Source organism: Meriones unguiculatus, chromosome 1 (assembly GCF_030254825.1).
Source record: "Meriones unguiculatus strain TT.TT164.6M chromosome 1, Bangor_MerUng_6.1, whole genome shotgun sequence".
Taxonomy (NCBI): Eukaryota; Metazoa; Chordata; class Mammalia; order Rodentia; family Muridae; genus Meriones; species Meriones unguiculatus.
In genome coordinates, this window is record NC_083349.1 from 174,702,582 (window position 1) to 174,772,629 (window position 70,048).

The 70,048-nt window shown below is 42.3% G+C and overlaps 4 protein-coding genes across 6 annotated transcripts; 1 reads left to right on the forward strand and 3 right to left on the reverse strand.

The window, feature by feature from the left end:
- Positions 1–287: 287 nt before the first annotated feature.
- Spa17 (sperm autoantigenic protein 17) lies at positions 288–12,074 on the reverse strand. 2 transcript variants are annotated; one of them, XM_021638636.2, is made up of 5 exons: positions 11,924–12,074; positions 10,202–10,382; positions 5,415–5,485; positions 3,098–3,172; positions 288–463 (listed from the first exon to the last, which is right to left on the reverse strand). In XM_021638636.2, the coding sequence occupies exons 2-5, from the start codon at positions 10,353–10,355 to the stop codon at positions 332–334; spliced, it is 432 nt and encodes a 143-aa protein (XP_021494311.1). In that variant the 5' UTR covers positions 10,356–10,382; positions 11,924–12,074; the 3' UTR covers positions 288–331. The 2 variants fall into 2 exon arrangements, with proteins under 2 accessions (XP_021494311.1, XP_060227830.1); XM_060371847.1 differs by lacking the exon at positions 3,098–3,172 and having other exon boundaries at positions 11,924–12,072.
- Positions 12,075–12,095: 21 nt separating this feature from the next.
- Siae (sialic acid acetylesterase) lies at positions 12,096–47,382 on the forward strand. Its single transcript, XM_021638633.2, has 10 exons — positions 12,096–12,235; positions 15,908–16,069; positions 22,478–22,653; positions 27,249–27,387; positions 31,128–31,386; positions 32,708–32,817; positions 33,372–33,505; positions 41,074–41,231; positions 42,628–42,823; positions 44,219–47,382. The coding sequence occupies exons 1-10, from the start codon at positions 12,172–12,174 to the stop codon at positions 44,513–44,515; spliced, it is 1,695 nt and encodes a 564-aa protein (XP_021494308.1). The 5' UTR covers positions 12,096–12,171; the 3' UTR covers positions 44,516–47,382.
- An 867-nt stretch (positions 47,383–48,249) lies between these two features.
- Tbrg1 (transforming growth factor beta regulator 1) lies at positions 48,250–56,287 on the reverse strand. Of its 2 annotated transcripts, none has more exons than XM_021638653.2 (9): positions 56,006–56,287; positions 54,407–54,477; positions 53,070–53,290; positions 52,086–52,222; positions 51,673–51,819; positions 50,381–50,478; positions 50,038–50,148; positions 49,141–49,283; positions 48,250–48,597 (listed from the first exon to the last, which is right to left on the reverse strand). In XM_021638653.2, exons 1-9 carry the CDS (start codon positions 56,150–56,152, stop codon positions 48,452–48,454), a joined length of 1,221 nt encoding a protein of 406 aa, XP_021494328.1. In that variant the 5' UTR covers positions 56,153–56,287; the 3' UTR covers positions 48,250–48,451. The 2 variants fall into 2 exon arrangements, with proteins under 2 accessions (XP_021494328.1, XP_021494329.1); XM_021638654.2 differs by having other exon boundaries at positions 49,141–49,247; positions 56,006–56,261.
- A 4,769-nt stretch (positions 56,288–61,056) lies between these two features.
- On the reverse strand, positions 61,057–68,258 carry Panx3 (pannexin 3). The gene is made up of 4 exons (XM_060377169.1): positions 67,979–68,258; positions 66,182–66,324; positions 63,370–63,584; positions 61,057–62,105 (listed from the first exon to the last, which is right to left on the reverse strand). The coding sequence occupies exons 1-4, from the start codon at positions 68,157–68,159 to the stop codon at positions 61,466–61,468; spliced, it is 1,179 nt and encodes a 392-aa protein (XP_060233152.1). The 5' UTR covers positions 68,160–68,258; the 3' UTR covers positions 61,057–61,465.
- Between the last annotated feature and the right edge of the window lie 1,790 nt (positions 68,259–70,048).

Sequence of the window (70,048 nt, forward strand, 5' to 3'; positions counted from 1 at the left end):
GGGTTAGAAAAGCGTTACTCAGTGGGTATTAGGCCACATGACCCAAGGTCTCTGACATCTTAAACACTACTATTCAGATGCTGAATTCAAATGTGTTTATACATAGGCTCAGGACAAGTATAGCCAAGTCTGTTCCCAGGGAAATCTTCAACGGGCGAGTTTCAATGGCATGTTTATTAAACAAATGTTCATGTCAGCTTTTCACAACAGCAACAAATGTTATTCCACATCAAGTCTTTCTTACTGAGGAAAAAAAGACAATCACAACATTGATGGATTTGGATTACTTTTTCATGTTTTCTGGGGGGGGGGGAGGGTAAAACTTGTGGCCTCACTTCTTTTCCTCTTCTTTCTCTGACTTCATTTTCTTTACCTCTTCTCTGGCCACATGTCCCCGAAAGGCTGCTTGGATTTTGAGAGCAGCATGCTCCTCCTTTTCTCTTTGTTCCTCAGTAGACTCCTCCTTCATTGAAAAGAGAGAAAGTGAGAGACTTTCCCAGAATGCTGTATTTTTGATGCCACGGAAATGAATTTATAGATTTAACCAATTTACAGATGCAACTCTTTGAAGTCTGTTGTTTCCTGGAAGATTTTATACATTGTCATATTTGTATGTGCACCAATGGCTAAATGCCAAAAGAGCAGGAATTCAGCTTACTGCTTTTTAATATGTTTTAATAAAGATCATCACCAACTTCTCTTTTCTTGTTCTCAGATAGTACCTGTTTTAAGTTTCCTGAGAAATCCCATTGGTTTAGGGTAGGGAAGCGAGAAAGAACCCTTGAAGTACAGCATGCATGTTATCAGCAGTAGACGTGCTGTTTTGAAATAATCATGATTATAGAAGATATATTAAAATGTTAAATTATAGTCTCTAGATGTTTAGCCAACGGAAGCCATACATTTAGAGGTGGAACATCAAAGAGGAAGTCACTTGCTCTACTACTATTGGGCTTATTATCAAGGTTGGTTGAATAGTGACATATGGTTTCAATTTTTTTCTTTTAAAATTTTTTTAAATTGACAGATGGCAAAATTCATGGATCCTAAATGTATAACTGAAAAAATATATATGGCCTTATAATGTATCTCTTTTAAGCTACAAAGATGTTAAACACAAGTTAAAAAATCCTCAAGTTATTACTTCTAGTGAAAAATTGAAACATTTCACCTCTCCAAATTTTGCTTCTGAAGAAGTAACCATTGTTGTAGGTTGTGTGTGTCTCTGTGTCTTTGTGAATGTTTACACACCCAAATTTTCTTTATGAGTATATTTACATGGAAACAGATTTGTTTTTCGTTTTAAAACAAGACCATGCTAATCGCATTGTTTTATAGCTACTTTCCCCACGAACAACACATCTGGGCACTCTTTTCTAAGCTATTATTTCATATGTAATTTTGTTCAGTTTGAATGGCAGGGACATGACCATTGTCTTCCATTGTGCTGATGTCATTCACCAGTGATTTAGTCACTCAGTCACCTACTGACAGACCTTTGAGCTGTTCAGTCCCCTCCATTACAAACAGTGAAGTGAATTTAGCTCTTAATCTTTTAAATACAAATAGACCAGCATAAAATTCTTTGAGATGATTCTCAAGTACAGGCAAGTGAATCTGAAATTAAAAATCAATGAGACCCTAATACGAACTCATAATGGCTTATAAAAGAGGAACAGTACCAAAATATCTGGGTACAGGGGTCTTTTCTGAGATTGATACTCCAACCAAGGATAATTCATGGATAGAACCTAGAACCCCTGCTCAGATGTAGCCCATGGCAGCTCAGTATCCAAGTGAGTTCCCTAGTAAGGGGAACAAGGGGCTGTCTCTGACATGAACTCAGAGCTCTTTGACCACCTTCCCCTGAGGGGGGAGCAGCTTTGCCAGGCCACAGAGGACAATGCAGCCAGTCCTGATGAGTCCTGATAAACAAGGGTTAGATGGAAGGGGAGGAGGTCCTCCCCTATCAGTGCACTTGGGGAGGGGTTTGGGAGGAGATGAGGGAGGGAGGGTGGGATTTGGAAGGAATGAGGAAGGGGGCTACAGCTGGGATACAAAGTGAATAAATTGTAACAAAAAAAAGAGCATCTATAAAAGAAATGACTCTATATTTCCTGAATTCCTATTACATCTGATGTCAGTGTTAGGCTAATTGTGTTGTACTAATATTATTCTAGAATAATTAAATAGTGTAAGAAAAAGTTGTGTCTCAGTGGGTGGGAAGTGAAGTACTGCCTGAGGGGCATGTTCATTTTAGATAGCAAACATTGCTAACTGAGAGATGAAGACATGAAAAGGAACTCAAAGGTTTGAACTCTGACAGTGTACAGATTTAATTCTTTTACACAAAGCCCAGTCTTTCTTAGTTTGGACTACAAAGATTACAGAAAATGATGTGCGGTATTTGTTTTAGGTGCTGTGTTTGTAAATGTTTAACTGGTTCTACAGAGAAATAATAGAATAAAACAACATTGCCCTCCTAAAACACCACCAAAACTCTGGGTTGCAGTTTCCCTTAGTCTCAATACTGATCAATGGCTGATTTTGTCATGTTCCATTGGGCACAATTATCTACAAGTGATAGCTTTAGTACAGCTAAATAGATATAGGTAGTATCTTTGAGGGTGAACTTCCCTATTTCTGGGTGTCTTGGATATAGCCTGTTAAGGCAGGCAAGCATTTCTATAGAAGGCATTGCTTGGAACATGAGTAAGCCATACCATGTAAGGCCATTGTATTTGGTGTAATATAATTGTTTTCCTTTTTGTTATCTCTAACCTTTGCCTTTGTGTGGTGGTAACACAGAAAGTAGTGGAGAAAGTCCCAAAGCAGAATAGCAATCTGAGAGATGAGAGGAGGCTCCAAGTTCATATGCCTCTTTCCCATGGAAAGATTTTCTGGTCTAGATTTTTAAAGGGAAGAGCGAGTTTTAAAAAATTATCTGTCAGTTTGTCACAGATATTAATTATATAGAAAGCAAAATTCTATTTTCAAGAACATAGCTAATATGTTGATATATATTTTGAGCACAGCTTTAAACTTAGTGATGACATTGTGTGTAGTAATACCATAGAAAGTGAAAACTACTACATACAAAGACAGTAACTGGTGTTTCTTCTCGCCCAGACTTTCCCGTTTCTTTTCCACATATCTCAGATTGTTCTTGCTCCTAGGAAAATAGGAGAGGGTCACAGAGGCACATTGTTTTGAAGTTAGCAAACTCTTGGACCATGCTGCTTACAAGAAACTGGAAGGTAAAGTATTGAGAAGCAGAAGGAATTAAATATATTTGTCTTTTCAAAAATTATTTATTTATTCACTTTACATCCTGATTGCAGGCCCTTTTCCTCTCCTCCAAGGTCCCCAATATATTTGTCTTTTAACAAGAATTTGTCTTGGAAATAAAAGGAAGTGAACAAAAAACTCAGGGGATAAACCACTGTCTCACTATAGGCTGATGAGGCTTGGTAATAAATCTTGAAGACAGTATGAAAAAAAGTGTTTTTACGATAACAATAAAATAAAAGTTATTGTATTCCACAGTATAAAGCCAGGTTGTCTTTTTAATGATAAGTATAGATTAAAAATTAAGTAAATATTTCAGAAGAGAAGGGGATTTGAGGAGGGAGGGTTAGTAGAGGAAGTATAGGAGCAAAGCACCTTAGGTATATGCATGAAAATGTCAACCATTATTTCAATTACTGTATAATAATACATTAAATCAAGGAAGTGAGTTTCTCTTTGGATAAAGCTATATGTATAAAGAAGTAGTCAGCTCAGTCGATTCTGCTGTGGCTAGTGTGGTCTTCTACCAGACAGAGGCACTGCTACCTCGATGCCTTTAGGGAGTGCCTTTAATATATAAAATAGAAATTTGAGTTATATAAGTGGAGAACATGAGACCTTGGAAACCAAAAGGAAAAGAAAGTCCTTGAATTTTCTATGTGACACAAGGATATACATTTTCTTTCCTTATTGGTTTTTCAAGACAGGGTTTCTCTGTGTGGCCCAGGCTGGCCTGTAATTCACTCTGCAGACCAGGCTGGCCTAGAACTCAGAGATCTGCCTTTCGAGTGTTGGAATTAAAGAGATTAAAGGGATGTGCCACCACCAATTGGCAAAGTAATATTTTTAGCATTATCTCTTTAATTTCAATAAAAACCAAAGCCAAACTCCATCATCTGGTAAGACTAGAAATGAATGAACAGCCTCAGAGACGCAGGTGCAAATGGACGCATATTCACTTTTGAAAGCAGAGTGACAGCTTCTACAAAAACATTCTCCAAAGCTGTTGGAGAACATTAAATTCTGAACTTTGTTAATGTCTCTTGTATAATGTGAGAAAATGACATTTTCACTGTTCTCTACAGTAGTGCTCTAAAAAAATTAATTTATTGTCTTTCTTGTTTTGAGACAGTGTTTCTCTGGGTAGCCCTGGCTTTCCTGGAACTCACTCTGTAGACCAGGCTGGCCTAGAACTCAGAGATCTGCCTGCCTCTGCCTTCCGAGTGCTGGGATTAAAGGTGTGTGCCACCATGGCCAAGTAATTTTGTGGTCTTTAGGGTGATGATTATACATTATTTTTAGATAGGTTTTACTGCTACTCATACTGACATTGAGCCTTTGGGCTCAGGTGATCCTCCTGCCTCAGCCGCTTCAGTAGCTTGGAATTACAGAGTCATGCCATTGAACCCAGATAGTTGTTGTTGCTGGTTTTTGTTTTTGTTTTTGTTTTTTTCCTTTCAAATTTTAAAGTTATCTGCAAATGACTTTGGAGGAATTCTGCTAAAATTTAATCTTTAATTTGGATATATGGGGTCTAGTTTGAGACTTAATTTTATCATGTTTCCAGTTGATGCCAATGATGTTAACCCCACATAAGCTTTCTCAACCAATGATTCCTTATGCCAAGCACAAAGCAGAGAATGTACTGACTTCCAAGGATGGCACAAAACCAGAATCCTATTAGATGTGAAAGCAAGACACCGATTTCTTACATGTAATGTGTGCCTTCAACTTAGGACAGTTTTGGTTAAGGAAGGCTATCTTTGAGAATACTATTTATGAGAAAGAAATGTTCAGTCACTAAAGAGATTAACTTTGCAGAAAAACTCTATTATTAGTTTTAATTCAAAATAGGTTTTTTTTTGTAATATGTAAGTGAAAAAGTTAGAATAACAGTGTTTTATTTTATAAGATATAATTCATGACTTGTGATGCTCAATAAAGTTTAAATTCATGCTAAGTATTGGTAGTCCATTCAGATATTTTAGATGATTATTTCTCAGCATAAAAAGGTTAAAGAAGTTACTTATATAGTACTTGATACACTTCTCAAAAATTGGGGGAGACCAAAATGATTTTTATACACAGAAAACCCAGCCCAATCCCGTCGCCTCGCGAGACTGTACCTTGAACGGGTGCTTGTTATAGTAGCGGTCGTCCAGCTTAGCGCCCCATTCTGCTGGGTCAAAGCTGGTTTCTAAATCACAAAAACAATTTTGTACTTACTTTGTGCTCATTAAAGTGAACCTACAGCAGGAACAAAGCTTCTTGTTTCAAATCATAGGTTCTTTACGGACAGTTGAAAATCTTACTGAAACGTCATAGCCTAGTTCTGTAGACATAAATAATTATGAACTATAAGGACCAGCTTAACTCGGAACAAGCCCTGAGACTCAATTATACAAACACTAAGCACCTCCATAACTTCTGCCTTCATAACACTCGTAATGGGAAAGAGAACAAAGGTCAGTATTTTAAATAAACAGACACTTAAAACATGTATTAGCAAATGCAAAAAATCTATAAAATACATACTAAAGAATCAGGATGTTTGGAAAAGTGAAAAATAAGGGAGAATTTTCAAAAAAGACACATTATTATGTAGACAGTCAATATAGACAACTATTTCCATCCTAAGATAATTTTAACTGTTCATCATGAAAAATTATAAACACCCAAAGTAGAATGTTCTAACAAACCCCATGTCCACATAACCTAGAAATTATAATTATCAACTCTCATTTCATCATTTATCTATACATTTTTTTCTGGCTATTTACAAGCCAGCACCAAGCATCATATTAATTTATCTACAGATACATAAATATGAACCTTTAAAATATCAGCATATGCCATTATATCTAAAATATTAACAATTCCTGCAATCCTATATCTAGCTAGCTATCCAAAATTTCCCCATTGTCTAATTATTTATCTTGATCATATCAGAGCCTCAAAATGGACATACAATGCCTTTTGTTATGTCTTTTTAATAATATTTAGTGGAAAATCCATCACCACTTTATTTTTCTGTGCAATTTATTTGTTGATGAAATTGGGCCAGTTTTCTTTTGGAATTTTCCAGGGCAGATATTTCTGACTGTCTCCACAGGGGATTGTCACAGGGTCATTTGCCCTTGAATTCCCTGTAGACTGGTAGTTAGAGCTGCAGGTTTCATTTGATTTAGGTTTAATTTTTTTTGGCAAGAATACTTGAGTGGTAGTGCTACTTAATCATCTCAAAAGACAAATCATATCCTGTTCTATTTTAAAATATTTTTATGGGCTCCTGATGATTTTTCCTTAACTTATGTAGGGTTACAAAATAGTAATGTTCAAATTAATTGGTACTTCTTTTAGGGTAGAATTGATAAACAGTCAATGATTTGGTTATGCTGAAACAAGGCTCTTACAAGAAAGGAAGGTCAAAGATTTGATTCCTTTACCAGCTTCAAAATAACCAGGTAGTTCCCAGTACCTTCTTATGGTGACCTGACAATGATGAGTTCTGTGTGCCTAGTTCAGTATTATGAGCTCACAAATATTTGGCAACTTGGGTGAATTCAGGTCCACTGATTTTTATTATTTTTCATGATCCTCTATTTGTTCAAAATGTGGTCAGTGGTAGCTTATTCAGGTGTTCAAATGCTCCTTAGGCCTTTGCAAGCAATCCTAGAAATCATTCTGCAAGTCTGGTTCATGGGACATAGTATTCAGAGATGATAACTTAGGGCTAGATGATTTTGAAGTCTCAAAAATGTATGGAGCCAGAAACTACTTTCATTTAAAAATAGTGCGTGGGTACGTGTGTGTGTGTGCATCTCTCTCTCTCTCTCTCTCTCTCTCTCTCTCTCTCTCTCTCTCTGTGTGTGTGTGTGTGTGTGTGCGCACACACACACACAAGGATGCTTTGGCACGTGGTTGGAAGTTAGAGGACAACTTTCAGAAGTCTGTCCCGTCCTTCCACCATGTGGGTCTTGGAAGTTGAACTCCAGGCTTCTGGCTTTTCAGCATTTGCCTTCACTCTCTGAGATACTTTCATTTTAAAAGAGAAAGGATCACTCTGGTATCTTAAAATTCAAGTTCAAGATTACAGAATTTTATTAAACTACATAAAAAGTTTTTACACTCTAAATTTTATTCTCAGTACTAGCATACTTACTTGATTCATTCTTTAATATACAGTTACAAAGTTTCCAGAATAATTCTACATATTAGTCAACTTTCATCACTATCACAAATACCTGAGATAAATCAACTTAAAAGAGGAAATGTATATTGTGGTTCACAGTGTTAGAGGTATTAAAGGCTGATTTGCCTTGTTGTTTGAGCTAGTGCAAGAATAAAAAAAAAAGCAAAAAACAACAAAACAAAACAAAACAAAAAACAAAACAAAACAAAACAAAACACCAACTATGTATATTTTGGTTGTTTTCCCAAATGATATAATGAAAGTCTAGAGGTGGAAATTCTGGACTAAAGGTTAAATAAATATGTAATTTTGTCAGATACCGCAGAAATCTGTCCTTTTCGATTGTATTTTACATCTCTAGTGGATGGGTATGAGGGCTTATTTCTCTCAGCCTTATCTACTAACCATACTGTCAAATTTTTGGCTTTCTGGCAATATGATAGAGCAGTGGTTGTTGGTAGGTCATTGTAATTTCTTCTGTTTTTTTTTTTGTTGTTGTTGTTTTGTTTTGTTTTGTTTTTAACATGTATTTGTGTGTGTGCCTATGGAAATAAAGAAGTCAGAGCCCCTGGAACTCTAGCTACAGGCAGTTGTGAGCTTCCAGGGGTGGGTGCTGCTATCTGAACTTGGGTCCTCTGGAAGAGCAAAAGTGCTCTTAACCCCTAAGCCATCTCCATATCCCCAGCTGGGTATAATTTTGATTAGATTTGTTGTTATTATGGGCCAGCTTGAGTAATTTTCATCTTAAGGGCTACTTGTGTTTACTTCTGTGAATTGTTTGTTGCTATCTCTTGGTATAAATGTGTTAAACATGCCATTTTTACAAGCTCTTTATTAGCTTTATTAACTAAATGGGATGTAAATTATGAGCATTTTTTTTTCTGTTATCTGTTTGTTTTCTTCATGGTGCTTTGTCACATACAAGTTTACTTTTTATGCTGTCGATTTTGTCAGTCTGTTCTATATCAAGCTTGTTGCATTTGAGTTTGAAAAATTGAAGGCACCTTAGCAAGATGTCTTCTTAGGTGATGGATTTTACTTTCTCCTAGCATCTAAAGGATTTCTTTCTTCTTTAGTATTTAAATTTGGAATCAATATATAATTTATTTGGGTGTGTGACATGAAGAACTGATACAATTTTGTTTTCTCATTTTTATCTCAATATCATTTAAGAAGTCCATTTTCTTCTAATGATTTGAGATTGCATTTACATTGTATATTAACAGGTTTTCTGTCACAAAAAAATAAGACTAATATCCAACTGTGAAAAATGGTGGCAAAGGAATTCTTGCAGTGTGGGAGCCTGGACATTGTGGACTTAGAAGTCCATAGCGATTTATTTTGCCTTAATTGGGAAGGCTAAGGCTTTATACTGTATTAGTTTGTAATTCACCTTTAGTTGACATGGGTGGATGTGGGTGTGGTGGTTAAATTGTTTTTCAAATGGCTTTAGCCATTTGTTTATCAGAGAACTAGTATTCTGAAGCTGTTAGTCATCAATTGTTTTTATTACTGTGACCTGGTAACAATGACTCAAATTTTTTAATGATATGTTCCTAAGTTCTAAAATTAAGCAAATAATGACAGATTTTTACTTCATGAATTTGTAAAATTTATGTTCTCAAAAACCACTACTTTTAGTCCAATGATTTACTAGCTTTCCACCCCTAATGCTGAGACTGTGCAGTAAATATTCATCCTGACTGGATATGGGACAGACCAACAGTAGTCAGGAAACTGGTGGAAATTTTGAGTTCTTCAAAGGCAGGATCATAGGGGCAGGGGGTGGAGCGGTTCAGTGTGCATGGGAATTGTTTTGATTCTGGCCTTGTTCTGGGTTTCCTCTCTCTGTAAAATGATTTATGATGGAACGTTTGTTTGCTTGGGGATATTTCTAGTCTTCTTTGCGCAAAGTAATGATGATGAACCTTATATGATTGTTCCATGGAAGAGCAGATTTTTAGCACAAACACGATTATAATCATTCCCTTTTGACTACTGGGCCAGATCCTCATAGTCATGAATCGTTAAGGCTGGGAGTTGGAAAGGAAGTGTAGGAACTTCACACTGGCTTGAAATCAAAGGGTTACTGTTAGCATGAACCTTAGACTCTGCAGGATGGGAGCGGGAGAGTATATAGGATGGACACTACCTTCCCCAGCTGGCAATTCACTTGTCAAAGAAGAGGGTTTCTATGCCTTTGTTGAAGAAGTTTCATATACCCCAGCGAAAACCAATTTATTTAATCTAAGGAGTGCTGAATTATTTTTATAACACTTATAATACTTTCAAATGAGAAGAATCAAAATTTAAAGAAAACTACAAATTATCTTCTCAGGAAGCACAGGCAGTCAGCTAGCGGGGATGCATGAGAACAGGTCCACATCCTTGCACACCATGTACATGAGAAACACAGTGAGAGTGGCCCCGGAAGTGAACTGGCATGTACTGTTTCAAGCACTAAGAACTATATAGGAAGCCACTCGCGTCATAAAGGCTTTCTTCACAATGACCATGACCTTAAGTTATCCTTTTTCTGTGTATGTGTGTATGTTCTCTTGCTCCCATGTGTGTGTGTGTCCCTTGAGGGTGTGCGGACAATGTGTTTGCATGTGTACAGAGGTCACAGGCTGAAGACATGTATATTCCTCAGTCTTAACTTCTACCACAATGAAATGCTTAGTTTCCTTAAAAATTCCTATGTTTTTTAAAAGTGCTTACTCTCTCTTTTCTCTAGAAGGTTCTCAAAATATGCTGCGGCAAAAGCTGGTATATTGTCCGGTTGCTCCCTCAGAATCTCCCGTGTCAGCCCTTCAAGAAGATTTCCAAATCCTTGTGGAATTCGGTAGTGGGTGTTGGAGAAAGGAATCGACATTTCCTTGGAAAGAATTGCCTACGGTACCTAAAGATTCAGTAAAAAGTGTCTAATTTAAATTATATAATCACAACTACCTCACAACTCAAATTAATTCTCAAACACACATATTTTCGACTTTAAAAAGAAAAAAAAATTCACACAGCCCATGCCTGGTGATCTTAGTACATCTTAATGAAATCCCTGCAAACCACATTGTGGAAGGAGGGAACTGATTCCCCAAACTGTTCTGACTTCCGTGGGCAGGCTGTATCACTGAGACTGTACCCATACACACACACACACACACACACACACACGTCAAATAAATGAAAACCGAATTCACCCCACCAAGTCTACTCATTTCTTTTAGAATTTTGAATTCTATCACAAACCATAGGGTTTTGTTCCCCCCCCTTTCTTTTTCTCTTTTCATAAGGGTCTCTTTACATAGCTCTGGCTCTCCTGGAACTATGAAGACCAGGCTGGCCTCTAACTCAGAGATCCACCTGCCTCTGCCTCCAAGTGCTGGGGTTAAGGACAAGAAACGCCACTCCCGGTGAATTATGGTATTATATATGCAGATCCATTATGTATATGGTATTATATTTGGACAAATTAATATTTTAAAGTTAGAGAACCAGGGTTTTCACTAGATAATAAGTACTTTGCCTTTTTGTCCTTAAACTGTGAGGGTGTTTTTGCTAGCCCACAATATTTAAGAGACAGTGATTGCTGAGAAGCTAGTGTAATCCCCTTTACATTGCTGAGAAGAAACTGTTTAAAGTCTACTATAAAAAAAAAAAATACTGGTCAGAGGGTTGAGGTGGTGTACGCCTTTAATTCCAGCACTTGGGAGGCAGAGGCAGATGGATCTCTGTGAGTGCAAAGTCAGCCTGGTCTATAGGGCGAGCTCCAGGACAGCCAAGGGTGACAGTGAAACCTTGTCTTGAAAAAAACCTAAAAGCAAATAAAAGGCAAGCAAACAAACACAGTACTAGTTCTAGAAATTATTATCATTTGTTGAATAAAGTTTCACTTTTTTTTTTCCATTCCCCACTTTCGAAGCACGGCCTATAATGTCTTCAAGCGCCTCTGTATTCTTGGATGGGATTGAGCAGGGGAGGTCGTGGTTTTGGAAGCCGGCTTTTGAATTTTGGGGAGTCTTATTCATGGGTTTGTCGGGCCTTCTATTTTGTAATCCAAAGGCTGACCTAAAGGTGGCTGACAAAGCGCGGATTGGGTCACCTCGTAAAGGCTACTTCGGGTTTGGGCTTGTCACCCCGAGATACAAAGGCGGCTCTGGGAGGGGTCTAGCCTGGAGGACTCGAGGTTAACGAGGCCTAGCCTAGGGAGAGTCTTCCCTTCCTCTCTTTTAGGCGGAAACAGGACATTAGATATCGAATCCTGAGGGCTGTAAAAGGCCCTGAGCTGGGCGAGGGAGCGGGCGGTCGAGGGGCAAGGCAGGTCAAACCAGGGGCCGGGACGTCCACGACCTAACGTTCCAGATTCTCCGAGAAAGGGTTCCCAGGCTCCCCAGAAAAGGCGAAGCCTCCGCGCTGAGAGGGACTTGGGAGAAACTGCCTCACCTCTTCTTTCTCTTCAAGCTGATGGATCCAGTTGTTATATCTCGTTGCTGGGTAACCGTTTTTTTTTTAAACTACGGCAGCCGGGAAGGACAAGGGGAAGGCCTTGAGCGGAAAGTTTCGCGAACCAAAGGCTCGAGGGTGGGGCCGGCTCTGTAGACCCTCCCACTCCCCGCCCACCACGCACAGACCACGCCCCGCGCCTATTGGCTCTTCCTGACTGCACCGAGTTGACCAGGACATCTGCAAGCATGGTTGCCTTGGGGCTGTGTGGGCTTGTGCTGCTCATAATCGTGCGAGCCAGCCGAAGTGCAGGTGAGGTGTCACGGCCCTGCCGGATCCTTGCCTTTAAGATCCTTTTCAGGATCTTGGCCTGCGTCCGCCCTAAAGGTTTGAGTCAGAACCGATCTTTTCCTACCTAGGCCTGGTGTGAAGGTATTGCTGCACCCTCATCCCCGCTGCTGCCTTTATCGACCGAGGTTCTTCGCTTGCAGCAAAGGAGCCAGAGGGAGACTTCAGTTGGGGGAGGATCCAATGTGCCCAGACTGAAGCCTTTGGGGGAACTCAGAGAGAAGGGGGCGAAGCTAGTTAGATAATATTTGGAAACAGGTGACTGAGTCATCCAAAATACTTCAGCACCTGCCCCCTCAGTGGTGCCCTTGGGGAGGGCTTCTATGAGGATAGGGTGCCCTGAGGGAATTGAATTTTACTAGTTTAAGTGGTTATTAGGGCTAAGAAATGCAGCCCCCTCACTAGCTCAGAATAATTTAAGGTTCAGTTCTGATTTCTGATGCAGCTTAGAGATGTTAGTGGAGGGTAGAAACTCATCACACTGGGGAGGGGCCTGACTCACACTGACCACTGTGCAGAGCTTGTCATCTGACTACCCTGGGCTGGACATTGTCCCTCAGCATGGAGGTACCGAAAGATAGGAATCTATCCATTCAAAGTCAAGTGTTAATCCTGCAACCACCCACACCTTTCCTTCTTTGGATCACTGAAAGAGTGGACCCTAAAGACTGTCAAGAAATGCAGTTTGAGTAGTTGGGAATGTAACTCAGTGGTAGAGCTCTTGGCTAGAGTGCTAGGAAGTGGGCTTCCTTCGCCACAGCAAATAAAAGAAATGAAAGTCGAAGTGAGAGGAAGTGGATATGATTGTATTCTTTTCAAGCAGCAGACAGGCAGCTGCCCATTAGTGGGTTTTCAGTTTCAAAGCTAGTACACTGTCTTTCCCCTTCTCTCAACCCTCTCACGATCTTTGGAATCTGTCATAGGAGGTGGGGAGAAGGTAAAGACAGAAGAGTCACTGTTTTCGTAGCGTTTCTCTTAAGGGCTGTCAAATTGAATACCACTGTTTTATTTCTTTTGGGTCCTATTGTGACCTTGAAGAGCACTTGACAGTATTCATTCATCCAGGCTCCAGATTTATCTCCCTTAGTTCTTCCTTGCATGTCCTCATGCCTCTTTCCTTTAGCACTGTCCTTTTGCTCATCTTTGTAATGTAATAATAAGTTACTTTTGATAGTGGAAGAACCTATAAACTCACCACCTAGTCTGAGAACTGTAACACTGTGACTTTTATTGAGACTGCCAGGGAAGTCCTTAGTACATCTGCGGGGTTCCCATTAGAGGGAACCACTATCCCCACTGTTTTTGTTAATCTACTTATAACGATGGCTTCTCCCCGACAGCACTTGTTCTTGCTTTCCACTTCAATTCCCAAATGAAGGGAAAAATCCAACATTTTAAAAAAATTCATGTTTGGATATGCCTCGGGTTTGAGATAGGTTTTTCTTTTTTGTTCGGTATTGCTCAGTTCCTCCATATGTTTTGCTGTGTATTCTTCTCACAGTGTGAACTTTTTAAGTGTAGGGTATATAATTTTTCTTTGCATTATCATCACAATCTAAATGGAACAAAAAGAAAATTAAAATACTATTGGAGTTAGATGACACGGATTCTAATTCTGTCATAAACTACCTTCTGAGGCCAGTCAAAGACATTGCTGTCTCTAGTATCTTAAGGACTTCATCCCATGAGGAAGCTCCTAGTATATTGTAAGATCCTGGCAGCAAGAACTTTTATCTACTATTGGTATTATTTTTTTCTTCCACTGTTAGAGTCTCAATGTGTAAAACACTGCCTGGTACACAGTAGGTATAAATAAAGAGATACTTCTTGAACTCATGGATGTTCTAATTATTCTTTAAAAATTGCTTAGTGTATTTGTGTCCTAGTCCCTTGATGGTTAATGTAGTTAGGTTATATCTCTTGATCAGTAAGTAAAATAATTATACTTTTATTATAAAGATATTGCTACCTGTAAAATTCTTTTGCTCATCATAAATCTATTCACAGAGAGGTTCTATAAATGTGTGTTGGCAAACACAGACTGGCTTGAAAAGGCATTTCCCAGCCCATGGACTCCAATATGGAAGCAACATTTTCTTCACTCCATTCCTTTAACTCCAGTCCTTTCTCTACTTAGCTTTTATTTATGCATTTGCTTTTTGGCTTTTGTTCTGCATCTACCCAAGACAGGGCCCTCCCACACATATGCCTCCCGGTTTCCTCAGCAGGCTGCCAACCTGCTTATGCAATTCTGGGATGTTGTGGTCCCAGAGTATTTTGCTCATGGTACAGGCATCTTGAGCTTGTTAAGCCTTCTGGATGATATCTGACTGTCATGTAGGCTTCCTAATCAAACTAGAGTGAGAAAGAGAGCTGAGGATTCTTAGGATTAGTCTGTTACTGAAAGAGGAGTATTAACAGGCCACCAAGCTTGTGAGGGGACCTCTGTTAGCTCTGCTGCCCTGTTAAGTACAGCCTAAGGGAGCTTCCAGGGAGGAAAATATCAGCCTTATTAATTCTAATTCTCTTCCCTGCCTATCACTTTTATTAAAACACACACACACACACACACACACACACACACCCACACACACAATCTACCCCAAACCAAAACCCCCTGAAGTTTATAAATTATTTTCTTTGTATGATTTAAAAAAAAAAATCTCCCCTGTTGAGACAAATTGGGATGTAAGTTTTATTATTTTTTTTTCTGGTTAAATTTCTGTGAGCTCACTAGGATCATTTGGATAAATGCTTGTTATTTAAAAAGTACTCAGATATAGGCTATGAGTTAAAAATAGACATGATCTCGTTAAAGTAAATTCTTATTCAGTCTTGTTAGTGACTCTTAGCCCAGAATCCAGTATGCAAGTATGCCTCCTCTTTTCTTTGCTGTGAAATGGTGACAAGACCTTCTCTCAGAGATTTTAACCTTCTGTCTCTCCATGATCTTATTTTTGTCTCCTGATTTATCTGAGCTTACCTGGAAAGAAAGGCTTGTCACAGTCACAAGTGTGGTATACTGGGCCATCAAAACCCAAAACCGAAAAACCAAACAACAACAAAATAAACAATAGCAGCAACCCACAAGAGAAAAGATTTGCAGGGATTTGGCATTGCTAGGATGGAAAGGAGATAAAGATGGGCACACCATTAGAGGAGACAGGTGATGCTCTTCTGTTTCCTCCTAGCTACTAGGTGTGGGCACAGTGATGGAGAGGTAGGGAAGGAAGTGGTTTATTTTTCTTATAATCACCATCTGTGAGGTGCACAGAAGGTTCATTTTAGAGATTTGAGGGAGGAATGTTATGTTCTAGAGCCAAGTTTTAGAGCAAAGGTCGGGTGTTGACAAAGAACTATGAAAGGGAGAGAAAGAGAATATGTATTTTAGTTGTTGCCCTGAGTTCTAAGTTTTCCTTAATGGTCATGTTCTGCTGTGATACAAATTGTTGGAAACTGTTCTTAATACGTTGCTTATTTAATTTGGAGCAATAAGACCTAGTTTTGGAAGGTTAAAAGGCTTGAGTAGATTCATTCTTTTGTATAGGGACTGTATATTACTTTCTGTTTTACTAGATCCACTTGATGCTGAATCTCCCTGATGATGTTCTCTTAAGTGTTCGCTAACTTTTTTAGGTATTGGTTTTCGCTTTGCTTCGTACATTGATAATTACATGGTGCTGCAGAAGGAGCCTGCAGGGGCGGTGATCTGGGGCTTTGGTACACCTGGGGCCACAGTGATAGTGACCTTGTGCCGAGGTCAGGAAACCATCATGAAGAAAGTGACCAGTGTGAAAGGTAAGGCAGCCCATTCTCTGTGCAGTTATTGTCTTCTTCTGCCACCTGCTGGATTGTCTGAAAATGAATGCTTATGGCTCCAGCTCAAGCTGTCAGTCCATCCATCCATCCATCCATCCATCCATCCATCCATCCTTAAGGGTTATTTGAGTAATTACTATGTGGAGAGGCACTGAAGATACCACAAGTGGTAACAAGGCTCAAAGTCCCTTTGGCCAAGGAGCTCATTGAACAGAACAAATTATGTAGTAAGTAGTAGTTGTGTGAACACATAAAGTGTCTGTGGAGTTCCAAGAGATACAGAAGAGAAACATCTACCTCAGTCTGGTAGCTATGGGAAAGTTGCCACAGAAGATGGTAGATGGGCTGAACCATACATGCAAGAGAGGCAGACAGTCTGGAGGCTAGGGGGATGGCTCTCTTGTATGTACAGTCCTCTTGCAGAGGACTTGGGTTCAGTTTCCACCACTCACATTGAGCGACTCATAACTCCTTGTAACTCCAGCTCCAGGGGATCTGATGCCCTCTTCTGGTTACTCTGGGCACCTGCATGTACACAGTGTATGCACGCGCGCGCGCACACACACACACACACACACACACACACACACATTTTGAAAAAGTCTTACCATTTTAAAAAAGAGAATCAGTTTAGAGATCTTGCAAAAAACTTTGACATTTTAGTTTACTGTCTGGATTCTGATTCTGACTTTCATTTTTGGGTATGTAATTTGGACATACTATTAAATTATTAAATTGTTTTCTATTTATAAATTGGAGGTGGTACTGATTCTTAATGGAGTATTATGAGGAGTAAATGAGTAAATGCATATGAAGTAGTTGGAACAGTATTTGGCACATTAACTGGAGTGGTTATTATTGTTACTACTACTGCTACAATTATTTATTTTATTCGGTTATTAAGATATTTATTGCGTACCTACTATGTGCCAGATAGGTACTGGTGATAACGTGATGAATGAAACAGATGTAGCCTCTCCTTTACTGAAGCCTGAAGGTTAAGGGAGGAGGCAGGAAAATGAAGAACCCTTATAGTTACGTGAAATATGTACCACAATAAGGAAGGGCAGTGTGTGAGCTTAGCAAGGTAATGGTTTTTACACTGGTCTTGAAAGAGGAGGCACAAATAAAGTAGAGGGAACATCCTGGATACAGAGACGGGTATAAGTACGTGTGTAGCACTGGAGAACTGCCATGGAGATAGGTTGGTTTGCCACAGTAGGCTGAGTGACTGGTGGTGGACCAGAGGAGATGGGACAGTATGGAGGCTTGTTTATCTCTGCTAAAGCATTCAAAAGCTGGATCTGTAGATTTTAAGCAATAAAAGTGTATGAGCAGATCGATAGGACTTGGCAATCATCAGATAGGGTAGGTGGAGCTGTGAGTAGGCGCCTCTGATACGCAGACACACACGATAAAGGCTTGACCTGAGAGTACGGCTGTGAGGATGAAGGTTCAGAGTGAGAATAAAGGGGTCTTTCTTCAGAAGAGATAAAGATGGATATGAGTGGGTGCTGGGAACCAAACTCCGGTCTTCTACGAGAGCAGTGTGCCCTCTTAACGGTTGAGCCATTGCTCCAGCCCCTGTTGTCATTTGTGAGATATACTGAAAGTGAAGAACTCTGAAACTACCTGTGTTTTCTGCCTAGTCTCTAATGCCTTTTTCCCCCCCATGAGGATTATATTGAACTTCTGGTCCTTCTACCTCTATTTCCTAAAGGGTGGGATCATAGGCCTTTAGGGAACTACCACGCCTAATTTGTGCTGTGCTGGGGACTGAGCCAGGGGCTTTGTGCATGATAGGCAAGTGCCCTATCAACTGAGCTATATCCCTAGTCTGCTTTTTGAAAGCATGTGCAATAATGAGTTCAATTATTGACATTTTATACATATGTATCATTGTATTTTGCTCATATTCACTGCCCTACCATCCTCCACTCCCTGCTTCTTACTGCTTGTCCCCTTTCGCCTTACAGTCCATTCTGATCTCATATCTCACATAAACATATATAGATTTAATGTATTATGTTTCATATATATTTATTTAAATCTAGATTATTTGTTATAGGAAATGTGATATTTGTCCTTCACTAGCTGTCTTATTTTGCTTAATATGCTTTTCAACTTTATTCATTTTCTTACAAATGATGTAATTTCCTTTGTTATGTCTGAAAGAAAATCCATTGTTTGTGTTACATAACATATTTTTCACATTTTCTTCTTCATTTATTGATGGGCATCTAGGCTGATTTGTTATCTTGGCTGTTGTGAACAGTGCCTCAGTAAACATAGATGTATAAGTATCTCTAGGATATGCTGATATATCTTTTCTGTTTTTGTTTTTGGTTTTGAGACATGGTTTCCCTGTGTAGCTCCGGCTGCTCTGACTGAATGCTTTTGTAGATCAGGCTGGCATCATATTAATTTTCTTAGATGTTTAGTCAGTTTATATTCCCATTGATAGTAAATAAGGTTTTCCTTCCCCATATCTTTACCAGCATTTGTTATTTGTTTCCTTAATTGTAGCCAATCTGACAGATGCCATAGATTTTCTTCCTTCTCCCCTATATAATATAATCAAGTCTCAAGAGGGACATTTCACCTCACCTCTGCTGTAGAAGTATTGGTTGAAAGCAAGTCACAGATTCTGATGTTCTGAAGGGCTGAGGATAATACAAGGCTGTAACTTTAGAACCCACCCTAAGGTGTGTCTGACATAACATGCTGTGGTTTATATTATTTTCATAAGCAGTTTTACTGACATAAAGTGTTCATGTTTTATTTTGTTCTTATTTGGACATGGTAGAGTTGAATTTTAAGCCCTGGAATAAATGTAGGTTGTAAGGGATGATTTAGGCACCTTCAAGCCACATTTAAAAGCCACAGGATCATGTCACAGGTGATGAAGAGTCAGGGTTCTAGATGGAGAAGTGAAGAAAGCTGTTTTTTGTAGCCCCAAGTTTTCCTTTTAGGAAGATAAAGGCCATGGATACTCCCTCTCCTTCTTGGTATTGGTCACAATAACCTGAAAAATAATTAACATTTGATGTGATTAATAAGAAAAACAAAAAAATACTTTATGACTGACTAATCATGGCTCTACACAAATTATTTTTATTTTGTCCTTGTGACTGTGGTTTCCATCTTGAGGCTGGAGTTAACAGGAGAAGATGGAGAGAAAAGATGGAGAGATAGACAGTTTTTTTCATATGTCTTTGATTTTAATATGTGGATCAGCAGTCAGGGGCAAGCCTGTTACATGTGAAAACATAAAGCTCTAGTCAATTTACATGGCTTTCTTATTAGTGTAGCCCAGGGTTGGAGTTTATTTTTGTTTTTGCTTGATGGAGTGTTTGGCAAAATGTATACAGGCTAAGTAGCTATCTAATGACAAGAGGAGATTAATCTTCCTAGATGGTAGAAGAAAGAATGTAAGAAAGCAGAGGTTTAGCCAGGTGTGGTGGTGCATACCTGTAATCCTCGCACTCTGGGAAGCAGAGGCAGGCAGATCTCTGTGAGTTTGAGGCCAGCCTGGTCAACACTACATGAAGAAACCCTGCCTTGGAAAACAGAGAGAGAGGAGGGAGAGCAGAGGTAGAATTTTGTATGCAGTGACACTGAAAACTTAGAGAAACATAGACCAGGACTGACAAAAGAGGTAACAGGTAGCAAAATGACTATTGTTCATAAGGCAGGACCAGAACAACTGTGGCTGAGAAGGCCAAGAACTAGCAGAAAGCCCATTAGATGTTGGATAAATTCAGTGAGGGTGACCGTTATGGATGGGGGCTCAGATTTACTATTGGGACTCATCCAGACTTGATGGGTTAGCATACTTTCAAAAAGCTCGTAAGTGCCCTATGGCATGCTCCCTATCAACCAGCCTGTTTTAGACCAACAGTACAGGACTAGTCAACTCTCCACCCTTGCCCTTGCTCTGAGACATCTCAGGTGCTGCACTCTTTCCTACAGAGAGTATATACACAGGAGCAGAGCCTACAGTTTGAGTCTGTGTGCCCATCAGTAAATTCTCTGCAGTGCATTAAGCTTCCCCTGCTTTATGGCATTGTGTCAGGGCTTACTTTTCTTTTCTTAAATGGGAGAGGAAACATGCTAGAAATAAAAAGATCTTAGGCTAGTTATCCAAAAAGGAGGCTTTTTGAGAAGTTGAAGGCAAATTTTCTCTGGTATGAAAGATGTTGAAATCAAGGCTCATTCTCCAGGTCCAGTTTTCCTCAGGTTCTAGGCCCTACCAGAAGCGCATTCATTTTCTGGCTGTAGTGAGATGGTGGTGCTGTTTTTTCCAATTTCTCTTCCTGACTTTTTTGTCTTAGGGTTTTGTTGCTGTGAAGAGACAGCATGAACACAGCAGCTCTTATAAAGAAAAACATTTAACCGAGGCAGGCTTACAGATTCAGAGATTCAGTCCATTGCCATCATGGCAGGAAGCATGGTGGCATGCAGGCAGACATGGTGCTGGAGAAGGAGCTGGGAGTTCTTTATCTGGATCGCATGGCAGAAGGAAGAGACGCTGGGCCTGGTTGAGCATTTGAAACTCCCAAATCTCACCCCCCCCATCCCCAGAGACACAATTCCTCCAACAAGGCCATGTATACCCCACACCTTTAGTGCTTCTCTGTAAGCATTGAAATATATTAGTGTATGGGGCCAGTCTTATCCAAGCCACCATAGACATTAACACTTGTTGGAAGTGTGGGAAGAGGAGTTTTTGTTACCAGCCATGTGTGTTGAAAAAGCTAAGGGAAAATACCTAATTAATAGCTCTGAACTCGTTGGACGGTAGCAGAAGGCTAAGCGATAGTCCTGTGTTAGGTTTTCAGGCAGTCGACCTCATCAGCAGACGTGAGCAGGGCAGAGCTTCCGTGAGGTGTGTCAGTGCAGGAAGCCTGGAAAGACCTTGGCAAGCCTGTATTAGGACAGATTGGAACGTCTGCCTGTTCAGAAGTGTGAGCCATACGGAGCATATCACACCTGTGCCACACAATCTGCACTAGCTGCCCACTGTTTCCAAAACAGTGATTTTTCTGCTTTAGGTTGAATGAGGCATTTTATAGCCGATGCCTGGCTATTGGTCAGAGAAATACAATAGTGAGCACATGGTCCTGGGCCTAGCTGACCTCCTGGAGGCAGAGCAGCAAGCTCAGCTGGTCCTGCTCTTCAGAGGAACCAAACACTTAGACATTTCCTCGAGGACTCCAAGCAGCCTTTAAGGCTTCAGTTTTTACTAATTTCCCAGTGTGCATCTAGACATTTCCTGCCCCTTGCCAGCTAGAAAGGACCTTCGACCGTATCTAGCATAGAGTAGGCACGTGGATGGTATTCTGTAATTATTTCTTCTCATAGGTTAGGGCAATAACTTTACAGTGCTCTGTTTCCTGGACTCCCCCATTCTTTCCATTGGATATAGATTAATCTTATGGCAACTGATAAGTCAGTCCACGTTTGACCTTTTTATGTTAAAATATTGTTTTCTCTGCCTTTTCTATGTGCCTACTTCACTGCTCTACCTTTTTTTTAATATTTTCTGGTTCCCTTTTTACATAATTTTGCCATTTGGAAGACATTTTCCTTAAATCTCTGAGTCTGATATTGACAGCAGTGATCCGGTGACTGGGAAGAAGGGCAGTGGGGGCTGTGGTTTCCAGGAAGCAACCTACGGATTTCTAAAATAGGGTCATTTCCTTAGTGTAGTACCCAAACCTCAAAGCCTTGTATGTCGCTCTGAAATAACCGATTGGGCAAGTTGAAATCTCTCTTAACTTCCACAGAGATTAATTCATATGCTCCCCACTGCTGTTGATGTGTTGATTTCTCCACGCAGTGCCACCGGGTGGTGTTAATGCCTGTTGGCAACGCAGGAGGAGGTGGTGATGGATGGCAAGGGAGATCCTGCCTGTGTAGTGAAGGGAAGATTCAGATTAGAAACGATCTTCTTGGCCTGTGCTCTCATTTGATTGGGTAATTGCAAGTTAGTTTGGGGTGCTGTGTAAATCAGAAGGATTGGATTATGGTAATATTGACAGTTGGATAGTGTAATGAGAATTCCTTCTTTCTTTCTTTGTTTTAACTAACCGCTTTTGAATTTTAATCTATGTGTATATTTGTCTCTCCTCATTTAGGATGATACCTGGGTAACTAACTTTTCTTGTAAATGCCTCAGTTAAAAATAAGAGAGGATTGGTACAGATTAAGCATAACAAGGCTGCTGCTTTCAACAGCTCTGTCCTCCTTGCCTGGAATTTGGCCAGTCTTTATAGCGTTGAATACACTTTGTCACAGAGCTTGAGCTTAGCCACAGATGAAGTGTGCTTGGTGTTTAGCTTCGTGGTTGGTTGATTAATCCCTTGGAATCTGTTGTTGTTTCAGAGTCCTCCAACACCTGGATGGTGGTCCTGGATCCTATGAAGCCCGGGGGACCTTTTGAAGTGATGGCACAACAGACTTTGGGGATAATGACTTTTACCCTGAGAGTTCATGATGTCTTATTTGGAGATGTCTGGCTCTGCAGTGGGCAGAGTAACATGCAGATGACCGTTTTACAGGTAATGGAGAGTCTCAGCTGATAATTAATGTTGGTAACGGAGGAAGAGGAAAAAGAAATGGAGAAGGAAAAAAGAGTGCCAAGGGAAAGGAAGGCATTTTTTGTTTACTAACTACTTATCAAGTGCAAGATATAGTCTTTCATATTAAATAATTTGCTTTACAACCTAAAGAAGTAAGCTATTGATTTAATTGGTAGTTATTGACTGGCAATAATTGTGTTTTTACTTAGTTTTCTCCCTGAAGCGGTTACAGGTTACTGCTGTTCCTAGCTCCATCCTCCAAACTGAATTTTTGTTTTAGCTGATTTATCTTTTTTTTTTTTGCTTTTCTGACTATCCATTTCTCTGTTTTTGAGAAATATTTTAGTTTGAGGTTTAGGGATCTGTACAACTAAGGCATGCTTTCTTTTCAATTCTCTCTTTGATAAAAGTATAAACTAGATGGGGGAGGGGATGGCTCAGCATTTAAGAGCACTGGCTGTTCTTCCAGAGGACCCAGCTCAGTTCCTAGCATCCACGTGGCAGCTTATGCCTGTCTCCAGCTCCGGGAGATCCAAAAACAAACATTCAGGCAAAACACCAACGCACAGAAAACAAAAATAAATTATTTATGAAAGCATAAACTGAATGCTTTTATATGCTTTATGGCTTTTTGTTTTGTTTCTATAGATTTTATTCTTTCTTAGTTTCATCATTCCTTTTAAGAAAAACCTACTATTAAACAATGCTAATAAAAAGATTGACATATATTTCATTTTATCCATGTTTTCTAATTAAAAAGTCCAAATTTTGTATACAAATCTTTCTAATTTTTGAACCCTTACTTCCTGCCTTAATACATGGAAGTATTTGAATTGAAATGCCTGTTAAGCTGAACTTGGCCTAGACCATGTTGGCAAGTTTGAGTGGACACAGTTGTGAGGTTTTATCCTGATAGGATGCATGGTTTTGTGCAGAAGTGGAATTGCTGTTAACTCATTAGAGAAAGCACTGCTTTCCTTCATGTTTTAATTGTGCTTCTGTGTTTTCACAGAAAGGCATGGACCAGATCTGTTTGTATCTATATAGTAACTTTCTCAATAGCAGACTATGCCAAGGGATCCCATCCCATTTTCTGTCAAGCTAAGTCAGATCTTGATTGCTAAGCGTAAACACATTCTTTCTGCCTGGAATTTTCTCTTGAGCATCTTCTGAATTAAGTCAGGGCTGAGAGCTCTGAGATGGAGGGGGACAGAAAAGAGGTTCCATCTGAAATATATGTGTTAGTTCTCCTCTCTCTCTCTTTCTCTCCTTCTCTCAACGAAGCACTTAGTTTGCAAGGCAGCATTTTAGGTGCTGATAGTACCAAAAGCCACATTTTCAGTCTTTTAACAGTTTGCAGAACCTTATTTTTTTGATAGGAAGAATGCACCCCTCCCCCTTATGCTTTTGCTCCTTTCCCTGTACAGATTCCCAGCACACATAAGCACACGCAGTGGCTGTCTCTTTTTCCTTTCCTTCCTCCATGTGCCTTTTTGAGGAGGTAAGATTCTCACTATAACCTACCCCTCTTCACATTCAAAGAAGGAAATGGCAGATTGTATGCCCATCTTGTTGTTAGGGTAAAGTGGAATTTTAAAGCAGTGTGTTATTTATAACACCAAGTGAGATGTTTATAAATGGAGAAAAGTCTAAATGTTCATCTGCCACCTCAGGGTAGGTCTCAAGACTCAGTTATTTCTAGTGAGGCTCAGGAAAAGATGGCCAATATCAGACAAGAAGTCCAAGTGTTCCCAATCACTCGGCACTGCGTTCTTTCTTATTTTACATATGGAGAAATTAATATCCAGAAGAGAGGGATGGGTACCACCCCAGCAGCAGGCCCTTAGAAGTGTGGTGGGTGGCTTATTTACAGTTATTATCTCAGCCTTAGAACTATTTAGTAGAAGGTGAGACAAGGTGCAAAATCTCCAGATTCTTCTGTTAATTACTAAGTTACTAGATGTCTGACCATCACGTGTAAGTGTGGGCATGCACCCATGTTTACATTTGCACACGTTTATGTGCCTGCACGGGTGGGTGTGTGTGTGCGCGCGCGCACACACACACACACACACACACACACGTCTTGTTCCCCCTTGCAGACCCCATGCTAAGATCCTCTGAGGGAAATAGATTCTTGACGTGTCTTCATTAATTCAAAACTGTGGTATAAAGGTTACAAAATGAACACTGGTGAGCAGCTGCCTTGATGGAGAATGGTCTGGTCCCTTGGGAGACAGCGGTGCTCTCCCTCAGCCCAGGCAGCGCTAATGACTTCAAATACCTTGGTATTCATTTACATCCTCATTTAAATACTTGGTAGGGAAATAATTACACTGAGGTGTTTGATGAGATGAAATCTGATCTCAGCAGATGGAGTAAGGCTTCCCTTTCATCAGCAGGGAAACCAAGTGTCATTTAAATGAAAATCTTCCTGGAATCTCTTTATTCCTAAATTTGCTGCCACTATCCCGGAGGAAATGCTTCCATCAAAAAGGCAGTGGCACTGGGAAAGGGAACCAATTTCAGACATAATTGTCATCAGGTACAGCAGGAATTTTCCCCACCCCCATTTTTGTCAACACCCGGTCCTCCAGTTCTGGCAAAAGTGAGAAAAGATGGAAGCCTTCCAGCTAATGTTTTGGATCTCGTTCCACGTGCTGGTAACAATACAGGAGGATGCCAGGCACCCTGACTCCACTGTCCTGGCAGTCCTCAGGCAGACTTAGGGTTGGGGCTGAAAGGCAAGTAGCATGTTCTTCCATCCTTCCTCTCCAAGCTGGTGTCTCATTTTTATGAGCTGCTTGCATTCCCAGGCAGTGCGGAAGCTAGTGTGGGTGGAGAGGATGAAAGCAGCTTCATCCACGGTTACCATGGAAGCAACACACGATGCTTCGTGCTCAGTGCAGAGCTGAATTTCAAAGGAGGTGACTTTACAGGTACTTACTGATGAAAAATAATTTCCCTGCCAGAGTACACTGTGAGCACGTCAGCTTGCTTCTCTTTACCATCCATTTCCCATTAAACCTGCCAGGAAAGATCCTGAAGACAGATCAGGATTTCCAGTGGAATTTTCCTGAAACCACATGTGATCTCTGTCCAGAGTATGTGGACCTTGACTGGCTAGAGTTGCTGCCACCCAGAAGGTGCATCAGGCTATTGCTCCCACAGTGACCCTTAAGAGCGATTTCATTTGTATCTGCTTATGCTGTTGGCTATAGCCAGCACAGTGGTCAAGTCAAAGGCGATGCCAGGGGCAGCATATTTCAATGAAATGCTGTGGGGGACATGGCTGCTTTATCCATTCTTCTCTTCCCTTTTTCTGTGGGTTGGAAGGCCAGCTGTATTCTCTGAGGTGGGTGGGAGGGAAAGCAACGTGGCTGCATTCTCTGTGGCTGGAGGCCAATGGAAAGTACCCTGGCCTCCTGTGCCTTGCTGGGTGGCAGCCGGACTCAGCTGGAGAGCCTGTTTCCTGAGGCAAATGGTAACTGGGCTTCTTGATGATCCTGTTGGTCCTTTGTGTAGAGAAGCTGGACTGATTTGGGGATAGAGAGGACTTAAGAGAAAACGTGTCCAAATATAAAGGCAAATCAAGATACTGCCCATCTATTCCTTTTTAAAACAAAGAAAACCACAACACAACAACTCAGCAATGATAACCCAATCAGTAACCCAACAGCAATGCAAGAAACCAAGAGGAAAGGAAATAGTGGCGCTCCTAAGCTCATAGTGGAATGAGGCTTAACAGGCCTCAAGAGTAAGTCACACAGCCTGCTGCACACATTTTGCCCAGAATAACCCCAGACCACGGTGTCATGAGGCATGTGAAGTGCTTTGGGGAAATGTGCTGTCTGGACAGACACGTTTCTTTCTTTAGTTTCTTGGGACTGTCGGGAACCTTCTTCTGAGCACCACTTTTCAGATTACCTCAGTTGCCAACCTTTTCCTTGATGACTGACTGAGGTGAGAACAGCTAGTTGCTGTGCCTCTCAGGTGTGTCTCTTTGTAACCCCTTGGATGGTATGTAGACTACGTAAGTCATGGTCTTTTTATGGTGCCTCCGCCGACGCGCCCTAAGCACCGTTGTTAAAAGAAGTTGATTTTTAATGCTTTCTGTTCTCAGGTACCAGTCAGGAGAGGAACAAGCCTTTTCATTTTGGATTAAAGTCATTTATAGGCTGGGAGGTAGAGCTTAGTGGTTAAAGGTTTACCTAGCACGTAGTAGGCCCTAGGTCCAGTCCCCAGAACCATGGGGGAAAAAGATGATAATGTAGTTCATAGGTTCTTTAGCCTCATCCCTATACAGTTCTTCTTGTCTAGTATAGGCCTGCTGTGGCAGATCATAGGTTTCATAGTTTATGAACTGTATTCTAGAACGTGATTCATCTCATTGCCTCTGTTGGACAGAAACACCTGGATGCCGGTGTTTCAGGTTAGCTCATGACTGATTTCGCTTATTCTCAGCATGTCCAAGTGTCAGAAGTAACTCAGTGGATTGGAAGATGTGTTTGCTAAGGGGCTGCAAGCCAGTTTACCAACAATCAAGTTAATTGACCCTCTGATTTTTCCTCCAGGTCTTTAACGCCTCGAAGGAGTTGGCTGACACCTCTGCCTACCAGTCTGTGCGCATCTTCTCCGTTTCCCTCACCCAGGCGGAGGAGGAGCTGGAGGACCTGGCTGAGGTTGATCTGTCATGGTCCAAGCCTACTGCAGGTACCTGTGTGCCGCAGGGTCCACATCTCTAGGGAGTGGGTTAGTGACTCAGGTAAAACCCGTAACCCCCCAGTTTGCTTCTGCTTCATTACGAAACTATCCTCTTATTCATATTGGGTTTCCATTCTATTCCTGATGATCACTGCCTTCCCATATCTGCTTTTCCCCTTGGGGTGTCCAGGTTCTTTGGTTACCCAGGTTGGACGAGGAGGGATGAAGCTTAGCTGGGTTGGGTGGGTGCAGTGCGGAACCTGGGTTGGCAGTGATTGCATGAGAAATAGCCTTTTCAGGAGACAGCTTCAGTAAGACAGCTTGTTTAATTGGGGGGAAACAAAGGCTATTTAAATCTTTGGGGAGTGGGTAGAGGCTTTTGGGGTGAGTGTATGTCATTGACTGGGGCCAAGGTGCTGGGAATGCCTTATGTGCACAAAGAGGACCTATTCCAGGTGCTGGCTGGACATGACCTTATCAGGAGAGAGGAAGTTTAACCTGTAACCTGGTTGCCAGGCTATGTGACCACCTCAAGGGTGGCAGAGGTGGAGTCCATAAGGCTCTGTGTGCCAGCACATGCAGGCCCAGGGAAGGGAGTTTGGGGTTTGGACTCATCTCGACCTCACTCTTGCTCCAGGCATGGCTCCCCAGCCCCAGAGATCAAGGTTACATGTTTCTTCTCAAGAATCCACCCTGAGTAGCTAGGTGTGGTAGTGCATGCCTTTAATCCCAGCACTCAGGGAGGCAGAGGCAGGTGGACTGCTGTGAGTTTAAGGTCAGCCTGGTCTACAGAGCGAGTCCAGGACAGCCAGGGCTACTCAGAAAAGCCCGGTCTTCCAGAAGAAGGAGAAGAAGGGGGGAAGAAGAGGAAGAGAAAGAAGAGGAGGAGGAGGGGGAGGAGGAGGAGAAGCCACCCTGAATCTTCTCCAACTGTGTTGAGGAAATGGCTCTTCCTTTTACTTTAGAACAGTATTGATACTGTTCAACATGGGGTGGCCAGAGTCTTCCCCATCATGGTCATCCTCGGTATCCCCCACCCCTGTGCCTGTGTCTGAGGACTACTCACTGATGTCCTTTCGCAGTGAATTCAGATCTGCTCCAGCTTCCTCCCGGGCCCTCTTTCATCTCTCGGCATTTATTCTCCCCTTTCTTGCCATTCAGCACAGAATCTTTATGTCATGTCCCTGCCTCCTCTGTGGCAGGCCCTGCATTAGTCCCAGGACACAGCGACAAGGGTTTGGCCTTGTTCTTTATTTTCACAAAATAAGACAAAGCCAAATACAATGAACACCCTTCTAAGGAAGCTTTATCGCTTTCCATTGCTTTCTGCTTTATAGAGTGTCTTTTGTTTTCATTCTTTTCATTGCCTCCACATGTTTCACTTTGTTTTGTTTTATTTTATTTTTTTCTAGACAGAGTTTTTCTGTATAGTTATGGCTGTTCTGGAATTTGCTCTGTCCACTAGGCTGGGCTTGAACTCAGAGATCCACCTGCCTGCCTCTGCCTCCTGAGTGCTAGGTTTAAAAGGGATTAAAGGCTTGTGCCACCACCATCCAGCAAACATGGTTCACTGTTTAGGTAAATGCTTGCAATGTAAGCACTAGGACCTGAGTTTGGAACCCCAGCACTCTCTTAAAAGGCAGATGTGGCAGCATATGTTTGTAATTTCATCACTGGAATGGCAGAAACAAAGTGATCTATGGGGCTCACTGGCCAGCTAGCCTAGCTGAATAAATAAGTTTCAGATGTAATGAAGTGCCATCTCAAATGAATGAATGAATGAATGAATGAATGGGTAAATAAATAAGGTAGATGGTGGTTGAGGAAGACACCTGACATTTGACCTCTGGCTTCCACATACGCACACATACATACTTGCCCATCTTGACATACATGTGCACATACACACACACACTTCACTTACAAATAAAGTTTTGTCTGTCCTCTGGCCTCCTAACCTCTTTTTGTCCTTCTTAGTTACCTTTCTCCTCTGCCTCTTAGTCCACCTTTAGCTGGCTACTCACAGCCACTTAACCCTAGCAAACATGTATTTGCTTTGATTATATCGTAGACATTAGAGATACAGGTATGAATAAGATGAAGTCCCTGCCTTCAGTAACTAAAACTATGTGGAAAGAGAAGTACTGCTATATTTCTGTGAGACACCACGACCAGGCAACTTATAGAAGACATAATTGGGAACTGGCTTGCAGCTTCAGAAGGTTAGTCCATTTTCATCGTGGCGTGGAATGTGGCAGCAGGCAGGCAGGCATGGTATTGAAGACATAGCTGAGAGCTACATCCTGATTTGTAGGCATGTAGGCCTGAGAGAGAGAGAGAGAGAGAGAGAGAAAGAGGAGAGAGGGAATGGGCCTCACATGGACTTTTGAGACCTCCAAGTCACTCACAGTGACACACATTCTCCAACAAGGCCATAACTCCTAATCTTTGCCAGACAATTCAACTAATTGTTGACTAAGCATTCAAATATATGAGCCTATGGGGCCCAGTCTCATTCAGACAACCACAGAGGGAAACACTGAACAGCTTATTACAGGAAGTGATTTGTTGGTGCTGTGCAGAGAGGGGAGGAATTCAGTCTAAGTCAGGCTTTTTATGATCTTCATTTCATTTAATATTTTTTCTTTGTTGTTAATTCCAGCTAAAACTTGTTTGTATCTCTCAAGACACTGTATCTTGCCATTTTAGCTAGTCACTTGACTTAGTAAGCTTTAGAATTTATGAGGAGAGATTTTTTTATGTCTCTCTCATTGCTGTATCTCAACTGTTGTGTCATTCTTGACATATAGGAAATGCTCCATCAATTCTAATTCACCCAAAATTGATTTTCTCCTATTTCACTATCAGTTCTTGGGTTTGGCTCCTTTTCAGAACCAACCCATGTGCCTCATGTATAGTAGGTTTTTACTTAGTACTGATTCAAATCTGTCCTGTCACTGTGTATTTTTGTCCCTCCTTCCCGACTCAACTTCCTCTACTATGGAACTCACAGACACCAGCTTATATTCATTACTGGGCAATAAGAACAGTTGAAATAAATTAGATTGGCTAAAGCAAAACTGGAAACAGCTGCTGTGCCTCCCTTTTTGCTGGATTTCTCAGCACTGATGTGTCTGTATTTTCATTTCTTTAGCTATGTATGGAATTGGTCATAAACTCACCCAGAAAAAAAAATACATCTCATCTCTACTTACTGGCTGCTTGCCTTAAACGAGTAGCCAGACAAGAGGAAAAGGCAGACAAGGGGTGTGAAAAAGTGACCTTACATTTTTTGGTACCACTTACGTACTGAGGAGGACTAATACTCTTGGATTCCAAAGTGTCTGAGGGGCTGGGGTGCAGAAAAACCTGCTTGGAGTTTTGTCTCCCTGATTACGTGAATGAATTATTTATGTTCAAATGACACAATTGCCTTCATGCCAGGCTGAGAGCTCTGCTTCCTCATTGTGGGAAAAAGGATTTTGAGCAATTGAAGAAACAAACAAACAGAAGAACAATCAAGAGAAACTGTCATTAACACTGTATTTTTTTCCCTGCGGAAAAGATTCTCCTTTGGGGAGCTTTGGAAGCCATGCTTCCTTCTGGGCTGTAGCTTGTCCTTATTCTGCTTTTGAAGGTCCTAGAAGAGCCCAGGGCCCGGCTCAATTCCTCTGACAGCTCCTGTTTGTATCTCTCTGCTTTTCTCCTGTTTTTTTTTTTTTTTTTCCTGTAACAATTTCTCTGCACAGGAACCTTGGGCCATGGAAATTTCACTTACATGTCAGCGGTGTGCTGGCTCTTTGGGCGCTACCTGTATGATACCCTGCAATATCCCATTGGGCTGGTCTCCTCCAGTTGGGGTGGGACACCCATTGAGGTCTGGTCATCTAGAAGGTCACTGAAAGCCTGCGGAGTTCCTGATGCAAGGAATGAAAGAGTTCCTCAGCCTGCGATAGAGCCTGTGAGGAAGGAATGTAGCAGTGAGGAGTCCTCCTGTCCTCCCAGGAGGTAAGTGCTAACTGTCCACACTTGTCCTGAGTGGACAGAGTTTATTCATGCACAGGGCAAGTGTCTGGGAGGAAGTTCAGAGCGGCTCACAGTGGCTTAACTCACTAACAGCCGTAGCTACGCTTGCTGGCGGCTTCCTATGGAGGGGACTGCTCTAGGCTCGCCCTGCACCACTTCACCTAGGTGCTTCTCAAAACGCCTCCTGAAAGTGTGGCTGCCGCTAATGTTCCACAGCCAAAGGCACGGAGTCCCAGAGAGGATCGGGAAGTGGCTCCGTGGACAGGACTAGTAAGGAGGCCAGTCTAGTTCCCACACCAGGGCTCCTCCAAAGCCACTGTGCTCTCTTTCCTCAAGAGTGAACTGCCAGCCAAGAAGAATGAACATGCAAACATGGGTTTTAAAATGTTAGCGTGCTGAGTATGAAAGCCCGCTTGGGAAGAGCTGGATGGGAAGAATACTTGAGGAGAGAAAGAACTAGTTAGAAAAACAAACAAACAAAAACTCTAATACTGTATTCAAATGGAGGTGAACGGCATGTTATGCACCCTATTTTTGTGAGCACTATCTCATTCACTCTGGGAAGGCTTCCTGGAGGAGGAGGGCTTTGCTCTTAGTATAGTTTGGATATTTGCATTAAGGTTTGCCTGGATGTGGGTGGGGTGGCGACATTAAGTTTGGACAAAGAGAATAGCCTTTAAGAGTAGGAGGGAGAGCCGTATCCAGAATGTGGTGGGGGGTTTTTAAAGCTCGGTCCTTCTGATCTCCAAGGAGTGGGAGCGAAAGCACGAATGGTGTGGAAAAGTGGGAATTTTCATCTACAGCCACTGCAAAGATAAATGCATGTATGTATTCCACAGAGAAATTTGGGACCATGTCCAAAATTGAAATAAGTTCTTTTTGACTCAGTAATGTCATTGCTGGGAATTTATCTTGCAAAAACAACTAGGCGTGTATGCAATGGTTTAGCTATATGGAAAATAATGATGGCACTCCTCCCAAAGAGCAGCACATTTAAGCTAGTCAAAGTATCTATTGTGTAGTACTTAGCTGAATTTATTGCCTGTAAATCAGCCCTCCCTCTGACTTTAATGGACTTATCTGGAGAGTGGCATGGCCCTCTGTAGACTCCCACAGAACTGATTGGCACCCTTCCCCTCTGAAAAACCTTGAGTTAAAATTACAAGACCGTTCCCATGTTTTCAAGTGAAATGCAGTAGATTGGACTGCCTCTGTGCTGTTTTCACATGAGGTTTGTCTAAGTGAACCGAGGTAGGCTGACTGTCTTGTGATCTGATGACCTTGTTCATCGTGCTAATTTCAGGTTCGCTCCGCCTGAGTTTATGGCTGGACCTACAAGACACTCTGTCCTCTGGAATGCCATGATCCATCCACTTCGAAACATGACTTTGAGAGGGGTGGTGTGGTACCAGGGTAAGCCTGCCCTTCCTCCACGTGTCCGTTAGCTTTTGCAGTGTAACAAAGAGCCCCAAGGAGTTAATGGCTTCAAAACCCAGGGAATTTTTATATTTATTTATTTATCCCCCTCTTCTCTGGGTTAGCACCATGGTTCTCCCCACTGTGCTGCGTCAGATGGTTTCACCTAGGGTCTCTTACTTGTCCTTGGCTATCTGCTAAGTTACCTGGTGGCTGGAGGATCTAAGATGGCCTGTCTTTCATTTCCATTGACTAGGGACAGTGTGCTGGACGTTGTGATTCTCAGGTGGCCTGCTGTTTAGCAGACCGGCTCACACTTGTGTTTCATTTCCATTGTAGTCACAAAGAGTTCCAGGAACACCTAGAGAGAGCCAAGCCCAAAGCTGAGGCTCTTTGGAAGCTTCCGCTTACATCATGCCTGCTGATGCCTCTGGCCATCAGCCGGGGAATGGAAGGCCGCTACCTCAGGGCATGGATGGCAGAGAGGAAGAATGTAGGCCATTTTACAAATCCGCACCAAACTCCCCTCCCGATTCTGGTGACTCTTTTAGGAGAGGCTAATGCGAATTACAACAGGGACCTGTACGTGTGCACATTCCCTGCGCTCATTGCGGACTGGCGCCAGACCTTCCACTATGGCTCCCAGGGGCAGACAGAGCGTTTCTTCCCATTCGGATTTGTCCAGGTATGTGTGCAGAGGAAGGATTCATGAGCGTGTGTGGAGGGCGTGTGTTGTGTGGCTCTCCGTATAGGAATTTTCATTCCCACTTTTGTCTTCATGGTGTTTGCTAGCTCCAAGCTGTATATAACCCTTAATTCATGTGAATATGTGATTAAACCTTCAAAAATGTTAATAAACAACTAATATTTCTTATTATTTCTTATTGCACTCTATTTTCACTGGAAAAAAATTAAAAGGCAAAACATACACTCAAACAAAAACCACCCCCCCCCAAATCCCAGCTACCACCACCATAAAGCCAAAACTATTGAGAATTCAAGAAAAAAAAAAAAATCAGACTTCTGTTTGTGTATAGTTGCTGTTTCTCTTCATATCATATTGTAAGCATTTCTCATGCTGATAAATATTATTATTCAACATGATTTGCCATGATTACAGAGTATTCTGAAATGTGGATGCATTGTAACATATTTAAATGAGTTCTAATGGATGGCTACTAAGTGGTTTTCATTATTTTGCTCTTACAAACTATGGCATGTTATTTTCCTGACAGCAGATTTCTTGTGGCTTAATTATGGCCATCAGATATATTCCCAGAAATGAAACTGCTAGGTCAAAAGATACACCCCAAAGGCTTTGTCCACATCCCCATTTCTTGTTAAAATTATGAATTTGTATAAATTTGTACATTTAGCAGCTGTGTGTAAGAATGTAGACTGTCCCTTGCTGAGCAGGGTTGTGCATTTCTAGGCTGGCTAGAATTTACCATATTCTCTGTCTTCCAGGGATCATACATGCCCTTTGTTTGAAATAATTTTTCTTTCTTACACTTTCCTACCTGGATCTTAGGGAAATATTTGTGACTATTCAGAGCCCTTTGCCCAGATAATGCATTTTATTTCTTAAAAGGAAGAAACACATGGGCCAAGTTCAAAATTATGTCCCTGATCTATCTAAACTCTAGACTTTTTTAGCTGTGTGGTAGGTCTGGCCTTTTTGGAATAGGAAATTACACAACTAAGGTGTTCGGAAAAGAAGGTGCTACCTGTGACGCTCAAAGAAGCTTTCTTCTCATTACTCTTAAGGAGACTTGTGTGTGTGTGTTTGTGTGGTGTGTGCTTATGTGTAAACTATTTAGAAGTCAGAGAACAAGCGTCAGTCCTCACCTTCCGCCTTGTTTAAGACAGGCTTTCCTTGCTTACCGCTGCTAGTACCAGGCACACTGGTCCACAGATTCTGGGGGACTTTCCTGTCTCTGCTTCCCTGCTTGTTTCAGAAATGCTGGGGTCACAGATATGTGCTACTTAGCCTGCTTTTATGTAGGTTCTGTGGATCTGAACTGAGTTCTTCATGCTCCTGTGGCCAATGCTTACCCAATGTCATCTCCCCTGGCCACTCTCCCTGTTTTTGAGAAAGGATTTTTATTGACTTTCTTTCACCAACATGATTATTTTCTTTTTTATATTTATATCCAGTTCTGAATTTCTCTCTCTTTCTCTCATTTAGACTGTGAACTGGTTGTTTGAAGGTGACTATGTAATTCAAATATAAGCTGGGCATAGTGGCACACACCTGTAATCCCAGCACTCAGGGAGGGTGGATCTCTGTGAGTAAGGCCAGCCTGGACTCCATCGTGAGTCCAGGATAGCCAAAGCTATACAAGAGAAACCCTGTCCCAAAAAACTGGGAAAAAAAAAAAAAAAAAAAAAAAAAAAAAGCACTGGATACTTATAAACATGGCATCTGGTCTTTTCTTTTAAATTTTTATAGTTTGTAGAAGCCTCTTACCTTTTAGCCTTCACTTTATCACCAACACAAATATGCTGGTTATTTGTAGTATTATCATATGGATTCATAAAAGTCTGTGTATTCAAAGGGAAATGCCCAATGTGACAACCAAACCTAGTGGTTCAGGGCCAGGTCTAAGATTCCAACTCCTGTGGTTTTGAACAAACATCTTTCCTATCTTAAGTATCAAATGACCTTATCTGTGTAAGAACATGCTGGGTGTTAGCATTCATTACTGTCTGCAAGGTCAGGACATCCGAAGGGATAGCATCTTGTTAGGAAAGACGACCTGTGCTGTCTGAAATAATGCAGTGGGAGAGCACAGTTAGTGACCAGAGCTGATCTCTGTGTTCCTGGGAGAGAGGGCTGGAAACACGAGAGAAGGAAGATCTGGAGGCCGGGGTTGTAAAAGGGACCTTGGAGGAACAGATTGGCAACTTCACTGTTATTTGTAACATCTTTTGAATGTGACTGGTTTTGGGAGTTTTTTTGGTATCGGTTGTATCTACATTAGCCTCCATATTTGTAAGAAGCACTGCAGGAGATTGAACCATGCTTTGCTGTACTTTGTTGTGGGAAAACAAGCATTTCATTTGGGTGTGGAGTATGTGGGTGCCCCCACGTGGCCAGTGTGCAGTAGTGCCATCAGTGAAACTGGACAGTTGAGGGAATTCTCAGCCAACTGTCCTGTTGGGGAAAGGCCTTTGGCCGGAGTGCTGATTATAGCACGTCTGTGTGCCGAGCTTTATGTAGGCTGTTTCCAGTGTCTTTGTGGCTTTGTTCCCATTGTGACATTGGCTGGTGAATATGATTCCATTTACAGTCCTTGCATTGAAAGGACACACATCATTAGATGTGTGTGTGTGTGTGTGTGTGTACATGAATGTGGAAAGCCAGAGAACAACCTTGGGTATGGTTCCTCAGGTTCTGTCCATCAGATTTTTTGTTTTTTGTTTTTTGAGATCAAGTGTCTCATCAGTCTGGAGCAGTCTCTGCTTTTACAGTGATGGGATTGTGTGTTCTGGTGATCAAGCTTTCCATGCAAGCCTTTTATAGGCTGAGCTGTGTTCTCAGACTTATTCTTTTAGTTTTTATGAGATTCTGGTGTGAAGCACAGTTTGTCATTTCCTATGTTAAGACAGATTTGCATAGCAGAATCTTAACAAGAGAACTAGAATGTTCCTTTAATTCTGTGCCACAGTCAAGGCTCTTACTTGCCACTGTTTCAGCTTTTCAGCCTTTCTATGTTTTCCTGATGTCCCACTTGCCACTCACGAAGCAGAAAACATCCTTAAAGTTTCATCAGGCCACGTGTGTAGGGATAATGTCAGTTTTTTTCTGGGCATGTGATGAGTAAGACTGGGTAGAACAGTCTGTAGAATGCAGCTCTCTGATGGGGTCAGACATTTTGAAGTAGAGTCAAATGACAATTTGGATGTTGGCCAGACTGTGGTTTGTGTGTGTGTGTGTGGGGGGGGAGTGGTTGATGTCTTTCATTGGCTGTAACTAAGGCTGAGAATAAGCTGTTGTCTAAATCAAAGAACAGGGTACTATAAGTACCAGAAAACTAAGAAAGAAATAGCAGGAACACTGTGTCACTGTAGTGGTAAGGCTTTTTCTTCTTTTCATTTTTTCTTTATCGTATATTAGGTTTCATTAGGACATTTTCTGCATGTACATAAGCAGTTTGGTCATATTCCCTCCATTCCTCACTCTTGTCCCCCTCCCATTTCTGCTTATCTTCATCCTCTTTCCAGGTAGCTCCTCTTCTGTTCTTGTGTTCTTGTGTGTGTGTGTGTGCGCGCGCACATGTGTGAGTGTGTGCGTCTGTGTTCCAATGCAGAATCATGGGTGAAGGTTTGTTTACAGGAGCATGGATACCTTACCAGTAGCTACGTCACTGGAGGAAATGTCTCTCTGTGTCTCTTCAACAGTTAACTGCATATACATCCTAGAGGGGAGGGGTAGGGTGAGGGACTTGATGAGCCCCTCCCCTATGACAGAGTATAGGTAAGTCTAGTCTTGTATAGCTCTTATGCAGAGCATCACAGCTGTTGTGAATTTGTGAATTCCAGTGTAATAGCTCTGTCATATCCAGAAGTTAGTGGTCCATTCTTCTAAAGGTATACCCTTCCTTTGACTCTTACATTCTTTTCTCCCCTTCTTCTTCAATGCTCCCTGACCTTTGGAGGGATTCATATAGGCATCAAATTTATGGCTGGGCATTCAACACTCATTGTTCTCAGTTCTTTGAGTAGGCAAAGTATCTTCCATATATTTATTTTTTATCTCACAATTTCCATGGTGTGATGTGAGCCTGGGCACAGATGGCTTAGCTGCCTCCTCTGCTTTGGGTTACAGTAATGGTGTCTAGTGGCAGAGATGAAGTCTCCTCTGAGACTTGGGGTTCTCACCTAAGCTCCCATGATTGTTGGCAAAATTAATTTCTGTAGGACTTTTTTATGGCAGATTTGTGAAGGGCAGCAGTGCCAGTCCATGGCTCCAAACCTTCTCTGAAAGGCACCCCTGATTGGTCAGGCTCACCAAGATTCCCTCCCTTTTTGTGATTGTGCAGTCAGTTGTTTGGCGACATTACATCTGAAATGCATTCTTTGCCATGTGACAGCATGTAATCATAGGAATAACATTCCATGTTGGTTAGAAGCAAGCTACAAAGCTATAATGATATGGGTCAGTGTGTGTCATCCTAGGATTCTTCCTAGCATGCTTCAATATCCACATAGCTTACTCTCTCATATTGTTGTCTTTGTTAGAACTCTCTCTTATATATATATATATATATATAATATAGAAAGATATACATAGTATCCAGTATACATAGTATTTTCTTGGTGATAAAGTGAGTTATCACATTTATCTTGTTGTTGCTCATTGGTCATGTCTCTCCTCTGGAATGTGACCTTGTAAAAATTTTGGCTTTTTTTTGGTCTGTTTCCTACTCCATCTTTTTGGAGAGGTTGGTATCTGAATCAAGTAAGCATTTGTTAAGAGAATGAATGAACAAACTGACTGATACTACACCAGCTCTTGACCCTTCATAGGCTCTTTCTGGGACAATACTATTTTCCACACATTCTAGTTGTCCTAGATCCCAAGCAGATAATACAAATGTTACTGATTCTAAGATATGCACTTAATGCTTTCTCTTGGGCCCTCAGTACAGTTGGCTGCCTGGTCCTGTTGGTTTGTTCCATTTCTGAGTATCCCATCCCCATTATTACCTCACTAGAAAGGTCTGGCTTGCGTGCATGCATCTGTCTGTGTCTAGAGATATTAAGCTTTGTACCACCACAATGAGTATGTGAGACAAGTCAACTTGAAAGGAAGAAAGGCTTATTTTGCTCAGAGATTCCAGTCTGTGTCTAGTTGGCTCTGTTGTCATCATTGTGGGATCATGTGTCAGAGACGCCTGTTCACTTAAGGGACCTGGAGGAAGAGGTTGGGGAAAGAGACTGGCATCTTAATAGCCACTTTGAAATCAACTTCGCAGTGACCTAACTCTTAGGCCATGTCTCTTAAAGATTGTTCTACCTCCTTACCAGCGCCATAGGCTGGGGACCAGTTCTCTCATATATGCACTTTTGTGGATATTCAAGTTCTAAGCTAGGTAACAAACATCAAAATGCTTCATGGCCAGTCAGTTTCTCTGTCCAGTCACCGTGCTCTCTTCACTCTGTCGGAGTTTCGGTGGCATTCATTGAACTGAAATTCCATTAAGGCTGACCATTTTCCTGTCCCCAGTTGAGCCACAACACTCTGTAGCCAGGGCTTCCATCATTCACAGAATCAAAGAGCAACCGTGTCCACCCACTGGCCAGCTGCCTTTCCATCAAGCCCCACCCAGGTGGACTGCACCCTCTTTCAAAAGAGCAGTCCATCTCCTTCAAGAACTGCTTCTCAAAGAAGCAGTGATCCTTGGACAGCCTCTCATACGGTCTTTGCCTTGCTGTGTGTGTGTGTGTGTGTGTGTGTGTTTTAACTCTTAACTATATTGTGAGGCCATGTTTTTGTACAACAGTGATCACTGTCTATTTGAAATGTATACTCAAATTGCTGTACTACCAATTTAGCTTTCAATCTATACTACTTCATGTGGTTGCATATTAACTCCATTTTGTTATGCTCAGATCCGCCCCTCCAGCAAAGCTTTATAGCTTTTTAAGTACTTGTTCCAACTAGCTACTACTTTGTCACAAACCACTTCTAGATTCCATGGCTCAGAATAACCTTTGTGTTACAGTCCACATACCTGAGGCACAGGAAGTTGGTTGATCTTGTCTTGGCCCCTCTGGGCTTGTTCCGAGCTCTGTGTCTTAGTCAGGACTCAGCTCCAGATGAAGCAGAGCTGGACTTGTTAGCTTCGTTCCTTCCATAGCTGTCTTAGTTAGGTTTCTGTTGCTACACCATTACAAAAAAAAAAAAAAAAAAAAAAAGCAAGTTGGGAAGGAAAGGGTTTATTTGGTTTACACTTCCAGATGATAGTCCATCACTGGAGGAAGTCAGGACAGGAGCTCAGGCAGGGCAGGAACCTGGAGGCAGGAGCTGATGCAGAGGCCATGGAGGGGTGCTGCTTACTGGCTTGCTCCCCATGGCTGAGCAAGCTGTGGCAACCCAGGACTACCAGCCCAGGGATGGATGGCACCACTCACCATGAGCTGGGCTCTAACTAAAGATCAGTAATTGAGAAAAAGCCTTACAGCTGGGTCTCATAGAGGCATTTCCTTAACTGAGGCTCCTTCTCCGATGATGCTAGCTTGTCTGAAGTTGATGTAAAACCAGCTGGCACAACAGCTCTCACCCTTGTCTAGAGAGCAGTAGTTTAGCCCAGACGCTTTCCTCTGTTGGTGATGACAAAAGTACAGAAACACAAGTAGAACCAGGCAAGGCCTTCTGAAGCATAGGCTAGCAAGGGCACATTAATCTCGGCTTCCACAAAAGCCAAAACAAACAAGGCTCATGGTTGAACTTAGAATCAAGGGTTGAGGAATATATATATATATATATATATATATATATATATATATATATATATATATATTTATTTATTTATTTTAGTAGGAAAAACTATGTGGCTCTAAGAAAGACTGAAGAATTTTGGTGTTTTTTTGCAATTTGCCACACACAGCATTTTTTTTCTTCCTTAGCCTTCTGCTGCACATTCATCTATTCCTTCCCTGTTGTAACAAATTGCCCTAGATCAGTAGCTTAAAACATTATTTCATCTACTTAGATTCCATGGGCTGGCTAGGCTGAGCTAAGATGGGATGGTTCATCTCTGTCCTGTGTGTTGTTAGTAAGGCTTGCCTGTGTGGCCATAATTTGATTACAGGATCTAGAATTCACATGGCTGGCCCCTCTGCTGGTATTTCTAGTTGTCTCTGTAAGTGGTCCAAGATATCCTATCTTTACAATTTCTCTAGCAGAGTAGCTGAAATTTTTTGTTCTCTCATGGCCATTGCATGGTTCTAAGAACATGAAGCCATAAGCAAAGGCTTCTGGGAAAAGACCCAGAAGCTGCATAAAAATTTTGCCACATTCTTGATCAGCAAACCATAGGGCCAGCCTGGATTGAGTGGGAGCTAGACTAAGCCTCACAATACATTGTAAGAGGCCATGTGGTTGTTGGAGACCCTGAACAATGTGAAGTGCTCAGAAAATACTTGAATAAATGTTTGGACAGAACAGTGGAACAGAAGCAGTGTCAATGAAAAGAAGCATCCAGGGTCCAAAGCAGTAAAAATGACAGCACCTTTCCTTTCTAGCTGTCCTCATACGAGTTGATGAACTCATCAGATTATGGATTTCCCGAGATCCGCTGGCATCAAACAGCAGACTTCGGCTATGTCCCCAACCTGAGGATGCCCAATACTTTCATGGCTGTCACCATGGATCTCTGTGATAGGGATTCTCCTTTCGGCAGGTATGGTTTGCTTCTTCAGCTTTGCTCTACTAGTGAATGTTCTTGCCTGTCTTTTACTGTGATGGTCACTTATAATGGGGTGGATTAGACTACAGGTTGGAGCTTAGACATACTATGTATCAGTCATTATGCTGGGATGTGCTGCAATCACTCAGATGTAGCTCAGTGGTAGAAGGCTGTCTAACCTGCCTTATGCTCTGAGTTCAAGCCTTAGTACATCACTCCCTGTGGCTTGTTCAGTCTACTTTCTTTTAGAACCCAGGACCACCAGCCCATGGGTAGCATTGCCCACAGTGGGTTGGGCCTTCCCACAGCAATCATCAACCAAGAAAATTCACCACCGGCTTTCCCACAGGCATTTTGTGGGGGCATTTTGTCAGTGGAGGTTTTCTCTTCTAAAATGACTTGACCTTGTGTCAAGACAACATAAAACTAGCCAGCATACAACACAAGTCACGAAACTAATGCATCACTAATTGCTCACAGTGCATCACTAAACACAATCATGAATATAATCACCTTCAGTGAGAGCTGACCATGGAATTCTAACATGGATGCAGGGAAGGGTGGCATTTTTGTTGTCAGCTCCAACGAATATTTCAAATATGAAACAGAGCCTGATACATTACCTTTAGATTATAGAAGGAACTTGATAATACTTAATGAACAAATAAAAGACCAAAATGATGACCATCTGATCAGATGAAGGAGGGCTTTTAGTGGCAGGAAATAGATGTTAGCTGCCCTAGGCTCGGGTTATGGCAGCATATTCCAGCACAGATGATTGATACATAGTAGGTCTAAGTGCAACCAGAGTCCAGTCCATTCCCTCACACCCCATCCTCTGTCCTTTTCCTTCTAGCCCTCTGTGCCTATAAGGTTCTCAACCCATTCATTGCAGGCCAGAGCTTCATCTCTGGTTATCTGTTACTATTGTTCTTAATGCTCATTGATTTTAGCCAACTTTATCCTTTCTTTCTCCTTCTTCATTTTTTTTTTCTTTAACAACTTGAGACAGGATCTCACTGTGTTGATCAGACTGCTTGAACTTGTGATCTTTCTGCCTCTGCCTTAAAGTGCCATGATTATAGGCATGTGCCACCATCCCTAGAAATTCTTTCCTACCCTTCCTCTTTGACTCTTCCCAGAGGACCCCAGTTTGGTCCCCAAACCCTGCTTGGTAGCTCATAGCTATCTGATACTACTTCTAGAAGATCTGATACCCTCTTCTGCCTCTTTTGGTTTCATGTATGCAGGTTAAACATTCATACACATAAAATAAAAATACACCCTTGAAGACTTATTTCCTCCTCCAGTGCTCTGAATGCTCCCTTTGTAACACGTGGTTGTTGTTGAGCTCCAACCCCTAACCCCCGACTTGTTCTTCTCCCTGTAGCATCCATCCTCGAGATAAACAGACAGTGGCCTATCGACTGTACCTGGGGGCTCGAGCTGTGGCTTACGGTGAGAAAAATCTGACCTTTCAAGGACCACTTCCTAAGAAGATAGAACTCTTGGCTCACAATGGGCTGCTCAGCCTCACCTATGACCAGGAAATCCAGGTGCAAAGGCAAGATAACAAGACATTTGAGGTGAGACTAGCAGGGGTGGGGGCTGGAGAAAAGGGGTTAATCTCTGTGGTACTTGGGACTCTTTCCTCACTGAGGCCCTTTCATATCACTGCTGAGTGATGAGCAAACAGCTGCTGGTTAGCAGGGGTGGTGGTGGTCTTACCTCAGAGGGCCAAATGTGCAGTTACTCATTATTAGTTTGGACACAAGTCTGATAGTGCAACCAAAGAAGGGAAAGTTGGCTGCTAAGAAACCATACTTTTTCTATTTCTTTTCTCAGGGCAGCCACCTTTGCTCAGAAAATGGCCTTATTTGTACTTTTATCTGTGAAACGGTCATTACTCTAAAAATAATCCCCTAAACCTTGGTTGTCTTTTTTTGTTGCACTGTGCTAAAACCAGAAAATCTCAAGAGTGTAGCATCTTCTTTGGAAAGCTTAAGTCTGGTGATTCCCAGCTTTGTATGAATTAATGTAGCAAGTCTGCTTTCTGCTGCTATCCAGCAGGGATCACTACTGTGGAATTGGGGCCACTTGTTAAAGAAATTAATTAGAATCTTTTGTAGTTGAGAGTAGAGACATACTTAGATGGAGAGAGTTTGGGGAACCTGAGGCCACCAGGCTGGGAGATGATGTATGAGAAGACGACATTGTAGGAGATGGGATAATAGTGACAGGCAAACTCCATGCAGGAGTTTACTGCTGAGGATGCCGTCAGTGTCAGTCCGTGGCTTCTATCCACATTGTCTTCAGGTGAATGTAGAGATGCAAAGCAGGCTCTGTGGACGGCACTGCTCCAGTTGTTAGCTGGCGGCCTGCCTTTCAGCTGGCCCTGGACTATTGTTGAGGTTACCAAAGGTTGAGCATTGAACCTTTGGGTCCTGGACAATTTGTATTCTCTGGATTGTTTTCTAACCCAATAGGGTCAGTTAGCCTTGTCTGCTTGGTGTCCTGTCCTTACTGCATAGCTCCTCTGGGAATGCTAGAGAGCCACAGCTGGGTTCCTAGCTTACATACCTGCTGGCTTTGCCATCTGGAGAGAGGGACCACTAGAGAATGTGCAGAGGTCCTATCTCTGAATGCTTGATTATTTTTCCCTGTCTCTTTAAGGAACTTAATTATTTTTTAAATTGATTTATTTAATTAATTGAACATTAAAGTTTTTTTTTGGTGCTGGGGTCAAACCTATGGCCTTTTACATGCTAGGCATGTGCTCTCCTACCAAGCTACACAGACATTTATGATTAAATTGTGCTGTCAAACAAACTCAACCTGGTATGGATTCTAATTACTGTAGGAAACTGGTCTTTGGCTCAGAGTGGCCTTATTTTCCCTCTTTTCTAGTACTCCTCAAAGAGCTTCCCAGTTTTCGGTATACTCTTCTAACTTGCCTGGCCTTTCTGTTTTTCTCTTACTAGGTGGCCTGCTGCATTGACCATCAGTGCAAATGGCTTCCAGCGCCCATGAACTCTTTCTCCAGCCAGACCCTGGTCTTGGGTATCAATGTTTGTTTTGGCACAGTGGTTGCTGTTCGCTATGCCTGGACCACGTGGCCCTGTGAATATAAGCAATGTTCTGTTTACCACCCCAGCAGTCTCTTGCCAGCGCCTCCCTTCACTGCTGTCATTACCCACCAAGATCCTAGACTTAGGGCAGGGCTATCTAAGCACCTCTGGAGGAGTACCAGCTCTTTAATACAAGGGCGATTCCTTTAGGTTTGGGCATTTAGGAGTTTAAATGATAACTGGTTTTTTTTTGTTTGTTTTTCAAGACAGGGTTTCTCTGTGTAGGTTTGGGTGTCCTGGAACTCACTCTGTAGACCAGGGTTGCCTCGAACTCAAGTGATCCACCTGCCTCTGCCTTCCAATTGCTGGAATAAAAGCATGGGCCTCCATCACCCAGCAACGGCTATTGCTTTTAAGGGAAATAGATGCCTTGTTGAATAGCTCCCAGCTAGAGATGCTAGTTGTGTTCTGAGTATTCTGAGATGAGCAGTGCCTAGCAGACACTCGAAATGCTCATTTTGTCCCCTGGTTAGCCCAAGCCTCTGTGCTGGTCTAATTCTGAACTATAACATTGGGCCTTACTAACATTCATTTCTTTGGTATTGTTGGGAGTGAAATGCCCCATTTTTGCCCCTTCATCCAGAACTGTGGACTCTCAAGCCTGCAAGAGACTTTAAAGGCCCTGGAGGCTGGTGCTTTGTTTGTTCTTTACAACCTCCTGAAAACAGCTATGGACATTTCCATGTGTTTCTTTCTGTGGAGCTGAAATTTTTATTTCATCAAACATTACTACCCCATGACCAATCTTTTAGGCCTCCTTAGACAGACCATGTTTTTGTATCTTCATTAAGCTGCCACAAAATAACTTGATTTTAACCCAAATCTTCTTCTAAAGCGAATCTTTGAGACAAATCAGTCTCATGTTTAGGCCTAATGGCAGCTGCTAAGGATTGGCCCTACAGAATAAAGAGAAAGGCAGGTATTCAGGCAAAGAATGGGGAAATCACAGTCATAGGGATACATGGGGCAAATAGGCCCTAAAATATGCCTCGGGTCCCTGAGAGGTAAAAGTTTAATGAAGATTAATCCCCGTTGAAGAAAAGTTAGGCTAAAAGGAAAGTACAGGATAAGCTTACAGAACAGCTCTGCAGGTGAAGCAAAGGTAATGATGCAGTTTACCATTTAAGTAAAGCCAGCTGGCAGCTCTGCAAAGTGCATCTATTAGACACTGGAACTGGCAGCTCTGCAAAGTGCATCTATTAGACACTGGAACTGGCAGCTCTGAAAAGTGCATCCATTAGACACGGAACGAAGCCTGGGCGTGGGTGGTGGTGCACACGAGGTGAGCTGGTCTACACAGTGAGTTCCAGGGTACCCAGAGTTACCCAGAGAAATGCTGTCGTGACGCCCTCTCCCCCGCCCCCTACCCTCCAAAAGAAATCGGAAATAAAAGTATTACAATTAGTGGCTACAGATCCAGTCAAATTGTTAAGTGTCAGTCTTAGAATGTACCCTTGAAGCATGGGAAAGGAGTGTAAGTGCCACCTGCATAAAGCTTTCTTGTTCTGTTGATGTGAGAAATGGGAACTGAAGAAATGAGCATTTCTCATCATTCTGTGGGGCTCTGGTGCCATGAGAAGTGGCAAGAAAGATGTGTCAGGAGTTTATTTGGTAAAATACAAAGACAAAAACCAAACAAACTATACATTCTGCACAGGCCTTTGACCTCTGAGGATGTCTAGCTTACATTTAACTCCTTTGCCCTCTCTGCATCTGGCCCATGAAAACAGAAGTCTAGTAACCATCAGTTCCTGAGAAAAAGTAAAATCTACCTGTCTGTCCCTCTGCAGCACCCTGCTGTTAATCCCACTGAATGAAAGTAAGGACCGTTATCAGATTCTTTGGTCAAATTATGCAAGCTTTATTTTCTGTCAGACAGGGCTACCTGCCTAAGGTGGGGTTTGAGAAACTAGCACTGAACACAGAAGATGGGTTTTATGTAGTTCAAAAACCCACAATAGAGGTTTTTCAAGGATTTCCAGAGGAATTCTGGCTGTGTGTACTTAGCTGTATATTTCAAAATTATTGGGCAGAGCATCTTACCAGGGTACATTTAAGGTGTGAGTCAAATTCTATAGGGTAGGAAGTCAAATTCTAGAAACAGGTTAATGCATGCTCAAGTTTGAATTTTGCAGCAAACAGAAATGAACTAACTTATTCTGATCTTATAACAAGATGGCTCCACCCTTAAGGTGGAATCAGGCTTCGTCTATCACTGGTACACATGCCCATGTTCTAATATGAAGGCTGGTAGATGTACCCAAGAACCCCAAGCCCAAGTTATTTAATACCCAATAACTGGAACATACAGTACAAACTTTGTTTCAGGTAATGCATGTAACAATAATGTTTGAATTAAATTTTTAGTGGTTGAATAGTTTAAAACATTGTTTGGGGATTGTGTATTTCTCCAAATGGAGAGAATTTGTAGCTGTTTGAAAATAATCACTGACTAGAGTGTAAGTAAAAAAACAGCTCCAAATCATCACTGAAGGAAAAACACTGCCATGCTGAACTTTGGCCTGGCTTATCTTGTATTGTATTCCTTATACCCGTATGTATATAACAGTTAATACCAACCTTTCCATGTCTGAAATTTTTTTTGTGGGGTGTGAACTTAAAAGATGTAGGTGTTGACAATCCTTAAGTTTTTTTTTTTTTTTTTTCTCCTTCAAATTAATTATTTATTTTTTTGAGGCTATATAGTACTGGCTGTCCTGGAACTACTTAGACCAGGCTGGCCTTGAACTCACAGAGATCCACCTTCCTCTACCTCTGAATTACTGGGATTAAAGGCGTGTGCCACTATACCCAGCAACTCCTTAAATCTGCAGTTAGTGAATTAAGGTTTGTAGTTCAAAAATTGTGAGCCTGTGATAATCCACTGAATTGTAAAAAATGTCTTTTGAGTCAAGAGTCTCACTTTCAGTCTTGGCTGGCTTTGAACTCACAGATCTGCCTGCTTTTCCATTGCTTGGATTAAAGGTGTGCAACACCATGTCTGACTTAAAATGAAACTTTGTCTTTTATTCAGGTTGTAATCCAATGGGCCAATATTTTTATATGGCAAAAGGAGCATGCTGTAGTAACTTGATACAGAAACATGACCAGTTCGCAGTACCATTCTACTTGTGTCCTCTCCTCCTCCAGGCGGGTAGACATGGAGCTATCAACAGCTAAGTAATACGGTACACTGATGGTACACTGATGCAGAAGTAGGTGGTGGAGAAAGTCACCCTCCCACTTTAATGCTGTATGTAGGGTCCAAAGGTACAGCTGTGTAGAGTTTGGTCAAAATGAAATGACAATGAGTCTATGCGGAGGAAGGGAACCGATCTTCAACTCTGTCATAGCTGAACGTGTGTTAACAGTGGGTAGAAGTGCATTCTTCAATAAGGCTGAGTTAAAAGAGGACTTTATACCCTCAAAAGAGGTGTTTAATTTGACAAGGAAGGAAAACTGGGCCTGGGCTGTACGGGCTGGAGATCCCATACCCTAGTTGAGTTTTCAGCATCTCATCTGTTTACTTCATGATATGATATGGACTGGATCTGTTAATCCTAATCCCTTCATAATGTTAGTTATACCCTTAGGAAGGAGAGGTCAAAATGGCTCTACATAAAATTAGTCCCCTTATAAAAGGGACCTAAGAACTCCTTTCCACCATGCAGTCATAGCAAGATAGCTATCTAAGAACCAGGGGACAAGCTATCACCAGACGTCTTGAACTTTGACTTCTCAGGCTCTCAAACTGTGAGAAATAAATTTGTTGTTTATAAGCCACTTAGTTTATGTTATTTTGCCTCTATAAAGATTTAAGTTCACCTCAGGGAGAGCTAAGCAAAAGTGATCATATCCCAACTATAAGAAGATAAAAATAAGTGTAACTGTCAAGAGATATTTATTACTAAAAATAAAAGCAACTGAAGTTTACCCAAGGGTACACTGTCAGCACAGGAATATCCACAATGAAATGTGTTTGTATCTTCCCTGCTCCTCGGCTGCTGCCTTCTTCTGTAGAGTAAGTTTTAGTTTAAATTTAAAACTCATGATGATGAAAAGGAGTGGGCTCTACCCCTTTCCTGTTCAATCTGAGGACTGAATTGGGCTACACTGTGATGGAGACTTCAGGTGCTGCAGGTCAGTATCTACCAAGGGTTCATGTGTCAAGAACTCTGGCTGGTAAGATGACACAAAGGCTTCATGCTGAAGCTCAGGTAGGTCCAGGGATCCTGGGGAAAAAAAAACAAACAATTTCTTAATTGCACCATTATCTGGGAATCTCAGGACTGTTTTGCTGGGATACATATACAGCCTTTTAATTTCCTACACTTGTACAAGTCAACCCTGTTTTGCCCTTGGTTGTTAAGATAGGTATTTACTTTAACAATGAAAATAAATAAATAGATGTAGTGATCTGTAATACACACAGATACTGCATGACCTTGATATTCCTGAGCTGCTGATCACTTTTCACTTATGGGAAATGACCCAAGCAACATAGGTAGGGCCAAAGCCACTACCACCTTTGACTTCACCTTAAGTTTTATTCCCTGCACAGCAACCCTCCCAGATTATATCTGTTCTCACTTAAGTTACAGAACAAGACACTGAGGTTTCTTGGCAAGTTCTGTGAGTAACATGGGAGCTCCAGGCAGGCTTCAATCTCCCTTACTCCGCACACTCTATGGCTGTTTCAGTGAAGAATGCTATTTACTGCCCAGCAATGTCTCATGATGGTCAGTTCAAACCAGAAAGGCAAGGTTAAAAGATACCTGGCAGAATGGAATCATCATGGTCATCATCAAATGTCTGTGTCTGAAAGGCTTCAAGGCTCATAGACGCATCATTCTCCGGCAGTTCCTGGGACAGCTGCCCCTTCCTGGGTTTGCATGAATCAAATTTCACCCATTGGTAACTGTGGACCAAGGGGCATCATTCTTGACAGCTGTCTGTTAGTTCATAATAACCCTTTCTACCAAAGGGCTCAAGTTATTTTTTCATTAGGTCCTTCCTGCAATATACCTAAAAAAATCAGCTGAGAAAAACAACCCAAGCACACTTGAGCAGGCAAGCCTCTGATGACAGGCAACAGTGTTCCGCAGTGAACACAGAAAATAGCACAAACTGAGCAGCCTGAACCTGAGATTTCAAAATACTCCAAAACATTTTGAGTAGCCATGAAAAGTCATAGATGGGAATTTCCATACCCTAATGGGATGGTCACAATTAAAATGAAGATGCACTAATACTGCATAAAAACTGTATCCAGGGTATATGTATAATCTGTATAGGAAACAGCTGATTTCCTGGAACTATCTGAAGACAAGGCAGGCCTTGAATTCAGAGATCCACCTGCCTCTGCCTCCTGAGTGTGGGAATTAAAGGTGTGCACTACCATGCCTGGGCTACCATATAAAGTATTGAAAACCCCAAACCAATAAACCACATCTCAGTCACTTCTCATGGCAAGCATTCTGAGTAAGGAACAATCAACCTGGCATGGAGCACACCTGTCTGGGTAGATAAGTGAGTCAATGTTCTGGTGCAGAGAAGCAAGCACACGTTTGACGCAGAAATGCATATGCCAACAAAGCAGTAACTTCCAGTATAGGATGCTGGCTATCTGGCAAGTGAGTGCCTACCAATGGAACGGGTTTGCTTTCACTTACTTGACACAGTTTTGAGCTTCTGGACAACTCTGAATCAGGTTGTGGATGGTTGGATGAGAAAATCCGAAGAAATCAGCACCACATGAGAATGGATTAGGCTGCAGCTTCCCCCTACACAGAAGAGAGAGAATTTTAACTTGAGAGCTTAGGAGATGGAGCCAGGCTTAAGAGTGGAATGGCAGCATGAACAGATGTTTTATTTAAGCTTTCCTAATATAACGATGGCTAGCCTCTTAGGAGTCTGAAGGATATAGGTTTCTATAAAGCAGGAGCTCTCTAAGCACTGAGAGAAAAGATATCAGCTGCAGCAATGGTGATCCTTTTAGTGTGTCCTCAAACTTACGTTGTAGCACTGATGGCCCTGAGCAGTTCTTCATAACAAGCATCTGCAGAAGAGCCGACGATGGTGTTCTGGGGGTCATCTTCAGGAACAATTTCAAACTGAGAACAGAGGAACAATGAGGTCAATTTGCCAGGGTGGAGAAGTAGAGTTATATGATTCTTGTACTATTCCCAGTCTCTAGAGATGAAGCTGCTGCGCAACACACTAGGAGATGGGCACAAACGGTTCTTATAATGCTCTTAGGAATTCAAATCCAAGTAAAGAGAAAATCCTGAGACTTGATTCCCTATGTCTTGCTTGACTTTTGGTCAGTGGTCAGCACTGAATTGCTCCCACCTTTCTATCTGCCGACAGCCCTAAGTCCAAATATAAATGGTACTTTAGAGAAATGACATTCCTGTTCCATGTTATCCTCTATTTCTCTGGGAAACACAAGAGTACCTAGAAATACCCTGGGCCAAAGGGTACATTACCAATTTTCACCATGTATTTGTTTTTTTTTTCCACTGGATATATGCAAACTAAAGTTACTTGATGTTGGGGGAAAAAAGTCAAGCTGAATTTTTATCATAAATCACATTAATACTTAAAAATAGAATCTTGTTTGATTAGTGACCTAAGAATATTATTATTATTTTTTTAATTCTACTGAGACCCTGATAAATGCATTGTATTTACAGATACTCAAAATACGGTACAATGCTAAGTTTTCCTATTAGCATACTGAGAAGCACCACTGTATGGTTGAGATGATGTCACACAGCAGCTCTGCCTGCCAGAGTGCCAAGAGTAATGCAGTTTCCCAGTTAGGAGGTTCAGAATCTCCTTCTAATCAAGGGTCCTTACCTTGCCTCCAGCTCAGTTTTCTTGATTGGTAGCTTTATCAGAAAGTGAACCAAGGAACTCTGAAATGCCTGTTTTTGTCTTTGTATCTTAAGATGAAGCAAGAATATACCAAATAATCTTTCCTGTATGCACTTGAACTTAACCTAAGCCTGACAGTTATATTATGTGTGGTAGAAGTGCTATGGCTTAAGGAAAAGGTATCTCCTGGAGAATTAAATAGATTTGTGTCCCAGATCAAACACTCAGAAGTACAGATATCTCAGGGCTAGCCAGTTTCTCTGCATCTTGGTGTTGTACAAGTGTGACTGCAGAGTATCTTATAGCGGTGTCAGAATAAGTAACATAGCTAAAAAAAAAAAAACAAAAAAACAAGGAAATCAGAGATTCTCAAAACAGGAAAAACAGAACAAATAAAGGAAAATAAATAATGGTAATGGAGTGAGTACCTGAGGCTGTACTCCACCATCCTTGATCTGACAGGTGTACAGGCACTTCTTGTCTGGGCACTTCATGCTGGCGTACACTCGAGTACTGCAGTAGCCCACAGGATAGATGGCACTCTCATCATGGAAGCCAGGTCGGTTGGTGACAATCTACAAAAGATTCCCCAAGCTTGAGTTCGGGTAAGGTAGAAGCCCAGTTTACTATGGTAGCCTTTAGAGCCACTTTGGGGCAGCAAAGAGTGACAAACAGAGAAAGTATCAGCTGTGAGCAGATAAAACTGACCTGGTTTTGTAGGGACTAGAGATTTTCTGGGGTTGGTATGTATCAGCAAGGGGGTGCTGCCAGTGGGAACAGGGAAAGCTCAACCCCACTCCCACGGCTCTGATTACCCTATCTATATGCTGGTCTCACTCACCTCCCCCAGGCTATATACTGTTAGACCCCCTAGTCCGATGGGGAACACAGGCCGTCCTGAGGGATCCAGGGCAATGGGCCGGACCAGCTTGCGAGCACCTCCCTCCATTTTCTTTTTCTTGGATGTTTTCTTCAGAACTGAAATGCAAATCTGGGGTCACCCACTTTACATCCCTTCCAGTGCCAAAGAGAAATTAACATGCGAATGGTAAAGGCAGAAAGCCAATCTTGGTTTGTACAGATGCTTTTTAAAATGGGATTTTATACCCTAAGTTCATGGTAAGTTGAAAATACTGTACATTAATGCATGTAATATACCTAACTGAACATCATGGCAACAAAGTACACTGTGGAGTGTCAAGTGTCTCCATGAGTGCGAGTCTGTCTAGGAGCTGTCTAGGAGCTATGCTTGAAGGCATTAGGTAATGTTAGAGTATCACCCTGCATATCACTATCCGAAGAAAAGAACAAAATTGCAAGTCCAATTTTTATTGAACATACCCTGCTTTCCTAACATGGTAAAGCTGAGAAAATCAAGTTGAACCATTCACTGTTGGTGTGGTACCATCTCTATTCACTAAATAGCCACACGGGCCTTTCCCACCAAGCCCAAGTATCTACCTTGCCTACTAACAGTAACCAACTTTATAATATGCCATAATCTTAAACTTTAAGTTCTCTTTAACTGTACAACCACGAGTTCCTGAGCAGTGTGTTTGTAAGGCCACTGAGCCCATTTCCCTGCCTCAAGGAAAGACTGCAGTGAATGCAGTCTGGAGAGCAGAGGCCTCAGCCGGCTTATCCTCACCTGTCAGGTCCAACCTGAATCTTTCCAAAGTGGCTCCAAGAAGACACTTGCGTCTCAAGGGACTTTAGGGAATGCTCTGAAACACACGTGGCCACCTGTGTCTACCAGTTAGTTCTATCAGGTCTTTGTCATCAGTAGAGCCACTGAGGCAACTGCGACACTATCTTCTTAAAATACCTTCCAGTTTGTTGTTCTCTTTGCCCTTTTCTTTCTTCTCCTTTTTGGATTTCTTCCCAAATGGTTCCTCAGTCCCTGTACTGGGCCCAGCTCCCTGGATCGTTCCCACAGAGCTGGCTGAAGCATAAGCTAGCGGCAAGCTAGAGCTGTGGGAAGGAGCTGCAGCCTGTGGTTCCCCTTCAGTGAGAGCATGAAGCTGGAGGAGCTTCTTCAGCAAGAATCTGAGGATGGAAGAGAATGTGAAGAGACATCAAGTTCTGTTTTTTTTCTCAATTCAATATTTTACTTAAGTACCAGGAAGTATAAACTTATATACATGGATTATCATGCTCAAACAATAAGGTTCTTATTGGAACCTGGAGACAATGAAGCCCTGGAGGATAATCAATACTTGAAGAAATCAGGAAGCAGCTAGAGCCTCTCTTGCACCTGCAGGGATCTTCTACTTTCAGGGTGGAAGGCCTGAGGTGTCTGAAGGGTATTCACATGAATTAGAGGTATTCACATACCCACGGTAGTTTGCACAGGGAAGATCAGACCATTGAGTATTTGTGGAATGAGGAGCAGTGTTTTATAACCCTTGTTTTTCATAACTGAGAAGTTATAGTAAGATTGCTTATTACATATAGTAAGAAGGCTTTGTCAGATGAGAGGAAGAATACTGTTGCTATCAGAGTCCAAAAACCTTAGGTGGGAAATACCAAACAGGTTCAGAGTTCTTCTGTATTGCCTTTGTTATGCCCAAGTCTCACGGACCCCAAAGACCACCAAGGAGCTGATTCTGATGCAAACACTGTAGGGTCTTTTTTTATTACAAGCTGGAGCATGGGCCCACACCCTCACTGACACAGCGGTTGAGTGTAGAGCCCTGAACTCAGGCGTAGGAGGGTTTATATTTTAGGTTATAGCAAGGTTTGGGAAATTCCAGTTAGGCAGTTTTATGATTGATTGGTATTTAACAAATATTGAGTATCCGGAGGAAACTGCTTGCACGGAGAGCCAATTGTTTTACTCATCCTATTGAAAAGAATACGTGGGTAAATTCCAGGTATTCACTGATTAGCCATTGGTAGGGGTGATGATTAAATATTACTGGGTTTTCTCCAGGCTATTCCCTGGGTAGGGGACTCCATTGTCTTCTTTCTGGAATTGGTGACCTATGGCCTAGTTCCTGGGACTGGTGGCTTTTGGGGTGAGAAAGGTTGGGCCTGGTTTTTTCACCTTAAGTGGTCAATGTGCAAAAATCCAAAGAAGAAAAAATATCAATCACCATAATAACAGTCTTAATATCCATATCAATCACCAATAATAATAACAGCAAACTGAAGTTGGTTTACCTTCTTTCTTCTTTTGCTTTAAGAAATTTTTCCTCAAGGCGAGCAATTTCATCACAAATGGCAGCATTTTCCTTTAAGGAAAAAAAAAAGACTAGAATCACATAACATAAATTTAAAAATTGAAGCTATTTCCTGGGAACAAGATCTATATCTCAAACTAAAACACCCTCTGTACTGCAGGATAAAAAGGAAGTGCTATTTTACTCTGCACATACTCTACTAAGACGTCTGTACAGGACAGGTGCTGTGGAGATGGCTCAACAGGGGGAAAGGTGCCTGCTATACTATACGCATGCCAACTTCAATTTGATGCCCAGAATTCAAGGTGGAAAATAAAACTGACTCCTAACAGTTATCTGCTAAGCTCTACCTGTGCTCAGTGGCACACATAACATTAATAATAATTACAGGAAAGTGTTTGGGTTCTACTACGGTCAGGGTAATTATATAATTTCTTATGCAACGAAGGGACGACTTTGGATGAACGCAGAACAATATGGTACAATAGGATTTGCATACCTTTGGCAAATCAAGGAACGTGATTACTCCAGTGAGTGTATCCTTTGGCAGAGAAAAGGATATACTACTTGGGACTTAATTTATACCACTATAAAACAGCCTTGACCTTGGCAAAGACAGTCTAACCTACAGTATCATCCAGAACAATACCTTAGAAAAAAAATGGATGAAAAGAATATTAAATACTGTGCTTAAAAATATTTATTTATTTGTATATACCCAGGTATCACCATTCTTTACTGATGACTCTGTCTTAAAACCAGTTCTGAATGAAATACCCTTTTGGGTGTTTCACAGGTGGAATTTCAAATTCATAAGATCTTCGTGTACTTAAAAGAAAAACATCCTTAAATAACATATTTGAAGCACCGGGCAACTCTAACATGAACTGACAACAGGGAACAGTAAATAAAGTGTTGAGTTACTGACTTGCTCTTATTTTCTCCAACACACATACAAGTGTTGACTATTTTAGGAACGACAAACGTGAAGGCAAAACTTTCCCTGATGCATCGACAAAGACCTAATATGTTTAACTGAAAATTCTGTAGAAAAAAAATGAGCTAAACTACTGATTCAGATGTGTGAGGGCATTTGGACTATTTCCAAGCACTGAGGTGAATCTGGTTAAGTCACAACAGTCTGGTTATGAGACTTAACAGACTTAGACCCTAATGTCTTGGTTGGTAAAGCAGTTGATTCACTAAATCCTTCCCTACAATTAGGGCAGAAAACGGCGATACACCTCGGCGGTAGCTGCTTCCTCAGGTGAGCTCCATTTCAGTACCGGGTGGAGGGAAGGCAGAAACACCTAGGGGCCTCAGTGTTCTCGCCTCGAAAGTTACTTAATACTTAGTTCCTCCGGAAACTGAACTGTAGGAAAAAGGTAATGGCTAAAGTTTACTGGCGGAGAACTTCGCAGTCCTCGTTTACAGTAGATGGGACCAGAGGAGTAAGTCATCCAAGGATATGCGACTAATAAACGGGGTAACTAACGCTGGACTGATAAACTGTTTTCCTGGAAGAGGAACAGTCGGGGGAAGCGCTCCCAAGGGAGGGAGCGGCTGAGCGCAGACTCACAAACACTGTGGCCTTGGCCGCTCTGCGCAGCCTCAGGTACTTCAACCGGTACTTTTCGTTCTGGCTCTTCCGCGGGAACTTTTTCATCCTGGCTTTGCTGGACTGCGGGGTGCGCGGCTCGGAAGGCGGGCCACCCAGCAAGCTCATGATCCGGCCCCAGCTCAGGCGCCTCGGGCCGCGGGAGCCACGGAGCGGAGGCTCTCCGCGCCCTCCCCAGTCAGCTCCCGAGGGCCGCCCCGCCGGAAGTTGCGCAAGAGCACCGCCACGTGTAACTTCCGGGTGGGCGAGCGGTTGGACGAGCTGTGGGCCGGCGGTGGACTAACGGTGGACTCGGCGGAGGGGTGTGGCTCAGGGCGGCGGGGCGGTGCTGAGGCCGGAAAATACTGGTTCTACCCGGGTGTTAGAGTGCGAAACAGCGGAAGTGCAAAATCAAAGTCCTTATGCTGACGTTTTGGGTGTAGCTATTGTCTCGCCCCTTGCGATTCCACCTCTTGACTTCCCTAGTTGCTCAGAGCCGGCCTTCCTGGGTTTTAGGAGACTTAGAATACTAACTAGTGCGGGAACTCAGGTTTCCGTTTAGGCTACTCAAGCAAGTGGTTTTTAGGCTGCGATAGGAAAATAAGACCCTGATTGTCTCAAAGCTTAGCATCGAATTAACAGTTTAAATAAAATGTAGGCACAAGGTCAGCGGTCAGTCGTTTTGGAATGAAACCAATAGTGTTTCAAGTACACATACCCTATTTAAAAAAAAAGTGTGTGTGTGTGTGTGTGTGTTTCAAGACAGGGTTTGTCTGTGTAGCCCTGGATGTCATGTACTCGCTCTGTAAACCAGGCTGGTCTCTAACAGAGATCCTCCTGTCTCTGCCTCCCATTGTGGGATCAAGGGCGAGCAACACTTCCCCGGTTATACCCGCTGTTTTTAATATTTATAACTAAGTTAAGTTGAAGATAGAAAATCTTTACGGTGCAAGATTGTGAACAGCAGGCTTACATCCTTTTTTTCTTTTCTTTCTTTTTTTTTTTTTCTAGAGATGGTTTCTCTGTGTAGCCTGGAATCATTGGCTACAAACTCACAAGGCCTCTGGGGAGCCCACCTGGGTCTGCCTCCCTGAGTGCTGGGATTAAAGGCTAGTGCCACCATCCCTGGCTCTCAGATTCTTTTAGTAGTGTCACAAACTGAGTCTCTTGCTCACAGTTTAGTTTTGTTTTTCTCTCTCAGAACAATATAAGTAATTAGATGGGTGGGATTTTCAGGCTAGTGTGCTGATAACAAAAGATAATTACTGTTAAATTCTCAAAATCTAGACATTTAAGGTTGTACATGAAAGTTAAGGATGTTATGTAATTAACATGTTCTCTGAATAACTAGACAACAACCTAATACTTACAAAAATAACTTAGAATTCAGTAAGTGATCCAGGTATTTCATCTCAGAAAACTGTAAAAATAGGTGCAGTCCTGACAAAATGGAACACAGAAAAAGCTTGTAGATACTCTTCTATGACTGTCCATGTGACAAGCTGCTTTTGTTGACTTGGTTGGGGCTTCACAAATGCCCCTCAGGCAGTCCTGTAGATATAGTTTAGGGAGCTGTCAGAATTATGGCAGCTTATAAAATAAACTGTCTTTGAAAATATGTACTGAAATATTATCTTGGAACCTGAAAGCATTTGTGGTAATGGACGTTGACTTTCTTAATGAAAACCGCTCCTTTTAATTGCCTGATTTGCTGTCTGTATTTTGTTCTTATCGACTTTGAGATCTACCTGACTTTATTTGTATTAATCTTCTTCATGTGTCATGTCTACTGAGGAGGGTAGTCCCAGCCTCTGTTTTAGGCTGCAGGCTGTTTTAGCCAATAGATTTCGGTGGAACATTCACAAACATGTCTATTGTTTCTTCTTCATCAGAGACGTTCTCTTTTACAATTAAAGCACTTTTCTGCAAATTTTATAAATTAAGATATTACTTTATTCGTTGGCTTTGAAAGACTGGGTCCTTACTAGCCTCAAACTGTGTAGGGAAAGATGACCCTGAACTCCCAGATCTTCCTCTTTTACCTCCCAAACACTGGGACTACAGGCATAGGCCACCATGTCCAGCTTGGGGAGTTTACTTTTTAAATCCATGAGCTAGGGTCTAAGTCAGTGGTAGAACCCTTGCCTAGTTAGTTGAAAGGCCCTGGGTTTGATTTCTAGCACTCCAAAATGAATGAATGAATGAATAACAGGACCCACATTCAGATCCCAGAAACTCACACGTGCACGCCTCTCACCTGGATAGACACATAACAAATCTTTGAAAAAAACTAAAGAAACCCATTTTTCTGAGTTTGAGCTTGTTCCTGTTAAACCTTTTTTGTTTGTTTGTTTTGTTTTTCAAGACAGGGTTTCTCTGTGTAACAGAACTCTGGCTATCCTGGACTCCATTTGTAGACCAGGCTGGCCTTGAACTCACAGATACCCACCTGCCTCTGCCTCCCCATGTGCTGGCATCACAGGCGTATACCACTGTGCCCAGCTAGCATTGTTTTATTTATTTTTTCTTGGTGTGTATGTGGTGTACTTATGTGCATCTGAGTGTGGGGGTGCATTCCCCTGTGTAGTGCATATGGAGGCCATGGATGACTTCCAGATGCCTTCCTCAGTTGCTTTTCCAACTTATTTTTTGAGACTCTTTTTTTTTTTTCTTACTAAGTCTGGAGCCTATTTTGGTTAGACTGGAACACTGAGTCGCAGGAACCTGCCTGTCTTTGCTCCCCAGTACTTGCGGTTGTAGATGAGCCATGCCACACCCAGCTTTTTAGGTGGGTGGTATGGATCTGAAATCAGAATCTGATACCTTCACATTAAGTACTGTTACCTGTTAGCTACCGCCTCAGTCCTGTAAGCACAGTTTAAATGTCTTGTAACTATTTCGGCTATGGCCATATTGACTTCTGCACAATTATTTCTGTGTTGTTTGACTTTTTTGGTCAGTTCATGCAACATACCTCTTTGTGTCAAAGTCTTTTGATGTTGTGTTCCAAACTATGAGATGCTACTGACCAACTTATGAAGGATTAGTACCTACTATGATACAACTGTTAGAAAACTTAATTCAAGAAGGAAGACAATAAATAGTCAATATTGGTGTGATTTAAAAGTAGATTTCTGAGGTAGATTTTGCTTGGTATGGCAACAATCATACCAGCAACTAGGGAAGTAGGTAGTTGAAGTAAGTACTCCTGGGCACCCTAAAGTAGAAGTTGTTGATACAGTACAGGGCAGAGAAGGGCACCCCGGAGACAGAGACTTCACCTCCAAACCCTTAGCATTGTAAAAAGTTTGGGTGCTACAAGTAGCTGCTTACAGTGAAAGCTGTGTGCAGGTGTTATGGGGTCTTTTTGTCTTGTGAAAGGAAAGAATTCGGTCTAGAGACATAGAGTTTAAGTAGAAGTTTATTTAGCAATGCAAAGCAGGCACTGTGAAGAGAGATTCAAGTGGGTTGTCCAATGGTGTATATATGTGGACAGTAGCCCAGATGATTCTATGTTGTGGATTTTAAAGGTATCAGAGATGAGTTGCATCTTCATGGAGTAAGGTGACCTGTGTTTCTCCCAAATTATGGTAGATCAGATTTCCTTTTGGGGGAGCATTTCTTCCCATGACCCTCTAGAAAGATCCATGTCAGTGCTGGATTGGAGGGCTGGCGACAGCAAAGGAGGAAGGGAAGGAGGAGGAGGAAGTGATAGTAGAGGCGGTGTTATCAGAACCACAATGTAAATGTTATCATAATGAAGCTGAGGTTTTTGAGGACAGAGATCCTTTGCTGGTGAACGTGTGGCAAAGTGCCCTGTGTCTTGGCTTTTGATATCACAGGAACTATTTATCTGTAGCTGCAAGGATGTCTAACCGCCAAGACACATTCTGGTAGGAAGAAGACACAGCTACCAAGATACAGCTGTGGTTTGTTTGTTTGTTTGTTCCTTTTGGTTCCTTCATATTTACTTTCTTTTTGAGGCTTTTAAAAGTCCCATGACTGATTTCATGACTGTCAGCTAAGTAGTACAGCCATTCTGTTAATTTTAAAATCCAAAGATGTGGATAGAGTATTAAAGCAGCTTGTTAAGTTGTACAAACAAGAACAGGGCTTGGGCTGTATTCTAGAACTACTTTCTCTTTGTTCTACTACTTATGTACATCTTTTACCTAACGGGGGAGCAAGAGGAGAGACTGAAGTAATGGGGAGTGTGTAGATCACCAAAGAGCTTCTGTACTCACTGAACAGTTGGAATTTTATTAATGACATAAGACTTTTATTAATATCACCAGTGAGCATCTATAAGCTCCTGGTTTGTTTTAGGTAAATTTACATTCATTTTTTTTCAGATGAAAAATGGCTTTTCTACTTACCTATAAGAAGAGGAGTCTAAATGTCTTGTGTAAAAATCCTCTCAAGAAATACATAATATACAGCTTAAAATATTTATTAAGAGACACTGTGGGTAAAGCACAGTCTTTGGAATCAGAGCAAAGCTTTGACAGTTAAGTGCAAGGATGGAGTTGTAACTGGAGAATGTATAGATTTATGATATGTTCATCTTGCTTACCATTTATTTATTTACGTATTTTTGTTTTTTGTATGTGGAGACCGGGGCTAACCTGAGGAGTTGCCTCTCTCGTTTCACCATTTGGGTCCCAGGCATTGAACTCAGGTCATCAGTCCTGACAGCAAGTTTCTTATCCTACTGGTCTTCAGTAGTTGGCAGTCAGTGAAGGTGTGGTATCCCTTAAACATTAAGAACACACCTAGACTCATTAAGACTTGTGAAGATACTCATAGTCCATAATCTGTGGAAAGGAATCATCAGTTGATATAATAAGAAGTTCATTGACTCTTAAAGACTCCACTCATGCCTTTGCCTCTGTCCTTACATCCCAAGAGCAGATTAGAAGTTAAAGCCATCATTATTTCTTGTCTCACTTTGCAGGCCATGGAGGCCTTAGCAAGGCTGAAGACATCCACACAGCAAGATAAGCAGGCCAAATCAAAGTGTTTTAGGGGTTAATATCTTTATTAATCTCTTATTAAATTGCTCTACCTGCTTATTAAGCATGACTTCTAGAGTTAGTGCATATTGTGAGACTTTTCCTCTATAAATGTCCTTTAGAATCCTTCTGTGTTCCACGTCTGCACTTCACTTCAATTTATCCATCATAACTGTCCTCAGAATGCTCTAAATGAAAATTTTCAGTTCTTTGACTCTTCACTTCCAGACTTCAAAACTGAATTTTCATTCACTGATTTTTATCTTCTTATAAATACAGCATATTTCAGCTGAATCCAACCTTAACAATTTTAAGTGGACATCATCATCATCATCATCATCATCATCATTATTGTTGTCTTTTATTCTGTACAGCTTGTGAAGGAAAGTTACTTTCTACAAAATTTATGTCTTCATGGTTCCTTTTTTATCTATGGTTGCTCATCACACATATGTTGGGTGAGATGTTTAGGTTTTGAGGGTTCTAAGCCAGCCAGTAAGGTCATAAAATCGACCACTGTGTCAATGTTGTGTTTCTGGGTGGTTGTATCCTTCAACACACATAAGACACTCAGCCAGCTAAAAGAGATGAGTTCAGAGATGTTAGCTCGGAGAAAAAGAAGGATCACATTGAGGTCATTAATAGGGCATCCTAGCATCTTTCTACTGAGGAGATCAAAGGCCGGGAGCATCTCATAGATGGAGAGGAGTCGTTTGTCCCACTGACACAGCCGTGTGAGGTTGTATACTATCACTGGGACCAGTATGGTATATACTGCTGCACTGGAGAGACTAACAATCTGGAAAACAGACAGGGAGGTCAGCCTGCATGTGATGAGCTCTGGCACATGGGTTTCATTATGTAGCAGCCCTGTCTTGATGGAGCAGCTGAACTCTTCTTGGAAGAAGACATCGAAATGGAAGTGACCAAGGTACAGGTAAGTGGCCGAGGTGAAGAGGAGTAAAAGCGAGTTCCTGAGGAGGTAGGCAGCCACTAGGGAATGGGAACGCTGCTTGCACGCCAGGTACCGCTCTAGCAGGGCGAATTCAAAGTACCGTTCTTTCCGGGCCCTGGGCAGGGGAAGAAAGGAGGCACTGTTAGGGAGGACTAGCAGTTCTGTGGATCTAACGTGACGTTATTTTTTCAAACTTTATTTTTATGTTGTGTGTATGGGTGGTTAGTCTCCATGCACATCCGTGCACTGCATTTGTACAGTGCTTGCAGAAACCAGAAGAGGGTGTTGGAGCCCCTGGGATTGGAGTTACAGCTGTTGTGGGCAGCCACATGAGTGCTAAGAGTCTCAGCCAGTCCACTGAAAGAGCAGCCAGTGCTTTTACCTGCTGATGCTTCTCTCCAGCCCCAAGCACAACATTGTTAGTATCCGTGAAAATCTGTATTCTCTCCCTACCATTCTTCCCTCAGAGGAGGAGTGTTTACTCCTCAGGTCTCCAGACACTGAATGATGTCTTAAACCCAGGGATGGTCAATAAATTTTGAATGGTCACAATCCCAATGAGTTTCTGCCTGGCAAAGTGAAAAGAAGCCCAAAGTTGAAATTACAAAGCAATAAGCTTGTGATTGGTAATGCAAACATGCTCTGTGTTCTGAGCATGATTTTGAGGCCAGTTCATTCACTTTACACAGATCAATATGTTAACAACTAATTGTTGAGAGCTGTGCTGGAGAGGTACAGATAAGCCTTCTTAGCTTTGAGGGAAAGGGCAGATAAGATAGGCCGTATGCAATGAAATTTAATACTTGTTAAATGCACATAAACCACAGTAGTTGTGAATATTAGGAGATGGAGTAACAGTGTAAGCTATAGAGTTCAGAAACCGTGGTAGCGAATACTGGCTAAAGTCTGGCCTCCAACATAGTAGAGAGGAACTTTTTTGAGAGGACATAGCATGCACAGAAGATGATCACAAATCATAGCCTCATTCACCTCTCACTGGAGCCTGCTGCCCTTACCGACCCATTTAAACCATACCATTCTTATCTCTTAGTTTTCCAGCTCCTTTCCTTTAGGTTACTTCCTCCTTCATGCTGTTCGCCACCTACTAACATAACTAACATAATTTATGTTATGTGTGTATTTTGCTTGCTTGTTTGCTTTTCCTCAGTAGAACTTTAGGCCTATGCTGGTAGGGATAGCTTTGTTGCCTTTGCCAACTGTCTTGAACATACACACACACAAATACACACACTCACACACATACATATAATGCCTATCCAGAGAAGGCTGGCATAAAGGAAATATAAAAATAATCATGCATGGGTATCGACTTAATGCTCCAGAAAATCCTTTAGAAAGAGCTAGAGGTGACAACTCACTTTTCTAGCTCATCCCAGAAGACGTAAGGGTCAGAGCTTTCCTGCCGGATCTTCAGCATGTGTTGCACCAGGCGGATGGAGCGGTTGTAGGACTTGTCCAGCTCACTGATGATGAACAGCAGGTCTGAGCTGAGGGATGGGACAGCTGCATATTTCCACAGCAGCACTGGTAGATACATGGCCACAGCCAGGGCCAGTAGAGAGTAGGGGAGGGCCTGCAAGAAGAGAAGAATGAGGAGGGAGCCCAGGGTGGTGGGCCTTGAATGACAGCTAAGTGGGGGCTTCACAGCTCTTCTCTTCCCACTTTAGAAGGGAAGAGAGGGTATATAGTTGATTACCCAAAGCTCTTTGTCCACATGGAATAATATAGTGAGGGGGTAGAGAAGAGGCATCATATCTCCATGTTACCCAGATCCATGGTCAATAGGTTTTCTGACCAGTGATCTGATCGGGGCTTCAAGGAGAAAAGAAAGAATGAAAGCAAAAGAGGGATAGAGGATAAAGAGTATCTGGTAGGGGAGATCTTTGTCTCCACTGCCCTAACAGTGCAGACCTGAGTATCTAGGCTGAGATTATGGCCAATAGTGGCCCTGGCATCCTAGCTGACAGAAGACTTCATTTCTTCTATGTATCCTGTCCTCTGCTGGTCTTTTGTAGTCTCTGGATCCTCGGTGATGTTGAATGACACCTCCAGATACTCTCAGAAATTTTTTTTGGGGGGGGTGTCATTTCAGGTGTGCAGATAATGGAATGGACCTTTAGAAATGTGTAGATCTTATCGTCTCAGCTACAGTGGTGTTTCTAAAGACCCTCTACTCTCCCCCACCTTTTAAATGTGTTTTTTTTTTTTTTTTTGAGGCAGGGTTTCTCTGTATAGCCTTGGCTATCCTGAACTTGCTTTGTAGACTTGGCTGGCCTCGAACTCACAGAGATCTACCTGCTTCTGCCTTCCTGAGTACTGGGATTACAGGCATGTGCCATAGCATTGGGCTGCCCCTCCCTTATGTGAAGATAAGAATGCACACATGAGCAATACACAGGATCGTGTGCCTAAGAGCCAAACAGAAGATCTAGCTCTTGCAGCCCTTAGAGGAACCAACCTTCTGACACCTGACATTTTTGTTGGTTAGGCCACCCTTTGTTATGGTGGCCCTGGCAGAGTGTATAGGGCTTTCTCCTAGCTTTCTTTATTATACTTACACATACAACAGAGGGAAGTCCATTGTTTTTTTCATTGCACAGTCTCTACTTGTGAAGAATTTTTGAATCTACATTTGTTGTTAGGCACTGAGGGCTCATAATTTCATTTGGTTCTCACAAGGATGCTATTGGCGGGATGCCATCCCTGTGTCTACTTTATAGTGAAGGAAGCTGAAGCAGGGCCAGATCAAGCATCTACACAGTACCACACACTCAGCAGGTGGAGGAGCAAAGCTCTGGGGCCAGGATGGGAGGTTTAGAAGCTTATTATCCTACTGAGCAGTCAACCCACACTTTCTTTCAAATTGCTTTGTTTTTGTAGTGGCAAGTTTTGAGGAAAAGAGAGAGGGCATATCTGCTGTGTGAGTGTGTGTGTGCGTCTGTCTGTCTGTCTGCCTGTCTGCCTGTCTGCATGCCTGCCTGTCTCTGTGTTTTCTGAACTACAAAAAAAGAAAGACAGGGATAGGTAAATTGGGGCTTCAAGTAAAATTATAACCATTTTACTCCTGTGCAAGAAATACCATCCCTGAAAATAAGCCCTTCACTTTTAAAGAATGTGCTCCTGGGAGTGAGAAGGAGGCAAAGAATCCAGCCTCTGAGAGCTTCCTGGTGACACTGATGGTCAGGTGTTTTGACTTTTCCTAACATGAGTCTCCTTCAAAATATGTGGACTTTCTCCCCATCTTGGCCTGATGATCTGCCAGTGACAGAAGCTTTGGGAACTTTCTCCACAAAGTCTCTGGTTTTGCCCTCTAGGGTGATAAGAAAGAACAAAGACAGAATTTAGTAACAAAGTGAACAGGAGAGAAGAGGACAAGAGCAGCAAAATGTTGAAAGCTGGAGATCAGCTGCCTCATATAAGACACTGGTGTGGGGAAAGGTGGGGCATCCAGCCATGAGCAAACTATTTGCAACTGAGAACCAGAAAGACTCAGGAATATGGCATGTGGGTGAAACCAAAAAGCAGGAGCATGCGTTGGTCTGAAACAGAGCACTAAGAAGCCTGTGTGAGAAGCTGACTTGCAGAGTTTTCTATAATGTACAGCATTCAGTCAATCGCTTTTTCTTGATGGAAGGCTTGTAGTTTTGCCTATGGAGAGACTAAACCATACTAAACTCTATGCACTGTAGGCAGGAGAACTATCCTGAGGGGGTGAGGAACTAGCTAAATGGCTGAGTTCCCAGAGGGCCAGCAGTGAGGCTCGATACCAGCTGCATCTTCGCCCTTTCCTTAAATCAAGGACTGAATGACTCTCTTCAGAGATAAGAGGCAATCTTGAGAAAGGACTAGACACTGATACTCGAGTTTCTTCCCAGTGAAGTACACCAGCGTGATCCCCTTCTCCTGAAGCTGCTTGTCAAGAAGCCTCACCTGCAGGCACAAAACTTCCAATCAGATGAAGGCGGCAATGTTCAATTGCACACCAGTGTGCACACCGGAGATCAGCAGGCATTGGAAGAACCCCTGGACTATGAATGAATGGGAAAGGGCAGCAAAGTGGAAGGCAGTTAGTGGGGAAGGGTGGAGTGCCAGGGGAGGGAGTAGAGTGATTCGGTCTATGCCCTACTCCCAAGGCAGGAAGCAGACCTGATAGGACCCTGTCTGTTTTACCTTGTGAGGCCAGAGGGATTTCACCTTGTACTGGCCAGCCTCGTTGTGTTCATGGTGAGCCAGTGAGTCCCAGCAGGAGCTGTCCACATATGCAGCCTGCCTGACGCTGAAGTTGCTGGGAGAGAAGCAGCTTATCGGAGACCCTGCAAAAAAAAAAAAAAAAAAAAAAAAAAAAAAAAAAAAAAAAAAAGGAGCATAGCTTTGAGGCAGCCTTAGCTGCAGCAGAGGGAGGGGAATCATTCTGGGAGAGGAGATATCTATAATTTTGTAACTTTCTGCGGCTGGCAGGCCTTGCCTTCTTCTGAGCCTCAGCCTTTTGAGCCCTGTTCTGCTGTGTCGTGGGAGGACAGGTCATGATGGACGAGAACACACTGTTTGGCCCACGCTACCAATGCACTGACGTGGTCTTTTAGGTCTGATGAGCCTTTTCTCTCAAGGTTCCCCCAGACTCCCACACAGGAAGCTATCAGAGACTCCTTGAACTCAGCAGTTTGCCACCAAAAGGCTTGGAGCTTGATTGTGACATTTCTGCTCAAAAGTGATGATGTCCTTCAAAAAATATTTTTGGAATGATTATATGTGTTTATCATGTGTGTGCAGGTGTCATGGCACACTCATGGAGGCCAGAAGACGAACTTGTAGAAGTCGCTCCTGTCCTTCCAGCACAGATTCGCAGTTCTGCCCTGTGTGTACTGGGACTGAATTCAGCTTGTCAGGCTTGGCAGCCAGTGCCTTTACCCGCTGAGGCATCTTGTCAGCCTTGTTTGAAGACAGAGTCTCACTATGTGGCCCAGGCTGACTTCAAACCTGTCATCTTTCTGCCTCAGGCTCTGAAATGCTAGGATTACGGGTGTGTGCACCATGCCCAGATCGAAAGATGACTCCTGTGTTTTGTAAAATGTAGAGGACCGATGCCTGGATTTCTGCCTGAGAGAGATAATGGGCTTGGATGAGAGGCTCTAGCTTCTGTGTTTCTTATCACAAAGAGGTTGGAACTGGGAACCAATCCTGTTCCCATTATTGCAGATGAAGAAGCAGAGAGAGGTGGAACACCTCATCAGGAAATGCAGGAAGCTAATGGGCATAGGCAGAAAAAAAACAAAACAAAACAAAAAAACCTGGGGGTCCAGTGCCTGCTGTGGAGTGAGCAGTCTTTCTGAGTTAACCCAGTGTCTACAGCATTGCAAACACGCATGTGTTAAATGTCTGTTTATGTCTAGGGTCATGGAGAAGAAGCAGGGGTTTGTTCAGTAGGTCTGAACAAGGCTGCATTAACTCTGCAAGTGGGGCTGGGAAGAGAGTTCAGGGGAAAAAAACGTGTTCACAGTGGTTAAGGGATTTCAAGTCTGAAGAGATCATAGAATCCCAACCTCTATTGAAGCCAAAACAATAGTTTTATCATTGATTTGACATAAACTTTATGACTACTAAAGTGACAACTAATTGTTATTTCAAACATCCTTTTTTTTAGTTTTAGGTACATATTATATGTTGGGCATATTCTCTCCTTCGCACTATCCACCCTCCCCTTGCTCCATCCTCTCCCCTTCCGCAATTCATTATTTTTTATCATAAGATTTCCAAGTTGACTTTTGTAGCTTTTTGGTGCTCCTGCTTTGCATGGACTTATGCATGGTCTAGACTTATGCATGACTGCTAGACTTATGCATGGCCTGCCCCTTGGGAATCCAGTCCAGCCCAAAGCCATGAACCCTTCTTAAGACGGAAGCTGGCCCACTTCATAGCGGGCGTAGGGAGAAATGAAGTCAGGTCTCTTACCATCTCTCTGCAACCTACCTGATGAGAACTCCTGCGCGAAAGCCAGGGACATCAGCAGCAAGGGAAAGCCCACGGTAACGAACTTGACCATCTTGTCCAGGGGCAGTTCCAGGCGCAGCCCTTTGAGGCGAGAGCCCCTGCGGTCAGGCAGCAGGGCATCAGAGAGCATGTACTCCGCAGCTGTGTGTGCGAGTGACATGATGCTGCCGAGTCCCGGGGGCCTGCAGAGGAAACTGTTTCCCTTAGCAATCCAGGGACAGTGGGGCGAGATAGCAATCCAGAGACAGATTCAGGCAGCTAGTTTGTAGCAGACAGTGCCTCGGCCCCAGCCTCACACATCTGTGCAAGGACCACGCAATGGTTCTCTACATAACTGCCCAGGCTCTGAGCCAGACACCCTGGCAATCAGAGGGAGGCGTAGCCTCAGTGGGTCCTCAATGAAGGAGGATCAGGCTTCACGCAGGCTGATGCCAGGCTGCTCACCCGGATTGTCTCCCAGCGGACGAAGTACTGTGGCTTTATACTGCCCTCTTATTAATACGGTATTTTCGGCAGAGTGGTTGAGAGAAGGAGGGCCGTGGGCTCAGCTCCCCATGTAATTGGTGTGGAATTTGGGTGGGGATTCCTTAAATGTGTTGAAGGATCTCATTTTGTGGTTTTGGGTGGGAATAGAGTCCCCAGGATACAGCGAGGATGGTTCCCCCTATAGAGCAGGCTTTGTCCCAGTGATGTGTTTTGCTTCTACCCAGAAACTGTCCTGTATGTGATGTTAATTTTTCTTCCCCAACTCTGGCCTTTTAACAGTGTCTTTGCAGTTTTCAGTTCTGTTCCATCTGTCTTTTCTGTGGGAAGCTGGGAGAGGCATGGCAGTGTGGAGTGGTGGAAAGAGCATGGCTTTTGAACTTTGGGAGGAAAAGTTGTTTCTGGAAACCCAACAGAGCTTATATTTCAACTGCATGATTTCAGGAAAGTCACTTTCTCTCAGTTTTCTCTTCTCTCAAGGCTCAGTCTGTTGGAAACCATGGGGATGAGAAACCATGAGAACATGCTTGCTGGATTGTAAAACACAGGGCAGGCCCTAAATTTTACTAAGTGTCCACAGGGCCCAGGTGTTAAATGTTTGGCTGCTATTCTGTATCACTCTCGGGAAGTGGTAGACCATTTAAAAGGTTAGGCCTTGGTCACTGGGGCATGTCCTTGATGGAACCCTCATGCCCTTCGTCTCACTCTTCCTTCTTGTCCACCATGAAATGATCAGCTTTCCCGCCTCTGTACTTCTTACCTGAGTCGCTGTGCCATCACAGGCAGAGCCAAGTGCCTACAGATTCTGGAACCATGAACTAAATAAACATTTCTTCTTTTTGTATTTTCCCTTTTGTAATACAGAGGCATCAGGTATGATGCCCTCTTGCCCCGTCCTTCCGTTTCTTCCCTTCAAGTGGATTATGTTTGGTATTTGGTTACACTAACAGAAAGTGGATTAGCACAGCAAGTGTTAGGGCAAGTTGGTTCCATGTGGTTGGGCTGGAGAACAAGACAGTCTTGTCTCTACTTTTCCTTGAACTTGGAAACGGAGGCCCTTAACTAGGCTCCCCTAGGCCTTCCTCGGCTGTGTTATTCACGTAGGGCAGGAGTTATGTGGCCTGATGGGATGTGCCCATTCTGTGCTATGCAGAGCCCATGTGCTCTTCAAACCACTCTTACAGTGCTCTTGCTTCTGCAGCTCCTTACCCAAGAACCTTGGCCTGCTTCCAGGGCCTGTGTGGCTCTGTTCTCAGGCTCAGGTACACCTTCCACAGAGATAACTGTGTGGGTGTTCACTCAAGGTCCAAAGAACAGCTACTGAGTATGGTTGGAGTTTAAAAGTCCTGACATGTTCACACATGTGATTGTGATTTTTTTTTTCTACCTTCAGTGTAGAACTTAGCTGTACTGGGATAGAGACCTAGAATAGTACAATGGTTCTAAATTGAACCTTGCATTGCTGATCTTTACGAAGGTGTGTGTGTATGTGTGTGTGTGTGTGTGTGTGTGTGTGTGTGTGTGTGAAGCTAGGCAGGTAAAACATACACAAAATTTTGTTAGCTT

Coding starts and splice junctions, on each gene's coding strand:
- Spa17 (XM_021638636.2), bottom strand. CDS start 10,355: ATGTCGATTCCTTTCTCCAACACCCACTACCGAATTCCACAAGGATTT. Junction 5,486..10,201: donor CCTTCTAGAGAAAAGAGAGA/GTAAGCACTTTT, acceptor TTTGTGATTTAG/AAACCAGCTTTGACCCAGCA. Junction 3,173..5,414: donor ATAACAAGCACCCGTTCAAG/GTACAGTCTCGC, acceptor CTATTTTCCTAG/GAGCAAGAACAATCTGAGAT.
- Siae (XM_021638633.2), top strand. CDS start 12,172: ATGGTTGCCTTGGGGCTGTGTGGGCTTGTGCTGCTCATAATCGTGCGA. Junction 31,387..32,707: donor TCCTCCTGTCCTCCCAGGAG/GTAAGTGCTAAC, acceptor TGCTAATTTCAG/GTTCGCTCCGCCTGAGTTTA. Junction 41,232..42,627: donor AGGGATTCTCCTTTCGGCAG/GTATGGTTTGCT, acceptor TTCTCCCTGTAG/CATCCATCCTCGAGATAAAC.
- Tbrg1 (XM_021638653.2), bottom strand. CDS start 56,152: ATGAGCTTGCTGGGTGGCCCGCCTTCCGAGCCGCGCACCCCGCAGTCC. Junction 54,478..56,005: donor CGGCCAAGGCCACAGTGTTT/GTGAGTCTGCGC, acceptor TTTTCCTTAAAG/GAAAATGCTGCCATTTGTGA. Junction 53,291..54,406: donor AAAGCAAAAGAAGAAAGAAG/GTAAACCAACTT, acceptor TTCCATCCTCAG/ATTCTTGCTGAAGAAGCTCC.
- Panx3 (XM_060377169.1), bottom strand. CDS start 68,159: ATGTCACTCGCACACACAGCTGCGGAGTACATGCTCTCTGATGCCCTG. Junction 63,585..66,181: donor AATCCCTCTGGCCTCACAAG/GTAAAACAGACA, acceptor CTCTTCTTGCAG/GCCCTCCCCTACTCTCTACT. Junction 62,106..63,369: donor TTCTGGGATGAGCTAGAAAA/GTGAGTTGTCAC, acceptor TCCCCTGCCCAG/GGCCCGGAAAGAACGGTACT.